Source organism: Pieris brassicae, chromosome 2 (assembly GCF_905147105.1).
Source record: "Pieris brassicae chromosome 2, ilPieBrab1.1, whole genome shotgun sequence".
NCBI lineage: Eukaryota > Metazoa > Arthropoda > Insecta > Lepidoptera > Pieridae > Pieris > Pieris brassicae.
The window spans coordinates 20,020,392-20,092,480 of record NC_059666.1 but is presented as its reverse complement, the minus strand read 5'-3'; the positions used below and the strand labels follow the sequence as shown (position 1 = coordinate 20,092,480).

Genomic DNA, 72,089 nt, shown 5'->3' with positions numbered 1-72,089 from the left:
GGTTATAAACTGAAAGAACTTTGACGTTGTTAATTTACGAGCTGCGTGAGTCTGTGACATAAAATGAAAATGTCAGCTGACACCAGCGCCATTGCTCCGACATTAATGTGATAAACCGGATTTTAATGGACGCTTCATGCGTTATCTATTTACTTTGTACGTTACAATACAGTTAAAAAAAACTTGAGAAATTGAATAATCATTGAATAGGTTTACCAGTTTTAAGGTTAGTTATTCTGCGAAAATTAGGTATTTTTTTAGAATTTATCAGACAACTGCTTTTTTTAACTTTTTGGCACACTTCTATATATGAGTTGTATACCTGTTTACAGTTGATTATTAGCGCCATTAATGACAAAGTATTGTCGAGGCTTATCACAAATATGACACGCGTATGTCATAATTTTTGGATTTTAAGTCAGACAGACAACAAGTCATAGTAGGCGTTAAGAATCTTATATAATTCGTTATATATAACTAATAATACAGAAAATTTCAGTTACAATTACCACATAAGCGAAGGTAGCAAAGAAGACATGCCCGGTCTAGTTTGCTCCATGTTTGTGGAAACTTTTGCTGACCGTAATTTCGAAAGACAAAACTTAGCTGATTTTGTGCTGACCGTACTTATGTCATATCGGGACAATCCCTACCACAACGCCGAACACGCGTTTGTCTTCACACATACCATGTATTTGATATTGGTTAATAATACAGGATATTTTGATTTTGTTGAGGTGAGGTTTTTATTGTACTAATATTTGTTTAAGAAAATATTAATAGATCTCTATTCAAAGTGCACTTAGGTATTTTATAGAAATAAAAATATATATATATATTTTTTATAAGTGACATCTTGACCCCTCTATGTATTGCTGGTAATCTTTTAAGCAAATTATTATTATCATTAGTAATGAAAATTGGGTCAGCCGAAGCCTTTTCAATTGAAATTTTGAAATTGAACTTCTTAGAGCCTTTTGTATTTTTTGTATTGCCGTTTATATTATATTTTTCCTAGTATTATTAAAGTCAAGAGTTTTTTGTTTTTTTTTTGTGCTTCTGTCCCTGCCATTTTTTCCCCACCACTTATATTGTTACTACAGGATACATACAATAAAATCAACCTTCGTGTTGCGCGTATGTACATATTATAATATTATTATTGACAACATTCATTGGCGAGCCGGGGCGCAATTGCTTGCAAGATCCGGTCTAATTTATATGAACTATGTTACGTTATATCCCTACGAGCTTTTGTTATATTGTTTTTCAATATAATATTGATGCACAGACAGCAGCTTTGATGTTGGCTGGCCTGTGTCATGACCTGGATCACCCTGGCTTCAATAATAATTATCTGCAATTAACGCGACACCCGCTCGCTAGTATGTATCGCTCTTCAACGCTGGAACACCACCATTACTTCCTCGCTAAGAAGATTGTCGAGGTACTTTCATCATGATACTACTGATACAATGAGATATATAGTTTAGTCCGGCATTCAAACACTAGCTGTGGTCTAACGTTTCTTGTAATTTCGTAATTAATACGAAGAAAACTTCGTGTCGAATCAGGAAATAAAACCAGAAATTCGAGGGTGTTTTAGCTACAGAAGAATATGTAACCTTTTCACTTGGTTCTATAATTTTCTTGTGTAGTTTACGAACTATTCATTGTTTAGAAAAACAATATACATTAATTATTTTTATTTATTTATCATATTGCATTTTTGTATGTTAAAATACAAACTACAGGCGAAATATAAAAATTACTTCACCATGCTACATATATTTATTCAATAAATGTAAATTACGATGTTTGCTTATAAGTTTTCTTTTAAATCTTGTATACATATGATATATGTACTTATACAAGATTAAAAAAAAAACTGTAACTGTATAACATACTCTTCCGGTCAGCCCTAAATCTAACTCCTGTTTTCAGGACAAAAATCTTTTATCGAAGCTTTCGATTGCGGACCGTGAAAGGATAATGCTAGAATTGAAATATAATATTCTTTGCACGGATTTGGCGGTTTATTTTCAGGTTCGTAATTGTTTCAATACTTTATTCCGTTTTACTTAGGGTTCTTGGTCAACGGGATGCGTAAAATAATAGAGGGTATTATTTTTCCTCTATAATGTCACGTATAAAAATAGAAAAATAAATGAACGTAATATTAATGTTGAAGAGAGCGCCTTCGTATGGCAATACTCTCGGGGATTTAGGAAATCGCCGCGCTTATAAAACTAAACTGAGTTATTTTAATTCGATTTTACCGGTAAACAGGGCCGAATTTAGAGGCCTCGGGGCAACAAAGGAGTGGGGGCAACGAATTTAATTATGACGTTTTCAATCAATAATTTATTGTGAAACCAATTAATACATTCGTTTAGAGTTAAACTAACAAATATAGATATAAATACAGCTCAAAGCTTTCTGTTAATATGTATTTAAGAATAATACAATCATGTTTGTACAAAGGCAAAAAAAATAAAAGTTACTTACTAGTCAGTATTTAAATCTTTAAAAATTTCCTCTTTCGTGGAAGCCCCAGGCCCTGTAATTGACCTTTTACAAAATCGAATCAACGTTGAACCTCATCTTGAATCATACTTAAAAATACTATTAACTTGTTTTATTGTGTAATGCCGATTTATTTTTTTATAAAACAATTTACTGTACACCTCATATAGGTAAATACTTCGCGATAGGTAGGGCTGAAAGTCATGCATTTTATATATAAATAATTCCGTATGTAATTGGATCGTCTATAACCAGCATTTAGAGATTTAATTGTCTATGGTGGTAGTTTTTGGCGTCATGGATAAACTGAAAATTTGACTTCTACAGTAAAGGCCTTAAGAAACTCCTATCAAAATGGCACAGTTGAATAGATAATATAGGCTGGTATTTTGATTAGCTGGAATGAAAAAAACATTATCATTTAAAATTCCGATTCAAATGTTCTAAGATTTTCGGAAAAATCGTCATCAATCATACTTGCCTATTTATAAATAATGTTAATTAATTTTCATATTTGAAAACTGATAAACGATATCTACGTCGTCATATTTTATTATATTAAGTTTACTAAAATTAACTAACATAATAAACGAATGGACAAATTTTATTAACCTAGGTTCGCGCGCAAATAACTCCTATTTTGACGGAGTGTGCGTTTGACTGGACAAATAACTCTCATAGGAGGATGCTTAAGGTAATATAAATAATATCTATATTTAATCCGGAATATTATTATATTATATTAATATATTTTTAAATATTGTTCTCATCACTGTTTACATATGTTTGAATTACTTTGTTTTGCCTCCCTTTCATTTAATTATCATCTGCAACGTTTTAATAAATAAATATATAATTTCATTAAAATTTCCAAATGTCAGTTAAAAATCTTTAGTACGCTATACATTTACTTATATACTGTATATTTTAATAATATCAAACTCAATAGTTATATGAAATAAATAAAGCCTTTATTGACAATCTTGTAAGTTACATTTTATCTTATTTCTACTTAGTTACCAACGAAATTTAGTTAAAGTAGTTCTCTTATTATTTTCTATTAGACACCGGTTTCTTGATCGTTTTGCTTTTCAACATATGCATTCCCAAGTGTTCTCCACAAAGATCTATCCCTTGCTTTTCTCGTCCATGTTGCTCTTGTTACCTTTTTAATATCATCTTCCCATCTTCGATGTTGTCTTTCCTTCTCGTTTTATGTCTAGGGCACCATTTCATAACTTCTTTGGTAATTTTTTTCGTATTACTTCTTATCGTGATATGAAAGCCAAGATCAAATCGAGATCTTTATGAGTGTAAGTTCTGTATCCACTCGGGATTTAATTCATGAATACATTTCATGTATAGTTTTGTGTGTGTCACTTACACATGGTGCATTCCCATTTCTCTATTGTAATAACTTGGCTGGACACGCTGTCCAGATGCAGTTTTGTTATCAATTATCATACGGGACTAATTTTAGATAATTTTATGTGACTCACAAGTTTTACGATTTCCATAAAAATTTAATTTCTAAATTAATATTAATTCGTAATATTTTCACAATTAGAATCGTACATAATTTAAGTCATTTACCTAAAGGCTTTAGAACCATTCCTTTACTAAAGGATTTAACTAATTAATTCACTAAAAAACTTCGTAATAATGGTATCTACCTAACTGAAATAACATACGATAGCTCGTAATAACACACGATTATTTTGAGTAATAATTCATTTTTTTACGTCATACATTGTTCAGGTCGATTATATGTACCTTTGAAAATATTCTATATTTAATTAATATTTAAACAATTACTAGGGCATATTAATGACGACAAGCGACTTGTCTGGTTCGTGTAAACCGTTTGGGGTTGCTAAAGCAATTTCTGAGGCCGTATACGAAGAATTTTATAATCAGGTATAGCTCTTTTATAGTTTATTCCACAGTAGCAAAACTTATTTCCAATCACTGGTTAAGAAATCTTGTATCAAAAGCGGCACAGCTTGTACAGATACCGGCAAACTTTTTGAGCATTAAACAAGGGAGTGGGGGAAAGTTTGGGCATCGTACTCAGAGCGGGACACAAACGTCAGCTGATTTACCAATCACGCGATCGACACGTCACTCAACAGCCGCCGCGCACCACCGAAGCCCCCCTCCCCCAGTGATACATAAAAATCGCTCCTGCGCAGACAAGGACAGTTGTTCAAGATGTTTGCCGGTATCTATACTTTGCTTTAGGACTAACAAATGCAAAACGCAATAGCATAATTTTAAGTCCACCAGCATGACATTATCACTTGTAAAATAATATTAACATCAGACACGAGACCGACCGAAGTGAAACTCTTCTTGCGTCATTAGTTTTAGAACCTAACTAATGTTAAAAAACCTATTTAGAGATAAATTGTTTTAGTCATAAAATATCATCTAATCACAGAAAAGGCTTTCAAGCTACTTGCCTATCTGATGCATTTTACACCATAGTATAGTTTTATTATATCTTTGTTTAGGGTGATAAAGAGCGGGCACTAGGCTACACTCCCCTTAGCATGATGGACAGGCGCCGGCACCTCAACCAGCCTCCCGAGCAGATACAATTTCTGTCAGTGGTCGTCATCCCATGCCTCATGATTGTTCAAACTGTATTTCCCAATACAGGCCCGCTGCTTGAGAATTGCAGGTACTAACTTAATGTTCTTGTTAATTTATGTTTCTGATTTCGTGAAAGTCGATTAGTTTCATCTATTAACAGAATTACTACGCATACAAGCTTTTACAAATATAATAATTCTCGACGGCAATTTCGATTTGTTTCATTTATCTTTTGCTATCATTTTTGAGCAGTCTTGGTCTAGTGGCTTCAGTGTGAGACTCTCATCACTGATGTTGTAGGTTCGATCCCCGGCTGTGCACCAATAGACTTTCCTTCTATGTGCGAATTTAACATATGCTCGAACTAAAAGGTTGTAGCGCCACTGATTTCATCATTACTGAGCAGGTTAAAACGTCATAAAACAGTCCATATAAATGGCGTCTGACGGATGGTCTGGACTTCATTACAAAAAAAATTTACTAGAAGAAGGGATGCTAACTTGAATATGTAATCATTGTGATGGACGCTGAAATATATTATTTCACACCCCATAATATATTAGATAGACCAAACTTAATTTTATCACTAGGTAATATAGTTGAGCCCTATGTTCTTTGTTACGTGACTAAATAAACTAATGAAAAACTTAATACCAAAATGTCAGTCGTTTAAAATTATTGAATGCTATCTAATGTGAATACAAATCTATATTACGTTCCACAGAAAAACTCAAGAAGCGTGGCACGAAGAGATTGCGATTCGCGGACAAAAATTGTGGCGTCAAAGCGTTTCCGTACCCCGAGCCAGTCGAAACCTATTTCACGCTAATACTGACACAACAACTAATTAGTAGATTAAAAAGGACGCTGTTTTATTATCATGTAGTAAACCTCTAACAGGATATACTCAATCACGTTTTTTTTCACAAAGCTATTTTATTTTTTTTATGAATAAAGAGAAACCCTTCACATGGTGTTTATATATCGAATGGCGCCTTATTTAAAACTATTGTCAAGTAGTCCATTTACAAATGCCCTAGATTTTATAATTATTGACATTTTTTGTTAATAAATTTAAAAAAAAATATTGCATGGGATTCGTGTCAAGCTCATCACAAAAAATAGTTTGTGATGGCGGGAGAAATCTAACATTATTTAAGTTACATATACAAATATATTTTAGAAGCGCAAACTAAATGTTAGCAATCATCGCAGGCTTGAAGCCGAAACGAGCCGTTTAGTTTTTCTCTCATAAATCTAATATATATATAAAACTCGTGTCACGGTGTTTGTAAACATTGTGAAATTTCTCGACCGAGTTTTGTGAAATTTTGTGTGCATATCGGACAACATACCCCTAAATGTTAAGGGTGGTCCACCCCTAATTTTTATATACAGCATACAAAAATACATACAACCCTTCATTATCACCCCTCTGCCATCAACCTCTATTTTTTATTTGTTAATTAAATATTTATTAATTCACAACACCTAAAAAAAATTCATCCCGGAAAACTGAACAGTCTCTGGGGTAGCCTAGCAAAATGTTCCATGTTGGTATGTACTAAAAAGGGAGGCTAAGTAAAATCATATTAAGGAGAAACGAAGTTCGCGGGGGCAGCTAGTAATATAACATCATCGTTTCCGATAATGTCCAATAAGCTGACTACACTTATAATCTTTATACGTAATCGAAATCTCACTTAGGTTTAAGAACCTTTAAGTTAGTTTTTTGTTAATTCAACGTCGCAACCCCAATACCTCTAATTTTATGTCAGTTATAAGCTCATGTTTTAAACTGTTACAAACAACGGACCTAGTGAAAAAAACAAAAATCATTTATTCATATAGGTTCAATGTACACTTAAACGTCAAAAAAATACATTTAATGCTTCTAATTTTTCATGAACTGCCAGTTTTCAAATCAAGGGCGTAGAGCAGAAGAGAAGAACTAGCAATACTCTCCGCCACTCTGTCTCTTTCTAATCGCGAAGTTTTTTTGTACACAACAGGGTATTAGGTATACCATTTTTCACATGACATCTTAAGTAAAAAAATAAATTAAAAACAAAGAGAATAAGTGCGGAAACTAAGTTTGGTGAACTTAGTTTCCGAACTCATATTTTAAACGATTAAGACCAGTTGACACCAAGCTTCAAACCGCGTTTCATTTATGTGAACATCCTTCCAACAACCGCCAAAGAACTTAACTCGGGGTTATTATTTTACATATAATACTCATTAATATACCAATTCCGTGCAAAATTAAGAATTTAAAAATTCCATCATTGGAATTGCTAATTTTACGGTAAAACTTGATAGCTTGTTCACAGGTATTTATTAATTGAAATCCAATTGTAAGCAATCATTTAATTGCAACTTTTACAGACGTCATGTCGTCGAATTTACAAAAACAATATTTTCTTGTAATTACTATTTTATTTATTAATATTTTTAGAGGAGCAGCAGCGACAAAGTGTTCGTACGGCGATGTGGTTCTTTGCGGAAGTAACGGTTTCACTTATAATCTTTGCGATTTTCAAACGGCCCAAGCTGTCCGACCAAACCTGAAATTGAAATATTTAGGTGCTTGCCAAATAGAAGACTCATTGAAATCTTTATTAAACCGTTTAGATAAAACTAACTTAAGGAACAGGTAATATAAGATAATAAATTAGTGAGTTGAAATCCGGGGTAAGAATGTAAAACGCAAAACAAAATGGCGGCATTGTCAGTCTAACTGTCACGTTTATCTTATTGATTAAAAATGGTGATCGGTCGCCGCCGCCAAATTTCGTTTCACATTCTTGCTAATCTGTATATTTTTAACCGACTTTAAAAACCTGAAAGAGGTTCACAATTTCACGGGTTCTTTTTTGTGTAACGGTATTTAATAAGCCTTGTCTTTTCAGAAAACATCAACAAGTCCGTAAAATAAAGAAGCCAACTAAACTAGTATCAGAACTGTTACAACACATCATAAATTCACGAAGTACGTTGCCGTTGAATTTTTAATATATTTAATTCTCATAATTAAACGGGCTGGAGGCTCGAACCTGATGTTAAGTGATACCGCCGCCTATGGACACTAAATGCCAGTGAGAACGCGAATGTGATGTCAGGCTTTTAAGAATTGGTACGCTCTTTTCGTGGAAATCTTGTAATTTACGTTCTTGAGATTGAAATAATATATAATGGTTTAAAAATAAATTTTTGGTAGGCACATCAAAAGTGTAGCAGATTTCGATTTATTTAACATAAAAGATGGTATAATGTTTTTTCAGCTAAATTGAGTAGCTTCCACAATATTGGTAAACATAATATATGATACATACTGAACTGGATGACCAAAACAGACGCATTTCAATTCCTACAAAAAATATTCAATAAATTATAAAGAAAATGTATTTTTAGCTAATTTTTACTTTCCCCTCGTATCTTAATATATAAAACTGATTTTACTAAACCATAACACTAATAAATCGCGTATAAACCAATCTATTAATTTGCTGTCCGTTGACATAATTTATTAAAGTAAAATGTTTAAAGAGATTTTAATTGGAAAATGAGTTGTCTTCAGTACTGTACTTTTAATCGTTCTAATATTATATGGTGAACATAACGAGTTAATCTCACTTTTTACCCATAACATACCTCTATAAAATTAAGCTATTGATATATAAGAAAATTATATGCTAGAAATGTTACCGTAACCACATTGATTAAAAACACAATTAATAAAAAATATTTCTATACAAGTTCATGACTATATAAACGGAGGTAAACGAAACCTAAAATCCTAAAAAAAAATATAATCTCGTTTTCTCAATCACGTATTTAAATAACTATTTCTGACCTATTCCTTCGAAAGATTTGAAATGTGGACGGTATGGAAAAATGTGTTAATTAAATTTGGATTTAAACTAAGATTGTTGTTTTATACAATCTAAATTAAAATAAATAGGCATTTTGACACCATAGCAAATTTATTTTATAATCCTAACCTAATGATTTACAAAACCAAATGTCATCTGGTGTAAATAACATACTTTCTGTGTCTAATGATTATAATGAGTGCATCTGTACAACCAATCAATAATTATTCGGCGATAAATTTATATGATTGGTTCATAAAATTCAGAATCTATTAATATATTACAAAAAAAAAGTCATTTCAGCATCACGTAAGTGAACTAAACTAATTTAACTAAACAAACAATCCGTCTGTTCATGGCGACAACATTTTTTAATAGATTTTTACAACTACCCTTTCAATTTTTTTTACCATAACTGAAACATCTTTGTTATGATATTTATGTCTTTTATTATGGAGCAAGTCAACATTTCGCCAAGAACAGATTTAATAAATACAATTTTAGAACATGATGACAATAAAACAATGAGATTTATAAACTTAATAGGAATAAGTGTTACCTAAATTCATTCCGTGTAAAGCTATTTGTATATAACATTTGTTTAAACCAGAAAAAACAGGAATGAACTAATTTAAAACAATTACATAATTTAATCTTACGCCACTATAAATCTTTATATTTTGCTTTAATCGTGTAAGCTAAAATGAATAAAAAAGCAAAAATAGTAAAGAATATATATTCCCAGCTTCAAGTTTCTACATCAAAATACTTGAACTATTCCATCATACAAATAATATGTTGAGTATTTTGTAAGATTTATTATCTTCCCTTCAGTTCCTCTTATAAGTTTAAAGAATTTCAAAATTCGTAATATGATTGCTTTTTGTATAAATTCATTTATTCAATAAATAAAAAATTGTTTTAACAATCAACTTGGCAAGCTCTTGAAACATAAAATGTTTACCTACAGAAAATATACTTAATATTTTCAATCTTTTATGCATAGAAACCTAAAGCATAAGACTTATATATTACCTTTAAATATTTGATAAGATTGCACCGATTTTAAGCAAATAAATTTGGTATATTTAAATTGTAGTGGCGACTCACTAGCGTACATTAAAAACAATATTAACAATACCATATTGCTTAACGACACTTACCTTAATATAATTTTTGTTCTAAAATACACTTTTGAGAGACCTTTTCAACTAGTTCTTTATAAAATGGTTTGGGACGAGATACAAATTGGCTAACAAAACTAATATACGACAAAAATCAATGAAGACTATTTTTGTATCAGTCCCTCTTTAAGCGTAAGTAGACATAGTTTGTTTTGTTTTATAATTATGATTGTATACATATATGTTAAAGTCCATAGACAAGGCCAACCCTCTCCAATACAATGCTTTGCTATCCGATTGTCAATCTTGGCGAAAAAGATGATAATTTTCTTCTAGATAGTTTTTATGATTTTGACATTTAGTCTAAGTGTACTTTAATGTTTATATCTTGATCTGATTATAACCATGTCTACATAGCTTTAATTTAAAAATTAACATGATTTAACAGCTAAATATGTGGCGAATCAATGTGGAATGAAATAAGTTACAATATTGTATTACAATGATATTATGCATTTCCTTCTTGCATACTTTAGGGTTGCCATACAAGTCTTTATGGATACTGGTTATAATTATTCCCTTGCATTAATTACTCATCTCTTATATGGTAATATAAGAAATATAATGATAATACAGAGTGAAAATTATGATAATTGGCAACCCTGGATTAGGACGGTTATTTGTAAAACAATTCTCCTAGATTTCGAGCAAAAAAAAATTTCAGCATTCAATTCAGAATTTCTTTAATAGCTTGTTTAAATATTTAAATTAACATGCAAATTATCATTAATTGAAATGTTTTGCATAAAATAAAACCCTAATTTTATATTAGTATCTATACAAAATTACTCTATAGCCACACACACTGACTCTCACACCAAAATAAATATAATTCTTAGAGGTTGATAGTTAAGGCCTCAAAATATTATGTACATATCTCTTTCATTAGACAAGTTGAAATAGTTTCTTCTAGTTAAATTAATTAAGTTGTTTATGAAATGATTAACAAATGGGCTAGCAAGACCTTACTTTTATCAATTAATAGTTTAGTTTAATCTGAACTATATAGAATGAATGCTTTAAATAGTGTACCATTAATCAATATTGTTATTAAATTTAACTCATTGTAGAACCAATAATTGGGACCCTGGATAGAGTGTTTGTCAATTCAACTCGGGTATTCAATTTAAATTCAACTAAAATATGAGAATATATGGCAATGGTTAGTTTACTTTGGAAGTTGGTGGCATTTGCTATAAGAAAAGGAGAATTGTTTTACAGTAGTAATAATTTCATTGGTTATGTGTTACGAATCTTGCCTGGTACATAGTTGCGATCGATTGTAGCCTCTTGTAAAAACATGTGAAGACAACGCTCATTCTGTGCCAGGGGGTGACCAGCTATTTTGTTTATAAAGCCTTCTAGACCTGGAATTAAATATAACTATATTAATATTATATAAAAAGAAATGGCAACAATACAAACATATTTTTATTACCAAGTCAAATATTTATAATTGATTTTATAATTCTAAGTTTTTTTTACATATTAGAATAAAAAAATTGGAGAAATTAAGTTGTGAACAATGTATTTTTATTGTGCAGATAAAAATATTGACTACTTGAATATGTAATGACAACTTAGCATTATAAGAAGCAAAACTAAGATAACACAAGGTCAGTGTTGGCATGGTCAGTGATTGAGTTAGTGTTATTATATGGATTCTCTAATTATTATGTACATAATACTTGATGCTAATGCCCGTGGAAATAATTTTAAAATTCATTATTATCATTTTTAAATAACTATATTTTATATACACATAAAAGTATTATCTCTCTGAATGTTTAAATTGAATTGTATACAAGGAGATAGGATCGGCTTTTAGCAAGGTTCACATACATAGAAATATTTAATGATAAATATAAACTCAAATTATCATAGTAAATATTTAGTAAAAGGAGTTTGTTTTATCCTTGAACTATTATGAAATTTGTCCTATATATATATTACACATACCTTTTCTACGGTCTTCAATAAATTCCTCTTCAAAAATACCATCATCACTCCGGAATGGTAGTTGTCTTTTTAATGCCTTGCCAGGTAAAGGTGGAACTACAATCTACATATAACATAACACACTTAATCAGTTTCTTTATAATTTTACATTTATCCAATAAGGATACTCTTTTTTAAAATAGCAGAATTCTAATATATTAATAAAAATAGAGAAATATGTAACATTAATCCTTTATTTTTTATAACAAAGAAATAGCTATGTAATGACTCATGCTATGTTCAAGCTTTTTAGAATAAAAATTCTTCAATTTAGATTATCTGATTATCAAGCCTTACCTTACTATCCCTTTCAAGTTCATTTCTTAACCATTCAAAGTCACTGTATCGCCGCCTAACACTGGATTCTTTCACTTTGAACACAGGAAGGTTCGTCTGGAACAGGAAACTGATTAAGTACAGCTCAACGACCCTCCGAATCACAAATTGATTGCCAAAACGCCCACTTACTAGATGGTTGAACCATCATGTACAGTGATGTATTAAATGCATTTTCTTAGCGTGTTACTTTAGAATATTATTCAGACTCACCCTCATGCGTACTTCGTAATCCGTATAACGTTTTTTTCCAACACCCATGGTCGTTACAGGGTTTACCACGTCGATCTCAAGAAAATTCGCCGGCGCAGCGTACGCATCATCTAATGTCTGTTTTTTAACATTTAATCGCCTTGTGGCATCTGCCGTCGTATCCTCAGCCATCATTACGATTTATTTAATAAAATCACAATCCACAAACTAAAAGCTTGTTAATCAACAAAAAGAAAATGATAAAATGCGTTTGACATTTGGGTTATAAATTTTGAAGTGACATTGACTTTACATTTAACAATGAGTTTTTAAGATTACAAATGACTTTTGCGTAATTTTATAGCCTTTCGAAACTTACTAAAATAATTGTATTATTTATTCATGATTAAGTATCTCGTGATTTAAAAATAATTAACATAGTAGTAATACAAATTCTTAAATACATAATCTAATAAAAATATGAATACAATATGGAAGTTATCCATCCATATATCTTAACAAAGCATAATATAGTATTTACTATCGATTCTAATATAGAGGTAAAAAGAATTAGGTATGGTTGGCTAAGTCAATCCCATTGTTCGGAATTGCAACTTGTTGTATTGTTAGTACAAGCTACACCTGTTAAACAAAACTATAAGCGCTATAAGGGCAAGAAATAAAAAAGTTTATCTGTACATATATTATATTCAATAATTATAACATATGGTATATTTTGAATGCACATCCGTCATAAACGTTGTGCATCATCACCATCATTGCAATATATAATATTAATATTATATATTAGTAAAACCAACTTGCAACACCAGACCAATTATAACTGTCTGATTTTATACTCTATGACATAAACTGGCTCATAGGATCTTCATCCCTTCTCCTCTTCATCATGTAAGCTTCCATTTCCTCTTGAGTTGGTTCCTTTACTTCAATCATACTGTTGTAGGGTCGCTTTCTTTCATCTTTGGATAATAAGTAATCAGCATGCCTTTGATTTCTGTCCTCCATTTCTAAAGCCTGTTAGATAAATATTATGAAGTTGGATAATTATAGAATAATTTATTACCCTTAAGTATAACCATGTATTTTTACAGACTACCTTTTGTTACTAAGTTAAAAAAGTTGGCGAATAAATAAATAATTTGTTGAAAATACTTTTGACAAAGCTATTAAGCATTAGGGTTATGGCACTATGAATAGTATAATTTAATAACTAAATAGTTATTGTAAAAGTGATTTTAAATTAAACGAACCTTCTTCAATTTATCCTCTGTTTTCTTTTCGTTTTTGAGCGTCTTCTTCTTCTTCTTCTTAGCTTTCTTCTTATTTTTCTTCTTCTTGCTTGTCTTTTCTGTCTTACTTTTCTTTTCGTCTTCTGATTCTGATGATGACTCTGAGCTGGATGATGAAGATTTCTCTATTTTTGGCGCGGCTGCAACACAATTGATAATTTTTTCCTTTGAAATATGAGCATAGCATAAGTTCTAATATTTTTTATTTTGATTTCAAGGATTTTGAAAATCCCAATACGTTCTGTAATCATCCAAAATATTATTATTATTCTTTGAATATGCATCTATTTTTTGGTAACTATAAAAGCCCCCAACGAAAGTCTACCGGCATAGTAATTAGCATTAATATGACATTTGCATGCCTCTTTTTATATGGCTGATTTTAAGTTTTTTTAAATCAAATTGAATGTACTTTCTTTGCGAAAAATCAATTAACTATTATGATTGAAAACTCTCCTATTATTTCAATCAACATTTATACTTTATTTTATGACTACTAATTTTATAATATAAAATGTCTGATTAGTAAAAAATCTCCAATATATATAAAGGAATTAAATAGATTATATTTATTATTACCTTTTTTATCTGAAGTATTTGGTTCTTGTACATCTAATACAACAGACTTGCCCGCTTCACCCACGCAATAAGACATCTGGAATTTAATACATTTTTGAAAAATAAATTTTTATGTATATCGAGGTTATAAAAACAATTATGACTTTCATGAAATGACGATTGTTTAAGAGTTTGTACATTAACTGTTAATGAGAACTAAAATATATTATAATTATATAGATTGTGTCTTTGTTTTACTCAAGCATCGAAAACGAATGATTCCATGTTCAGAAGATAAGTCTTATTTGTTATAAGCTCTTTGTTTGTATGCCTTAACTTTTAGCAAAATTATTCAGTCATTCATTTGCTTTGCATAGTCCAATAATCTGTGGTATTTCAGGTTACTTAACCTTCTCTACCACGGGTTGTGCTACAACTGGATTTCTAAAACCTTTTCACAATTAGAATACTACATAGCTTTATTTCCAAAGTATTATCCATATAGTCTATCTGAAGCCGTGACACACTAGTGTAGACATACCTTAATAAATGAATAGCAACACTTGTATCCCCACTGGCCATCCTTCCAATACGATCCCCAAACTGATGTATGGTTATTTATGAGAACGTCTTCTTCGTATTGACTCCTGCAAATGATTAATTGACAATCTGATATTATTGTGTTTTATATTATATTTATTTAATAAAACGTTCTACAATACTTAAATGACAAATTATGACATTTTGATTTATTAAATTGCATTTAAATTTTTACACAAAAAGCACGAAATATCCATAGATAATACATGAAAACTTTGTTTTTAAAACAAAACCTGTTTGACTAGAATTAGATTTCATTACATTTTACAGCATTTGAGAACAGCAAAGACAATATGATATATTAATAATATGATTGAACTTACTTTAGCCATTGTTTCTCAGATGCAGTAACAAGTGTACCGTCTCGATTATATTGAGTGAAGATTTCTGTTTGTGCCAAAAGTAACTCACGAGGGGGTGCTTTTAAGTGCTCCTCGCCGCCATATTTGTCCAGAACGGATTGTTTAACCTTGAAAAAAAATTACAATATAATCCCCTTATATTTGAGGCAAGGTTAGTTCCTGCTTGTTTAACCACTGAATGGTGTCATTTAAAAAAAAAGCATGTGTGTGCTGTGTATGTACATGTTATACTTCTTTCGCGTAACAAGAAAAAATCTTTTTACATTTTTTATATTTCACATTATTGTAGACAAAAAACGACACTAAGAATAGAAAAAAGGTATTTAATGCATTGAAAAATATTCCTACATCATTTAAGAAATGTAATGTAGAAATGACATTTTTATTTTAAAATGTAGTCAACATTTTGCTAACTTCAGGGTGTCAGTTTTTTGTGACGGTATGCGCGCTCATCATAAAAAAAATCTCTCATAATTTTTCCCTAATTTCGCCAACTTCAAAAGGTATTCATTGCTTAAAATGTTTTCAAGAAATTTAGTATACAAAAATATGACAAATACATGTTTGTGAATTATTTGTAAACGGAAAAATGAAAAAGTATACTGAAACACAGATTTTTTAGATCTCTTGGAACTTTGGAAATGCGATTTGACATGTAGACAATAACATATTCTTACATTTGTCAAAATATTGACATCAGCTAAGTACCGCATATCGTCTTCGATCATCAAACGACACTTATGAACGTCAATACAAAAATGTGAACTTGGAAAGTTTTATATATTTTATAGATTTATAGTTTTATAGATTTACAACTAGTTTCTAATTCAATGGCTGAGAGAGAAGAACTGACTCGAAACTCTTCACCACTTCTTTTAATGTCAAAGTCTTTTTTTAAAGCAAATTGAAATTCGATTATCTATATTATAATCAATACACACTCACCTGTCCCTCAAACCGTTCTTTCTTATGATGATAGTCATTCTGCAGCATTTGCAACTTAGTTGGTTCGGCCAAGAGATGCACGTCCAATCCCGCCGCTTGCGCTTCCCACGCGAACACTTGTGCCGCGGCGTGGGAAACTGTGTCACCTGTCAGGCGGACAAAGTTCTCACCTGCGTAGTCACTTCTGTAAATGTATTAATTAAATATACATATTTCTTTTACCAATATTCTTTTATTTCTCTTTATACCAGAAAATGATATTGTAAATTTTCGAAGCCAAGACGAGTCACTAGATACAAAGTTAGTTTAGTGCTTTAGTTAGTACTTTTATTGTAAAGGTAATATTTTACTGGAATTTATGATGGTTTGTTTGATTTGGTTTGGCCAACACTATAAAATAGTAATTCTTAAATTTTTAATGTCAGACTTGGTTATTCGAACTCTATATGTATTGGTAGTCTTAAATTTAAATAAAAAAATAATAAATAATGTAAATATACTACTTTTGTATAATATAAATTTATCAAATAGTGGCTTAGTGTATATTATAGTGATCATCATCAATAGTATTGTTAGACTAGACCATAGATAACACAATTGGTTTAAATTATAGATCAATCATTAATTCTTATCCACTCTTGTGTTAAATCTATTTAAACTTACTCTGCGGCTTCCGGGTGTGGGTTATCTCTCATAGATCTAGTTTTAGGATCATAGTACGCTGAATTTAAGTCTAAATTACGAAGGTACTTCGCTGTATCTTCACGTATACGAAGATTTCGTACTGTGATACGTTGTTTTGAATCCACCTGTCAATATAATTTATAAAAAATTAACATCCATTAATTCATGTCCATTCCATATATGTGTAAAATATATCAAAAACTATTAAACCAATAGTTTACCTAAGCGGACTAATGTCTTAGTTGTAATATGCCTTATGTAAGTAAAAATGGATCACTCCAGGATGTCTTTTATTTCACATTACACTATGAAATTTAGCACTCTGAATATATTGTTATACTCTAATTTTATCAAATTTTAACTATTGTTGAATCTGAAAGCATTTGCATTTACCTTTGTACCCGGCATATCCACTTCATCAACATATTTATCTTCATCTTCACCATCATTATCTTCATCTTCAGCAGCTGTAGGGTCTAGAAAGTTAGTCATAATTATAAATTACTTACATTGGACATCACTTACAATTTAAATATATAAATAAAAATTATAATGATTTTATATTACTCAAGAGGAAAGTCTATTTTGTTCTCCTGTAAAATTATGTATTAGTGTCAAACAAGACAATAATGTGAAACCATAAATAGACCGTTACTTTTAAAGTAAGTAATCAATAAAGTTCTAGACAATAATTTATTTACCTTCTTCTAATTTTTGAGCTCTCATTTCTCTCTTAGCCTCTTCAACCTTTTGATATTCTTCAATTATGGCTTTGTGTTCTGATGGATCGTATCCATTCCACCTGTCTCGTTTTCCATCATAACTTAAGTTTAAGTTTGGTTGGTTAAATTCATCTAATGCTATACCTGCATTTGTGAACTTTGCACCAATCTAAAAAGATTAACTTATGAAAATTTTACAACACAAAGAAGACTATATTATTCTTTGTTATAATTTTGAAACAACAATGAACAAAAATTAGATAAATAAAATCACAAATCTTTACCTTTCTTGGCCTTTCAAGACAATCTTTTTTGTTATGTGTCATTGCTCCACAATTTTCACAAGCTCCTTTTCTGAATTTTGTTGAAAATTTTGACTACACAATAAGAAAAATTAAGTTTATTAACTACTAATCCTTTTTATATAACTATTTTATAATGCTATAATCAAACTCATTCAAAATATACAACACATGCTCTAATTATATAAAGAGCTATAATAGATTTACCTAACCTTCATAAAATAATTTAACTATTGAAAAGTAAACAGATCATATAAGGATTGTTCTTTTAGCAAGAAGCAATCATTAATAAATTTGAATAGTTAAAACAATAACATATGTGCAAAGAACAGAAAAAGAGAAGCAAAGCTAGCTGCTGTCAACTTAGATTAATAATATTACTTACAACATCCACACCCTTGTTGTAATAGGTATCAAGCTTTGTAAAACTTCCTTCTCTATCAGCCTGAGGTCTTTGATGTTTAAGTGTTGGTCCACTTGTTCCATAGTACCATGGAGCAGATGATATATATTGAGGTATGTGAGGGTTTATGTCCTTGCCTAAAATAACCACACAATTAGCATATTGTTGAAAACTTTACAGAAAAGGATAAAAATTATAGGTACCTGTCTCATCTACTGCAGCAGGCGCTGTTCCTGCTTTACGCGCCTCTTCCAACTCTTTAGCTTTACGCCAATCCTCGCGAGATTTCTTCTTGGGCTCGTCATCATCTTCACCCAAGTCATCTTTGTGGCGAAGAATTTGCGACACAGACGCTTTTGTAGTTGCAGTCATTTTAATTTTCACAAATAGGATTACATTAATTTGAATAAGATTCTATAATAATATACGTCTTTAGCCCTTAAAATTTGTATATGCTGAAATGTTATATATATATGCAGTTTATTATTTACATTAGTAGCAATCTACGATTTACCTCTGAAAGACATTTGTATAACTACTTATTAGTTGTCAGTTGTAAGTCGTAAATTATCACTTAAAACATTAGTTGACAATTGATCGTGACCACAGACAGACAGAAAATTTAATCTTTACTTTACCTAGGTATCACTGAAAATGTTTTGAAAATGAAAAACGGCTTAATGTAGAAAGTTGCCAATACTTTTATTGTTTTCTTTCACCGCATCTTCAGGGCTCGTAAAGCGAATACCTCGAATTTTATCTTAAGTTCTTGGGAATAAATTAAAGTCGCAGGGCGCCAGGACTTTATGGCGGATGACTCATTATCTCGACACCTGCCATAGTTAAATATTTAACAGTCCGGTTTACGGATTGCGCTGAAGCATTGTCGTGGTGAAGGAGGATCCTGCATCGAGGGCGCTGCTGTCGAATATTTTCTAACAGGCAAACAGCGATTGACATACCAATCTGCAGTAACTGTCCTACCATGTTCTAGCACAACTGTCGCGGAATGACCTTTCCGACCAAAGAATGAGACAATCATCTTTTTTTCTTGACTTCTTCCTTTCTTTACCTCAGTCGGCGTATCATCGAAAGGAAACACCCACTGAGCTGATTGGCTTTTGGTTTCGGGTTCGTAGCAATATATCCAGCTTTCATCAATTGTGACGTCATTTCAGCAATTGTGACAATGTCAAATACAGCATTTGAGTCACCGCCATTGAACTTATCTAACATTTGGCGACACCATTCCATGCGAAGGTGTTTGTGTCGTCGGTTAAAGTATGGGAAATCCATCTGGTACAACGCTTCCTGACGTCTAAATGTCCATGTAACATTTTTTTAACTTGACTCATACCATTGCCTAGGCTTGCCCGTATCTGTTGATAGGTCACTCTCTTATCTTCCGCTATCGTGCGTCACACGTGTTATCTTCAGTTGTCGCTGTTAAAGGACGTCTCTCAAGCGGATCATCATTGAGATTGCTTAAACTCGTTAAACCAATTGTAAATAGTGGTATGAGATGGGGCTTCATTAACCACTCTCACGTACGTGGATACTACAGTATCCAAAAATATCATGGCGGCATCCGTACATGGATACTACAGTATCCAAAGCGACAAGTTTAAGAAAATGACATCTAGTTGAAACTAAGGTTAGAAATAAACGTTTTAATCGACGTAGAACGATAGCTTAAGGAATTGTTCATCCAATAAACTACAGATGGCAATGAAATATGATTAGATCTTTGTAATAAAAAATTCTAAACTCAGTCGACTCGTTCATGTGAATTTTGTAAACAAGTGTTTCGGAGTTTCAGCAATTATGTCGTAATTACTGTAGTTTTATATTATATTATATAAAATAAACTGAATATTTGCACTTTACGATTATGATAAGGTTATATAGTTTTAAGTGCTAAATTGACTTTAATTTCACTTTTTTAAAAAATTGTCATGGGCAAAATGGCTTCTTTGAAGTTGTAGGCTGATTTTGATGAATTGTTTACGTCTGTTTAGTGAATTAATAGTTAAATATGAATATTGAGTCCTTCCTAAGCATATTCATGCCTTTTTTAAATAGAAATACATTAAGATGATTTAAGATTTCCAAATATTATCGACGTGTTCCTCAGGTCTATTGTTATGGACACTGCGGTATCCACGGACGTTAGAACAAACGTCATAAATAAGGGTTTGAGCAAACGAAAAAATATGTTAGCAATTTTTGTTACGCTTGGTGTATTGTGTTTATTTATGTCTGCTGATTAAGATATTGGAAAATAATTTCATTCTTGATGTGAATAGCATCATAATGCTATTTTGTATTAATTTAATTGACATACGAACATTTATTTGCTCATTCATTTGCTAATTCTTTAAATTGTATCATTAAAATTCACGACAATGTTATTCTGTTTTTCATTCAAAAGAAAAGATTGCAAGAAATCGAACATACCCTTTTTTTAGTTAATTAAAAAAGTACAAGGTGTTTGGCAGACCTTAGATGGGCGGCCATCATGCACAAAATAATCATAGCGCGCGACTCAAGAGGCTATGGTAAAATTACGTGAAGTGGTTGTTTTGAATTGATTTATTAGCCCACTCAATGTTAATTAAATATAAAAATGTTGGCATCGTTTGAAAGGATAATTAGTTTAGTTTTTTGTAAAATTATTCTTATAATGAAATCGTTTATATTTATTGCTTATGGCCTATATCTATGAAAAATTTAAGCATTTTTGCTAAGACTCAAATGTTTTATCCCGTTTTAAGAACTAATTTATTAACCTTTATTATTTTTTTGAAGTATATAGATTAAAATGTGATTTTAATCTATATACTTCAACCTATTTTTCATAGTTGTATTTATTATATTTCAAGAGATATAATGGTTTTTGTTGCGATGTAGCGGGCCCGTTCTGCGCGGGTCTAGACCGCGCGAGTAGTTGTACAGGTGACGTGAAAACAGTCGAGCAGCCCGTACGTCAGAGTGGTTAAGAAATACTAATCGCAGCTTATCATAGCTATGTTGTTGAGCAAGCCCACAACGAAAGTCATAATAAATCATTGACGGAAAATTTTCACACACATTTTCACGTGTAACAAGTTTTAGATTTGGCACCGATTCACAAAAACAAATGAATGCAATATACTATATAAGGTTACCAAAGAGTTCTAAAATTGAAATTCAAAAAAATATTAGCAATGTTTCTAACAGGCCAGTTTTAAACATTTTCAGTGTTACCCACGTATGAATCATGCTATGGCAACTTGGAATAAAACAAAAATTTAGTTTTATTTTATTGATACTAGCGCCAACTATCAAATCATCAAGGGAAACAATGCGGTGTTGCCACAATAAGATAATATATTCTTATTCTTGTACTTTCGTTTGAAATCAAAAACATTTTAAAGCAGCAAATGAAAAATAAAAACATATATTATTCTTGAAGTAAACATAGGTAAATTATAGAATATATACATTTGAGCATAATTAGGATTTTACTACCAGCACAATAATGCATAAATTATGAAAACGTTCAAAATTTTGTTTGTATATCGGGGGCATTCTTAAAATGCAAATGGCTGCGTGCTGGTGTATTAATAAGTATGAGTTATTAGTTTGTGAGTGTGGAGAAAAGATTGGTGACCGCACCTCCGTTCTGTATTTCTCACAATTATTACATGTTCCGTTTCCGATTAAAATCTCCTGCGTTTTGCTTTATCCTTTATTATATTATCTTCTTTTATAATCAACAATAATATTAGGATGTAATATGTTTATGTACATATTTTGTTTTTAACTAGCTTATCACTTTGTTTTCTTTTGATGTCTTTGTCCATTTTATCTCGTGTGTAGCTTCCCAAGCTTTTACATGAAAATGGCATAAAGTTAATACTAATGCCATAATATTAAAAAAAAAAGTTTCACTGACAGTAGGAATGTGCACGCTATGCAACCCGTTATCGATACTTAGCTACCTGCGCACGCACTCTGACTCTTGATTGGTCGGTTGTTTTTTTTCTATAAATATAAGTTTTTTTTTGTTATGACACCCATTCCCCTGCTACAGGTGCTTCAGTCGCGATTCATGAGAATCGGTGACCCCTTCTACGTGAGAAACGTCGATCTCCCTACCATAGCCCGCTGGATGAAGTTGGCGCTGGTGCGTAATCAATTATTACGCCTTTCCGACAAAAAAGGCCTGTAGGAGAACCCGACACGTCTTACAGGAGACGCCCTTGCGCTAACCGCGGGATAAAACGCCATTCAGGCCGAGCTACGCTCGCCAAAACAGCCCGAGCTGAGCTGTAAAGGCCTTTAAGGCCAACAGCGAGATTCCATAACAAAGAAAAATCACACTCATTACATTAGTTACGCTTCGTTACGCAATACGCACAATGGAGAATTTATTTTCTAACGTTGTTTTGAAGAAATTAAATGGTGACATTAATCTTACAAATTAAAAACTTATATTTTCAAATATCGATCGTACCTCTCCCGTTATCGATATGCACATCTACAATTCTTACGCACTCACTACATAAGACTGTAAGTGCGAGCGAGACAAACAGATAAATATGATTTATGACCCGAAGATTATTTAACAATCTTCAAGAAATAAATATATTTATTTGCGGGATGCAACAGTCCTTTCATGAAATGATCAATTTTCAAGTTGTTTGTTTTCGTCTTTTATGAATATATTTATCAATCGTCAACAACTAATGGCAAAAAAGGAAATTTAATTAATTAATCACTTTTAATTGCAAGGTTTGTTAAACATCACTGATGTTGACAGGTCGTTAATTCTCCCTTGTACACTACTTTGTGGACCATTTCGAGGCAAAATAATAAACACGTACTAAACATATTTTGTAATAAAACTGAATGGAAAATGACATTATTTATTTTTTGATAATAATACATAGATAATCAAGAAAGCGTGACTCGCCATAAGTGAAAAGTACACATTTGCAACTAGTTTCTTGTACACAATTGCACGCCATATTAAAAAAATTGCTCTAATTCTACAAAAAAAAAAAACTGCAGTTGACTTCGGGATTCTTGTACAGTAAGTAAAATTAACATAATTATCTCCACATGGTTACCAGTACCAAACTAGCTATGAACGTTGATTTTTCAAAGCTTTCTACGGGCTCTTGGCCGGTGATAAGAAGGTCGAGGAACGCGAATTTGCTCGCCAATGTCAATGGTCTGTGGACATGTTTCCTCAAGCGCCTCTGCTCTTGGAGTAAACAGCTTTCTTCGGCTGCGAGTTACACTAGAAAGTAATTACAAATTGATATATTGGTTTCATCCAGTTACTTCAATAGTTTTCAAGGATACCTAGACAACAAAACTTCTACCACAGGCGTAATTGCCTGTCGTCCGTAATCGGTATGAATTTGTTAAAAGAGTCACATATTATTTTATATTGCGTCGTTATGTTTTAATCCATGGAACTGTTAAATCACAATAATAATGGCCCACACGATTTGGTGGTATTTATCGGTTCATATAGATGTTTTTGTAATAAACAAATAATGACTATCTATATATATAAATGAAAGGAAGTAGGTCCTTTGGTCACGGCATCACGCGTGAACGGCTGGACCGCTAATTCTTTGTTTTGTGTTTGTTATTTTTCTTTCATAAGAGAAAGAAAAAATTAAGGAAATTGAGCGGAAAATTAGAAAATTTAAGATTACTTAACCACCATATTAATTAATCATGACTTTTGTTACGATAGGAATATTTGTTTTCAGTGCATAGCGCTTTTACAATTCTAACTTAGTATTGTCTTAGGTTAACATAGCTTTTACACATTGAAAAAAAAATATTTTTTTTAATTTAAAATTATGTAAATAATTATAAGTTTATAATAATACAAAAAGCTTCAATCCGGTTTAAAAAAATGGTTTACTTTCAATTCAAACTTTTTTCATGTAACCTTATGGCGTTTGACAGAATGCGTGCTGCAAATATCGTCAAAAATAATGTAAGAAAAATGAATATCGTTTAAAACAAATGCTTCGATCGGAGTTATTATATTAATAAAATACATATAAAATAATTACAGTCGCTAATTGTTTGTGGTATTAATCTTGAAAATCCATGTTTTTAACATGGCCAGATATATTGCCTCTTCCCATGTCGGAAAAACAACAAAACTATTTATATACGCGCCAGAAAACAAACAAAGAATGTTGTATATCATTAGTTAATTATACCAATTCGATATCAATATTCCTAGTTAAGACAGGACAACGTTTGTCGTGTCCGCTAGTAGTTGATAAAAATAACTTACGATTTGGAGGGACAGCTTTGCATGCCTAGTACTGGAGATATATTTTCTTCGTCATCTTTTATAGGCGAAGGAATATCTTCTACCAGTTTAGTTGGCGCAGGCAAATTCATAGTAACGTCACTAAATTCAGCTTGCAAATTGGCGATATTCTTAAATTTCAGTTCACTTTCTTCATTGCGCCGGCGCAGTCTAAGATTACGTTTCGGCTTTGATTCACATTTTACTTGACTTTCAAAAACCATTTCATCATTGACTTTTAATTTTTTAATCTCTTCCTGATCATTTTTATTATTTTCTAACTGAAGTTTTTCTTCTTTAATATGTTGAGTTCTGGTTTTCTTAGATTTCTGTCTTAAATTATATTTTGTTTCAGTCTCCGGTGGGGCAGCTTTCTCTTCAGCGGTGGACACCAATAAATCAAATTCGGTCACACGTGGCAAGGTAATATTCTTGTAAATATCCTCAAATGCATCTAATGTATTGTTAATAGTTACATTTGTAATTGATATGTCATTTGATATCTTCTCATTACAATCATTGTCATACTTTGAACCTTCTTTGTTCTTCTCTGTTACCTTCTCCAGTTTGGTATTATCATTTAATGGTAAAGGTACTTTAAACAAATCGGATGGTTTAGGTAAACTATTAACATTTAATGATGCATCATTAATTGAACTAGGTGATTCTGTTTTTATTTCATCTTCTAGAATGTTTGGTTTAGTCGTAGTTTCGATTTCACGACTTGTTTCGATTAACATTGAAAGGGATTTTCGATCTTTTAATTCCTTTTCGTCTGTTGTTTCGATAATATTTTCTTTTTCACTATCATTTGCTAAAACTTCCCCAACGTGAGAAACATCGACGGTACTCAGTTCACTTCTTTCGATTAACATTGAAAGGGATTTTCGATCTTTTAATTCCTTTTCGTCTTTTGTTTCGATAACAATATTTTCTTTTTCACTATCATTTGCTGAAACTTCCCCAACGTGAGAAACATCGACGGTACTCAGTTCACTTGTTTCGATTAACATTGAAAGGGATTTTCGATCTTTTAATTCCTTTTCGTCTGTTGTTTCGATAATATTTTCTTTTTCACTATCATTTGCTAAAACTTCCCCAACGTGAGAAACATCGACGGTACTCAGTTCACTTCTTTCGATTAACATTGAAAGGGATTTTCGATCTTTTAATTCCTTTTCGTCTGTTGTTTCGATAATATTTTCTTTTTCACTATCATTTGCTGTAACTTCCCCAACGTGAGAAACAACGGTACTCAGTTTACGTATGTTGTCAGTTTCGCTTTCATTTATGTTATCCTTACCTAATGGAGGAAAGCTAGGGATAGTTTTATTAATACTCGACTCTTGAGATTTTGCTCGTAAATTTTTAGGGATTTCTAAGGAATTAATATTATCTTTAGGCTCGTTATGCTTATCACTGAGAACAATTTCTGTATTACCTGGACGTGGTGATTCAAATAAATCAACAGATTCATGAGAAGCTTCAAATGCATGTTCTGGAATTTCACAGTCGAAACTTTCCTTGAATTCTGTTTCTTCGTTCCCTTTAATTGTATCTTGGTTTGCATTGAAATTCCCAGGTTTTTCATGTAGCGCAACAAATTTCTTTTTCAAAATCTTTTTAATCATACTGGGCTCATAATTGTCATTCACGTCATCTTGAACAATAGACGGTGATCTCTCATCATCTATATTAATTTTGACCAGTTCAGAATGTGTTTCACTATCATAAAAGAAACCTTTAGTGTTACAAGGTAAATTGTTACCAAATTCATTTGGCGACAAGGATTCTGCAGGATTACAATTATTTGATTCCAATTCAAATTGTTCGAACTGAGCCAACGAATCGTTTCTAGTCTTATATTTTATGCCAGTTACTTTTTTCGGAAGGGAACTACTTTTTTTAACTAGGATTTCTGGTACATCATCAACCTCATCGTCACACTGAAATCCCTCATCTATGGAAGATTCAATTGCTTTATTTGATTGGTCATTTGAAGTGACACAATATGTTCCTCTTACATCTGTTTTCTCAGGAATTACATTATCATCATTAAAAAAGAAAGAGCCTTTGTTACCCATTTTAAAACTGACAAGGTCCAAATTGCATTCTTCATTATCCAGATCATGAGATATTTTTTTTTTACATGTAGTCATTACATTCTCATTTGATTCGACACTATCATCTTTTAACGTGTCATCCAAATCCGAAACATTGTCTGTTCCATTATCATCATCCATTACTAGACTTTGTCGAAGTAATCTAGTCCTATTAATATCTTCTTTTTTAAATGTAGGTTCGAGACTTTCATTGCACAATTCGTCTTGTTCCTCTTCACTGTCGGACTCAGTTATGGATATGTGTTCGTTTGATACTTCGTCATTTCCTGTAAACGTTATTATATTAATGAAATATAAAACTATTTTTGTTTATATAAGATTATTTATACTATTTGCATAATTTATTACCATCCCTCTCTTCAATACATGCTCGTAAATGCTGAATTTCTTCTTCTGCTCTTGCACGCGCTAACTCCTCGGCCGTAATTTTTTCCTATAAAAACGTTTTATATGTATGAACTGCTGGAATAAAATATTTTTTAATTCTTTTCCCATATCAATACAATTATTAATAAACTTAAAATACAAGTTTCTCTTTCTGGGTTAGTAATGTGTCGCAGTCAGCTGCAGTGTAGGGATCTGATGCAAAAGATTTGTTTCTACCGAATTGCTTTTTTTAAATTTTTATATAATTTGGTTTGAATATGCTTTGTAAATACCTTTAATGTAGCAACTTCAGTCATAAGTTCATCGATCTGAAATAAAAACAACAACCATGTAGCATCCTAAAACCAGTTATTTCTAATTATTATTTTAATTAAAATCAGTTATTTTTAAAAAATTACCTTGATTCCTTTAGGCCCCACCATTTGTTCTTTCAAATCACTTATCAATTCCTCATATTCTTCTTTCAACTCCTCTATCTATAATCAATGTAGAGATGACAAATATATATCATTTAAAAAAAGCACGAAATTTACAACTAATACTATAATTATAATTTTATGAAGTACTGTATTGTGTCTTTCTGTAAAATTTACACTGATGAAGACAGATTACTGTTTTTTTAATATTACGGCAAGATCAGTGTTTTTCTCAAAATACTGCAATTGGACTAATTTTGTATGTATAAGATGTTGGGTATTATTATTTATTTTATTTTATTTTTTTATAAAATAGGGGGCAAACGGGCAAGAGGCTCACCTGATGTTAAGTGATACCGCCGCCCATGGATACTCTCAATGCCAGAGGGCTCGCGAGTGCGTTGCCGGCCTTTTAAGAATTTGTACGCTCTTTTCTTGAAGGACCCTAAGTCGAATTGGTTCGGAAATACTTCAGTAGGCAGCTGGTTCCACGTAGTGGTGGCGCGTGGCAAAAACTTCCTTAAAAACTAGGTGATACGGATGGTATTTTGTATTAGGCCTTGAAGTCCGATAATAAAACTCAGCTGGTGGTATTAGACCGAACAACTCCTCTGAACACTCTCCATGGTAAATGCAGTAGAAGATGCAGAGTGACCCCACATCTCTACGCAACGCCAAAGGATCGAGCCGCTCGGAGAGGGATTGGTCATCGACGATTCGAACCGCTCTTCGTTGGATACGGTCAAGTGGAAGGAGCTGGTACTGGGGAGCCCCCGCCCAGAGGTGAGAACAGTATTCCATGTGGGGCCGTATTTGCGCTTTATAGAGTTGCAAGCGGTGGCCCGGAGTGAAGTACCGTCTCGCCTTGCTGAGCACACCAAGCTTTTTGGAGGCTAATTTAGCCTTTCCCTCTGAACGTCGTTCGATATGTCAACGCCAAATATTCCGATGCTGGCTGTGGCTTCAAGAAGAGTGTTTTAATTAAAATACCTCTCTCTTAAGCGCTTCTATCTGTGGCTCATAGAACTGCCGACTGCCCTCCTTGGCCAAATTGACTATCTCCTGCATAGTGACTGCATTTGTTGCCTGTTTTTCGTCTATCAAAGCTGTCAATTCCTTATTATAGTTTTGACATCTGAAATTTAACAATATGACTACAATAAAAAACTTGTTTATGCTTTATAAACTACAATAATTTAATAAGACGATTATTTAAATCCAATATTCCCACTTAGGGATCACTCCCAGTGTTTACGAGAAGAGTCGACTGAAGAAAAATACTCCTTAAATAATTTATTATTACAAAAAGGTTTTTTTCTAATTTTTTATGTTTGTAACAAATAAACTAAAACTACTGCTATCTCCCTGATTAACATAGCCTATATTAATGTCTCAAATTGTACTATGAATTTACTCACTGTAATAATTCAAAGTTGAGTCTTTCATTACAGGACCGAAGCTTCATCAACTCGGCACATACACTGTTATTCAAGTCATGAGTGCTACTCTCAAGTGAGCTTGGGTAGTCGGAAACTGTGTTGTTTATTTCTGAAACAAAGTAAATACAAACTGTAATCAAGGGATCATAGTCTTAAGGTGCATAAAACATTTTTTTTTTAATTTTAGTGTTTTTTTTTATGACAAAAAAGGTTTATCTTAAAGTGTGCATCGATACTGGCCACCTTTAAAAAAAATTGTAATTTAATTAAAAATTCGTTTTTATTTAGCTCATGTGTATCTGTAGTATGTATCACTCAAAAGACAATGCAATTCCATCCTTTAACTCCACTCTCGGTTCAAAAAGGGTAATTTACGTAACTAATACGTTTATTTAATTGAAAAAAATAACGGTTATAATTTTTTTTTAAATCTAACATTTTAGTCTAAAAATTTGGCTTTGCCATAATATGGCTAATGATGTTTTGTCAAATAACTCACGTAAGTCCTTAGCAACAGCGGCCAATTGTAGCACGTGTCTTGTCTCGTGAGCGTATTCGGGTGAAGGGTTAAGCGTGACAACCATCGTGACCGATTCGCCGCGAGTGCCCGATAGACCCGCCCCAAGGAGACGAGTTAACTTTGACTCACTGAAATGTTCAGAAAATTAGAATACATTTTTTTTTTAAATTATAGTAACTCTATCGCTAAGCAGCAAGTATTACTATTATTTCCCTATTTTATACTTTTAGGGACAGAAATTACAGTTTAAAATCTATTTAAATAAAATAGTTTGCGGCTACAATCAATGCGATGACGTCATACCCTAAATGTTCTAACGAAGTTATTTCGGCCGCTAAGGATAAATACAACTTCTCGACGTCAGCCACTGGGCCTTGGAGTCGGCCTCTCAGTAGTAAGAGTGGTAGGTTTGAGGAAGCGCATATCCTTCCTACACAAACTCAAACGCGAATGTAACATTGTGTCAGGAGGTGGTTATCGAGATAGTAAAAATGACAAGTACTAAAACGCCATTGCGTAATAAAGAAGAAGAGTACCGAAAGGCTCGACCAATTATTGAAATGCGTCTAGTTATAACAGTCATGTTCTAACAATCTTTTCTATTAAAAGCATGTTATATTTGATTCGAATGGAGATTGAGGTTTGCAACTACAGCCCTTAATATATGTTTTGGAATCAAACATTTATATATGTTAAATCATTTACTCTATAAGAAATAGTTATATTAATATATTTAAAAATTACCGATAAGGTACAACAGCGCGGTTAGCAACGGCCTGCTTCCGTCGAAGGGAGTGCAGACATCTCTCCAGGACGTGCAATGACGTGTTAATCGCACGTGACTCCTGCATACGAGCGCCCGTGTTACGCGTACGACGCGCTCGCTCGCTTCCCGCCAAGTCGCATAGACGTACGCATGACGTCACGATACCGCCGTCTGGGCAATTATTCGATGGTAAATTTAAAAAAGGAACCACCATTTTTTTTTAATAATTTTATGGCCTGGTAACGAGACCTTTAAGCCAAGGAACAACCATGATAAATACCTATAGACAAAATAATCTTGCTAATAGTGATCATGGTACAAATATGACAATTAACACATTAGAAGAAACAATATTTTAGCATTGTGGTGGTTCAAGATAATATTAAACAAATAGTTTAATGTTAGTGTAGACCTTAGATTTGTATCAGTTGATGATTATATATATTTCTTAATAGACATTAGGTGATCAGACTTCTGAGCCCGACACACACCGCCGACTTTTTGGTCTAATGCATGTCAGTTCCCTCATGAAGTGTTCACCATACAAGCAAGTGTGCAAGATAGAACAGGTCATTATTGCACAGACACAATTCGAACAACCTCAGGGTTATGAGGTTCCCACACTATGTTGGGTCACAATGCCAAGACTGCTCTCACTCACATAATTATTAACACAAAAATTATCAAACCATTTTCAGTAAGCATAGTAATGGTGAAAATGCAGTGTGAGCGCGATGATTGTGCATGTACACCGGTCGCCGCAACTTGTAAATTATGTTTTCCAGCTACCATTACATCATATGCTTCTTCACCAGAACGGACAAAGGCTTGTGTTGCCCCCTGTACCCAGAAAAGACTTAATATATATCATACACAGGTATTTAGTATTTTATATTAAAATTGAGATATCTTACCTTTACATACACATTTCCATTTAAATCTTCCCGTATGACAAGTTTTGCCGCTCTACGATCAGACCCAGCAAGTAGATCATATATACCTTCATTGTATATTTCAATAAAGGAAACCTGGTACAATAAATGTATTACTATAAGTAAGAACAAATATTAATAATAATTAATTAAATCCCAGTAAAAATTACAAGTTGTATTGGCAAAACAGAAATTGTTAGCTCAAGGAAGTCTAGACATCTATTATAATAATTAAATATACTGTATCAACTTCCTGCTCTTTTCACACCTTTGGTTATATCCTTCATATTTATAATATTTACCTGTCTCATCTAGATAAAATCCAAGATTGAATTCTGTATTCAGTAGATAAGGGGTGGGTTAAATAAGATATCTTTAAAGCATGCTAAATAAATGCAATCCTAAGTTTTACTCTCAAAATGAATAAATACTTACCCATATATAATGCTTTGATTTTGATAAGTCCAAAACACTACCCCTTAAGTCTGTTCTTAGTTGAGAGCTCATTCTTCTATATTTATCTCTTAATGGGGCAGATAATTTTCTTAATCTCTTCACGAACTAGAATAAAAAAAAAACAATTACAAAATCTTTTCATATGGACTAACCAAAATTGTTAACACAGAATTGCTAATCATGTGATAGATAATTTTAAATCTTACCAACAGTTCATATTCTTGAGAAGAACAACTCAAAGGGTCAAAACCTCCTTCAGCAGGCTTATAAACTGGATGCATCTGGACTTCTACATTATTAAATAAATATTCTAACGACCTTGGCACTAAACCTGGAGATGCCACAGTACCCATAAGTGTGTATGTTTTCCCAGAACCTGATGCACCATAAGTAAGCAAGGTAAAACTTCGACCTTCTGGCAACTTTTTTAAATTATCCTTTACTACATGGTCAAAAATTTCCTGTAAATTTTAAAATATTAAATATATATGGTAAATAAGGTAAATGTTTATTAAAATAAAAAATAGCCTTACTTTTTGAGATATATCTTCAGGAAATATATGCGAAAAAGTGTACATTTTGGATACATTATGTTGAGTCTTTCGTCCATGGCCCGCTGTAGTTGTGTCGAGAGAGGTAATCAAATATCTATCACCTCGAACTTCGTATAAATTGCTTGGGATGGTACACGGTTTTAAACGCAAATATACTTGCACTAGTTCCGGTTCATCATATGTTGATTCTTCTTCAAATAAATCCATTAGATTAGTGCCCTTTTGTGGACGGCGTCTCATAAACGGATTAGTAATAAGTGGGGGTCGGGGTTCTATAAACGAAGGCACGTCTCGTTTGCATTCAGAATTCGAAAAAATATCTGACATAGCTACCTACATATGAAAATATTATTTTATATTTGAATGTACACTGAAAAATACACCTCTGTTTTTGTAAAAAAAACTGTCGACAAATTTAACCGTGAAATTCAAAATAACAGTCGTTGTAAATTGAAATCCAATTTTAGAATGTCGATTCTACAGAATGCTACAGAATAAAAATTGAAATATACATAAACGATTGTCAATTCCGTATAAATATGAATATGTATGTATTTTGTGTTCTTGATATTTTAATTGAGGAAACTTGTTTAATATAAGTTGTTCTTTTTACTATATTTCGTTTCATAAAAGCGGAAAATGTCACCTCTCTTTACCTTGTGGATATCTGTCATTATTGATTACCTATAGCGAATCACGAATGAACTGTCGTTATTGAATTCTTGACTTTGACAAGTTTTAACAATTAATGTCGACCAAAACTTGTGTGTGCTTGTATTGTTGTTTATTTTTCAGTACTTACATTGAACATTGTAATTTCTAAAATCACTTAATTCTTCTGACAAGCAGCATACAATAATAATTTATTTTCACAATTACATTGTTATTGTTATTTAACATTTTGTATTTACCTTTGTCTAAATGTGCCAGTAAAGTGTTCAAGAATTTATGAGGGCTGAAGATGTGATAATTAAACGAATTTGGCTTTCTGCCATTCTCTGGTTTTATGTTTAAGAGCAAAATGATTTGGTTATCATTTATTGTGTGGTTTGTAGTAGTAGGAAAGTCGATAGGATTCTGTCCATCATTATGTTCATGCAAAGGTACCAAATTGGGTGATGGTGAACCTCAACCTGAAGAGCCCTTAAAGCTAAGATGTGGAGGGAGTCCCACTCAAATAACTGAACTGAAAGAAATAGATCTTAGTAAACTATTGGCAGTTGTTGTCAGCCTGTAAGTTAACAATGTGTATTAAATAGTCAACAATATGCTTATTTATTGATTTCAATATGCCAAGCATTACACATTTTGAATAAAAATTGAAAATCATATTTCATTAAAACTTGTTAATTTTGAATTGTGGAAATGTTTCAGAAACTTATCAGGCAATGCAATAACAACACTCTCCCGAGAACTTAATTTACCAAAGTTACAAAAATTGTAAGTACTAATTTGGAATTTATTTAATTTGTAAATAAAACATCTTATAGTAAAGGTAGTCTCAGTTATAAAATCATGATGAAACCATTTTTTTTTCAGAGACTTAAGTAAAAATCAAGTTAATTTGATAGAATCTGATGCATTCTACAACATGACATCAATACAAAGACTGGACTTATCACACAATCAAATAAGCAATGTCTATAAAGAAATGTTTAAGGGTCTTATTAATTTGGAAAGATTGAATTTATCACATAATTATATCTCTGTGCTTAACACAGGCACATTTGACTATCTTGTTGGTTTGAAACAAATGTAAGTATTTCTCTAACATTGAAATTGACTTGGTTTATATTTGTAATATCATATATCAATTTATTTTTCTCTTTATGTATTTTTGAAGAAAAGTAATGAAATGAATTATCATTTTTTACCAATTATATGTTGTGTTAACAAACACAAAAGTAGACTAGTCTAAACTAAAAAGTAGTCATTATATATAATAATACTAAATAATTTTATTCCAGTGACATAACAGAAAATCCATTGATCTGTGATTGCAACCTTTTATGGTTTGGTGACTGGTTAAGGAATACAAGTGTCAGGCCAGTGGGTGGCCCCAAATGTGCATTTCCAGAAAATATGGCTGACAAACCAGTAAAAAAACTGAAAATCTTTCTCGATCTTTCTGCGTGCGGTAGTGTCTTACCAGCAAACAATCTAATTGTAAGACCATCACATGATCAAGTGGTGTTCGAAGGTGATACACTAAGTTTGACATGTAATGCACCATTTGCATCTGTTATTGCAAAATATGAATTAAACTGGGTGCATTCTATGCAAGAATGCTGTGCCGACGTCAACATAACGAGTACAGATATGCAAGAAGAAGGATTAGCGGAAACAACAGTTTTCTTTCCATGCGTTTCAAACCACCATGCTGGGAATTGGACTTGTTCATACTGTGACCAGAATCATATTAAGCATAACTATACAATTCAGCTCATTGTGTTATCAAACTATACACAATACTGTCCTACAGATAGTACAACAGGGAACAAAGGGCTATATTCTTGGCCCCAACTTTTATTGAACCATACAGCATCTGTACCGTGCCAGAGTGGTGATGGATTAGCATATAGACATTGCTATGCAAATGTGACGTGGGGTCAAGCTAATACCACAGAATGTTCATACATAAGTAATATAACCAAGTTGTTGCAGCAATTTGCCTTATTAAATGTTAGTTTGGTACAATTTTCTGCAATAAATGCTACTGAAAGACTGGCCATGTTGATTGAAGAGAAGACATATCCTTTAGCAGAAATTTCAGATGCAGATGATGTTATGTTTATTGCCGCTGCTGTTAGAAATTATATGCAGTATATAGGAGAAGAGAAGGATTTAGGTAAGTGATGTCATGTATGTCAGTATGTCAATGTCAAAATAATCTTATATTTCACTATCAAATTATACTTACCATATATGTATGTAAAATATATAGCAAACATTTATTCTTATGATGTATATGTATTTCCTATTTTAATATTTTAAAAAAAATTAATATTTTATTTTGGTCTAGTCTTAGAACCTTATGACATACATTAATTTAGTTTGTCAAAATCATTTAATTTGACCTTCTTTGATGTTTGACTTTATGGTAACATTTTATGGGATCAAAAGAATGAGTTTACATCATATTCTAATCATTTATTTTGGACTCTAAAACTGTTCCAAGGTTGCATTTATTTTGCTGCAGGCTGTTATTGGTATTCCCACTTCTTGTGTTAGTAATAATACCTAAAGATTAACACAAGAGCTTAATATAAGATTAATATAAGCCCACTAGGGAATATCTTCAAACACACAGATGACACACAGTTAACAGTGTAAATAAATTATTAATATTTATTATTATTAATTATTAGTATTAATTTAAAAGATACATTAGACGAAAGTTTAGTTTTAAATTTTGACAAGATATGCCAGATATGTTTAGTCTAATCGAAATAAATGATGTTTTAGTTTTGTTTTAGTAATATTATTTTTTCCAGGTTCAGCATTACTGGAAGTGATAGAAGCGGCTATGAATATATCAACTCCAGTGATGTCCCAAGCGGAAGTAACACATGGTGCCTGCACTGACATGGTGAGAGCTGCTGAAGAAATATCCACACATACAGACAATGTTCAAGGGCACAAGGTATTTTTTTTTTAAATCTTTTTAATAAAAAAAAATTAAAATCTTAATTAATTGGATAAGGTTTTTGTTACATTTGAAGTATGGCTGATTCATGATTCTTAGCTCAATAAATAGTCTTGCATAAGAAAACTTATTTTCTGTCTATTAATATTTTTTAGACTACCGCATAGGTCCCTTTTAAAACATGGTTTCATCGGAGTTACTCAAGATTAAAAACTGTTGTATTGCCTGTAGCAAGGAGTAACATCGAATTATAAAAATTAAAAAAATGTGTGTGTGTGTCAGCTACGACGCACAATTGGAGTTTACTCCTTACGAACGATAATTATGATATACATCGAATAGAAAAAAAAAGGATAAATGAACGCATCTGTTAAAATGATAAGAGAAACAAACATATATCTGTAATTATTCGGATTATTTATATTACTTCAATAAAGCGTATTACATAAAGTATGTTACAAAACAATAAAAATAATAATAATAACAATAATAATTGTGTTCAATTTATACAAATCCAATTTTAGAGAGAGAATGAGATGGAATCATTCTTTTACACGTTCAATCCTACAGATATATATGTTTGTCTCTTTCTACGTAACGCCTCAACTTTTCCTGTTACACTTGATTTTACTCCTCATAATATTTCCGTACCGGGCCTTATAACTCAAATCGTTTCTTAAGGAGTAAACTCCAAAAAGTAAAATAATAATAATAGCCATTACTCGAGTACTACATTAGATTACATTAAGTCCATGTTATTATGTTTTACACTAGTACTCGACCTCCTATGGAGGGTAGGCCTCCCCAAAATTCTTCCACTTATCTCTCTTCCTCACCACAATTTTCCAATCCTGCCCCGCTATCCTTTTTATTCCAGGTTTCTGGTGTGTGTCCTCTTTTTTCATAGAATTATATTAATAGGTAAAATTTTAAATCGACGGCATATCCGACAGGTGGTCTAAGGGACAGACCCTTCACAATGTATAGATATAGTAAATAGCTATGTAACACATAAATTATTGCAAAATAAAAGTATCGAATAAGAACATTAACTCATAATAAATGATGGACTTTATGTGACGAATACGGCTATCTAGCCGTAATGTAGTGTTTATATTGGTAAATAAGTAATAAATAGCTTATTTGGTACTTATCCGTACATTGTGAAACAGACCATAAGTTTCCTTAGACACATATTTCGTCCGTTATTGTTTAGTCCTGGCAAAAATCATATAGTAATTTAATGCTATCCCTCAATTTTATTTGATTAAATTAAATTAACATTCTTCTTCTTCATCTTAAATTATTTTTGTTGTGTGTTCTCTGTCATTCATTAGAACTAAACCACTCTTAATACGCACGCAAATGAAGCACAAATTATTATTATTATTTATCTTCGTCAAATGTGGTACGATGTAATTATAATTGTCTAATACAGAAAAAGCTGGCGGTGGAGCGTTTTCCCGCTCGTGAAGGTTTTAGTGGGGTGACGTGTGTGTGGTACAGCGGGATGACGGACAGGAGGCTTCACTGCTCCACAACTAACAGGACTGTGGCGCCATTACTCACGGTCACAGATGCACTTATACACGCTAGTGTGCAGGTATGAGACTAAAACTGTCATTATTTACATTCTATTGGACAATTATATTGTTCTGCTGATTCCTCAGTGTTAAGATTATATATTTTATTCTTATTGAGTGTCTATATACAATATATATATATACACAATACAATATATATATATATATGTATATATATGTAATCTAGTATACAAAAAGTTTTTATTGTTATCATTACCGTTTCATACAAGTTCCTTGTACAAGTTATATACAGCTATTATTTAGAGGGAGGAGGCAGTATGGCTGAGGCTCTCGCTTCACCCTTCTTCCTATTTATTCGTTTCATGAATTCAACAATTTAAAAAAAATCTTTTGTACAAGTTACAATTTCTTTTTTCTTTTTACATTAGTACTCTATAAATAATTTATGAAAAATTAAAAGATCTTTTTTTCTTTTTACATTAGTACTCTATAAATAATTTATGAAAAATTAAAAGATTTTTTGTTCTTTTTACATTAGTACTCTATAAATAATTTATGAAAAATTAAAAGATTTTTTTTCTTTTTACATTAGTACTCTATAAATAATTCATGATAAAATTAAAAAAAAATTTTTCTTTTTACATTAGTACTCTATAAATAATTTATGAAAAATTAAAAGATTTTTTTTCTTTTTACATTAGTACTCTATAAATAATTTATGAAAAATTAAAAGATTTTTTTTTCTTTTTACATTAGTACTCTATAAATAATTCATGATAAAATTAAAAGAAAAATATATTTTTTCTTTTGTACGAGTTACTATATCTTTTTACATTAGTACTCTATAAATAATTTATGAAAAATTAAAAGATTTTTTTTTCTTTTTACATTAGTACTCTATAAATAATTCATGATAAAATTAAAAGAAAAATATATTTTTTCTTTTGTACGAGTTACTATATCTTTTTACATTAGTACTCTATAAATAATTCATGAAACCATTTTTTTCTTAGCTGTCTTCCTCAATCGTCTATTTCCTTAAATTAATTGTAAAATTCAGACTAAATATTTTGACCTCATACGACTCTATTGAGTGAAATATAAATTACTGGCTATATTAAAACAGCTTTCTTGACTCATTGTTGTGTTAATCACCTAAGTATCATTGAGTGAGCAGTGGTTTTACCGGCCTTTCAGATCCCCCAATCACTGCTGTACAGCACGACAGACGCGGGTGTACTTTTGCAAACTCAACCCCAAGAACTAGTTGTATCTTTCTACGAGGATGCCTCCTTATTCCCGCTACTTCCAAGTATGGATGAAGGTAACATCAGGGGTCACAGGTCAAAGGACTATTATGGACGAAGTACTAAACGTGAAGACATGAATATGGAAATAACATCTCCGGTGGTTGGATTTCAATTGGGTGAGTTTTGACAAACGATAATAGAGGGTTTAAATAAATAAGTGTCAATAAAGAAGACGGCCCAAAATTATCAAACACCTGGGATCCAATAATATCCAAATTAAAACCCCAAGACAAACAATCCGCGAAAATAGAGGACACCGTCAGACATTTCTGCAAAAACCGTAATTTTTTAGTCGATACCAACTCCGGGGAAATAAATACAGATAACACAACTTTCTCTACAGCTGTGATACTTTTGACATTCAACACCTTTTGTCTTCAGTCACCGTGACCACGCACGCTGAAAAGCACGCGAAACGTCGGAAAAAATGAAATTCAAAATTATGTAAAATTATAATAATACAAATAGCTATAATCCGGTTAAAAAAATGTTATCTTACAATGTGTAAAAGCTATGCTAACCAATGACAAATAAGTTTGTGTTATGTGTTTGTTTCTTTTTTATAGAACAGGGATCACGGCCAGGAGGCTCACAAATTATTTTTTCTGATAACTCTGCAAGGATTAGCATTGCTCGCTATTCTTCGACTAACTTTATAAAATAACCAGTGGCTCTACAAACTTTTTAGGTCTGGGCCTCAGATTTCTGAATCTGTGTCAGGATCATTTGTCAATCGTAATAGGCAAGTAGGTGATCAGCCTCCTGACACACCGTCGAGAGAATTTTACTTCACCGTTCGAGCGAATGTGAGGAATGTTTCAGGGATGAGGGTTGCCCGCCAAGCCACTAGGCCAGGACTGCTCTTACTTTATACTTATTGAATTATAAACTTACTAAGAAAGATTTTAATTTGATGATATTTCAAGTGGAACAATAATTCTTTACATTTTCTGTACAATAAAAATCAATATTTATATATGATTTCAGATAAGGTATCTCTCCGGGGTGAGCTTCTAGAGCCCATAATAATAACTGTACGTCTATCATGTGGTGGCGGCGTTGAAGCTCGTGCTGCTGTATGGGAACACGCCACAAGGCGATGGACTGATAATACTACCGGTAAGTAACTTACTCCCAAATTGCAAGGGCCACACAATTCCGTGACAGTTAATTGCTTTTTAAGGCGAGATATTTTTGATTTTGAATTATCTGACAACAGTTTTTCTTTATTTGCATTATTTTCAAAGTATAAATGAAACAATATGACACTTGAAAGTATTGTTTTTTAAATATCTAGTATTTTTTTAAATTGAAATTGATGATTTTATATTTCAGACTGTCGGATATCTCACGTTGTATCAGAAATGATAATCATAAGTTGTAATCGCTTAGCGTACGTTGGTTTGTTACAAAATGTCGAAACGGGCATATACGGGGCTAGGACTGACGGCGCTCGCTTCAAAGTCTCTCATCCAGCTGTATACGTCGGGAGCCTTATTCTCATCGGCTGCGTCAGCTGTGCCATTCTCACGTATATAATGTGCTACGCCAGCATACAGATGCCCAAAAAGTCTAAACACGCGCTAATAAACACCTGGATTGCGATCGGGTTGCTATGTTTCCTGTACACTTTGGGCATCTACCAGACGGAGGACGTCAAGCTTTGCCAGATTCTGGGCCTTTTGATCCATTATCTATCACTATGCTGCCTTCTTTGGATGTGTGTGTCCGCTAGTAACATGTACAAATGGGTCACGAAAACCCACGGCCCGGTCAGGACTCCGGAAGACGAAATACCGCCGGATATACCAGTGCAAAAGCCGATTTTGGGCCTGTATCTAGTCGGGTGGGGCATAGCGCTGATCGTATGTGGAATTTCTGGGGCAGTCAATTTGAAAGATTATGCTGGATATTCTCAATGCTTCTTGAGCACCGCTCCGGCGTTGAGCGCTCTATTCATACCGGGGGTGATTTTACTCATGATTTTGTCCATTCTTTTTCTCCTCATACGATGCACTATAAGGAACACGAATGTCCAGTTGTCGGAAGGCACTCAGGCCACGGAGAATGTCGATTTGGAAATGTGGGATCCGAATCAGGCGAACGAGCCGGACAGGCGAAGTATCAAATCGGGCGTCGATTCCGAGACCGAAGATGTGGAACATACACCCATAATACAGTTACGAGCTCAAGTTATTGTGCTGTGCCTATACATTGCCGTATGGACGTGTGGCGGAGTTGCTGTCTATAGGCCTTTGCCAGCATATTTACCCTATCAAGAGGACATTTGCAGTATCGTTTACGCTGTTTGCGCGACCATATTAGGAACGTTTATACTTTTCTTCTACGGCATAGCACGCAGTGACGTCAGAGCGCAGTGGTCGCTTATGCATTGCTACCTGCAGTCGAGTAAACAGTGCTGCAGGAATAGAAGCGTCTTTGATGCAAATCAGAGAAATATATCTGCCAATCCCAATAATGCTCAGGTTACGCAAATATCAGGCGATAATAGATCCAGATCGGGCAGCAGAAGCTCTAACAGAACTAACTCCAAAACAAACAACAGTGGCACTTTCAAGGCTGGCGCGGAACTGAATGGACAAACTTTACAAAAAGACGCTTCTAAAAATATTAACGGAAAATCACCGAATATAAATCTTGTTGTCTTACATAGACAGCAGTACAGATCTAACAATTCAATGATGACGTATCCTGATAGTACCAACTTCATCCCTGAGATGTTTTATAACCCGAATCAGATAAATGTTGCAAAGAAGTTCTTCAAAAAGCAAAGACAACACATGAAGAGGAATTGCTTAGAATTGCCCATAAAAAGAAATTATGACGAAGATTCGCACATTTCGTTACCATTACCATCGAAGGACGCGTACAGCGGCCTCACTAATATGATGAAATCTGGAACCAAAGTTAATAACACAAATCTTCATGTAGACAAACCTAATGGAACCAAAGACATACGAAATACAATGAATCCTAACTTGTTGGAGCAGGAAGCAAAAGATTTGAAAAATTATTCAACAGTAAACAAGCCTTGGAATAGAAAGGACGATCCAAAGTCTGGAAGAGATCAGATAATGAATATTTACACGAATGTGCCAGAAACTCAAGTGCCTCAGCATCAAGTTGTTAAGTCTAATGTTCAAAAACCATTAAATGGACAAAGAAATAGTGTGTCAGAGGAATGTCTCCAAAGTCACGCCAGCGAACAACCCGAGATGCGTACAATATCGCAGCAATGTAGCTTGGAATATAGTTCCGCATCGGAAATGGCTATGCCCCACACTTGCTCCGACCAAACCATCAACACACACTCAGAAATGACCTCTCTCCAAGAAACTCACAGTGCCTTATGTTCTACAAATGAAATAACCGACACAGAAAGCTTCGGTCAATATATTGATTATTTGCAGCCGGCAAAGAACCAAGATAATAAAGAAGGCCTGGACAAATCATTACAAGATATATCTGAAGAGTGTACTATGAATAGTGATGAAATAAATCACTCCAGTACGCCGCAGACTTTAGACGCGATTGGAGAAATGGACAATTTACTTCAAAATCCAGACAACGATCTCAACGGGTCCAAAGAGAAACTCGACGATGGCGGCAAAGAAGAATATTTTATGGCGAAAAACACGTATGACTTTGAGACGTGCAGCACTAATGCCAGTGAGCAAGGGTTTGAAAATGAGAGTGATATATACTGTCCGAACTATCAAGTGTCGGAAGTGAGTATACGCAGTCATGGTCTATACGCACCGTCGCCATCTTCTATGTGCCCCAACGAGATCAGCTTTAGTAACGAAGACGTGTCTACGATGGAAAATCAGTACGTGAACTATGACCCGGGCTGGCGTAGAACGATAAAGAACAATCCAAAGTTGGGCAAATACGTTCCAACTCCCGCGCTTAGTTGTCCAGAAGTCAATCGGGAGAGCCCGGTGTCATTTTCTAGTGATTTAGATGAACTTTACACACAGATTACTAGTAGGGACAAAGAGAGGTTGGCGAGGAGGGAGCAACTCGATGTGACAGTTAACAGTGACGTGACACTTAAACCTGACAGTGACAGTTGCGTTAGCGAAGCGGTGTCAGATGTCGAGTGTCAGAAAGGGGAGACTACTGTGTAATTTTTCCTTGATGCATTCGGGATTGTCTCGAAGCACAATTTTTAAGTACCATTAAGATTGTAAGTTTTTAATATTCCTTTCATATATAATGAATTCGAATGGATTCTTTCAACGGATTGAAACTCACTGCCAGTAATGTTTTTGGAATGTTCTATAAACTTTTGTAGTTGTAATTTTGTATAGATCTGTGCCATTTTGTTTGTAAAATATAGCTTTAAGATGTAATTTATGTAAATCTTTATGAAAGTGTGATTTATTTGCAGTTAAACGATATCATAAAAATTACATAAAATCGTATATTTTTACTAGTATGGTCTCACTCTTACACCATAAGTTACGTTATGTTTTGTCCTTATCACTCATAATAACTTACGAGACAGGATATACATGAACTATTTGACGGTTATACACGAATAAAAAATTGTTTTCTTGTAAGTAGACAGCTACTTTTAATAATTTCAATTGTATTTAATGTGCCAAATTTACTGGACTGAATTGTATCGATATAAGTGTTCGCCTTAATTCTAGTCTATTTTCATGAAAATTTATTTTAGTCTTCCAACCCTTCACAAATGTACTGTACAATGACATAATCAATCTATGATTATGGACAATCAGTTAAAATAATTTTTAATCTATATAGAGACTTAACAACCTAAAAATATGTATTGACTGATCTCAATTTATTTATTTGGAAAATATTAGTTCTTGTAAAATAAAATCTAGGTTCGTATACCAAGATAAATTTCAAGAGGTGTCAAGCATTTTCTCTGATTGGACATGTGTTTGACACAACGGTATGGTAAGAATCGTAGATGTGTATAGTTATAATACATTTTATACATTGTGTGTTTATTATTTTAACACAAGCATAAACACGTAGTCGACGCATTATGAACTGAGGCTTCGGGTCGTAAATTATATTTCTATGCCTGTCTCGCTCGCACACAGGTCTTATGGAGAGGTGTAGTGATGTGCGTATGAATTGTAGAGGTGCATATCGATAACAGGATCGATGTGCTAAATTATGTTAAGTATTAATAGACTGGCACAGACTAACCGCTCTTTCCATTACGTACTTTCGTTCATCATTTTTTAAACATAGCCGATCTTCGTTAAATTTTTTCTCATTGAACAATATCCGCACTTAAAATTGGTTCTTGGTATTTTTCTAGAATTTTAGCTACCGATAGATATTGCCCATTGTCATAAAATAAGTCAATGATATGTGCGCAGGTAGATTGATAACGGGTTGCGGGTACATTCGTAGTGTCAATGACATTTCTTGCCCGACTGCTCAGTTTAAAATGCGGTCGTATTAACATTGTGTATGGAAAAGTCGGCGCTCTGTGGCCGTATTAGGAACTAAAACACGTTTAGCGTTCGTAAAGTAAACTATGTATATACAACCCTGTGTTGCCACACCTTACATCGTAGTGAATGAATAACTAAACTTGTGGGCTATTGAAGTGCGAGTAGACGAATACGATCGCTTTTATAGTATAATTCGAAACGTTTGTAGAAAACCTATGAAGGCTTTTCAAACAGCGATGACGCATTTAACTGCAATTGGATTGGTTGTTAAGGTAATCTTTAAAACATCGATATATGTGATAGTATTCGTTTATTCGGTAATTTTTATCGCTGTGTTGCACTCTATAAATGAACGCGTTTAGCCAGGCTTGTATTACAAGTCTACGTACCTATTGTATAGCTGTTGTGCTGGCCAGGGGCCATCATTAATTTCAATACAAAAGAAAATAAATATTTGGAATAACGTTTAAAGTGGAATGTGACACGCTTAAACGCATGTGTAGTAGTCTGTTTCTCTATAAATATTAACGTTTTGTGAATATTTAATATATGGATAGAAAATTTATAAACAGTTAGCTTTTTGTGGGCATATTGCATAATAAAAAGCATTTGCACTTAAATTTGGTTTTATTTTATAATTTTAAATACTATTGCACATATAAACTGAGAACTGGTATACGTGGATCATCATCATCGACCTTGTTCGATTGCTTGGAAAATTTGTATAAAAATCCTAGACTTAATTGCTTTGTACTGCTTGTAAATCGTAACTATGTAAGGTTTTAACGAAATTTGTTCTAAAGAGGGTACATCGTCATAAGGGATCTAGATGGTCGTGACTTATCATGACTGTGGTGTGGGGGAGGGGTGAGAGGCGATGGTAGGGCTGTATTAGGGAGGTATTTGTCTGTAAATGATGTTGTATAAAAAGATCCAAATCAGTAATTTTACTAGTACATCTTAATAATACAGTGACTGTGTAAAAGGGGTATTTGAATACTTGCTTGAATTTTAAATAGAACTAATTTATGGCTTCTACAAAGACAGAAAAAGACTTTTATAAGTCCCAAAGCTAAAGGTTATCAATATTAAACATGCATTGAAAAATCATGCAATCGCGTTGTGTGAAATGCAAAAATAATTATTATCGTTATGACCCTATGTCGGTTTATTGAACTGCGATTAATAATAATTATGAACATTATTATTATTTCGTACACTTTCATTTAACTTTGTCAAAATCCCGTAAGGTCATTCAATACTTAAGTAGGCCAAAAGTATGGTAATTATTCCAAAATAAATTTAAATTGTAAAAAGCTTAATCAGCAATATCGTGTGATATTCGAGTCATAGAAATAGTATGCTAAGTATGACTTTCGTTTATGATAAACGTGTTGTATTTGATATACAAAGGTTGCCTCAAAGCACTGTATTTCACCCGAAGAAACAGAAGATCGTAAAAGCAAAACTTTCAATATTTCTGGAAGGTAAAAAGTACCTTATTACATAGAAATAAATACGCTGTTCCGATTCACGCAATTCAATTTATAAGATATCTCTTTTTATCGCTGCATAAACACAATCTAACGAAAAGAGAGGTCAGGTTATTTAAAAGAACAAAGTCTAAAAAACATAGTCTATATTTTAAAAAAAGAATTCAATCTTGATTTTCATAAAAAAATAATTAAGATCTAAATTTAATAACTAAACCTATACTCGTATAGAAATAAGATTTAATAATAAACTTATACATTTGGACTTTCGACAGCTGCCAATTAATAATATGTCAATCTGTTGACACTTATAATTAGAGCAAAATTTTAAATCCGAATACATAAAAATAAACAATTCTTATCCATCATCCTGAATCGAGAAGATAATAGAATAGTAATTAATAATAATAATTTCTATCTTAAACTTTATCTTTGATAAAGCTTAAGTAGGCTTTTAGGATAGCGTTTTCAGTCTAAACAATTATTATTGAACACAGAATCTCGTACAGTTAAAAGCAGTTAATTATAAAAAGTACATTAGTTCCTAACATAAAGCTACACTATATATCTCGTAAGTAAACTCAAACTGTTATAATATTACGCGAGATTCGAGACCCTCGGGAATTTGATGAATAAAAACTATGCGTTGGCTGGAAGTGCCAAACGGGCGGTGAACTCTCTTCCTCGGTCCGCCACAGCTTCTAACATTCGTGTGACCAGCCCCCGAGGTATATCTTCTACTTGTTTCTTCTTACCTATATTTAAAATTTTATTAAGGAACGTTAGAAAAAAAAAATTTTCATTAGCTAGATACGTATAACTTAACGATTGATTTTTTTTATTTAACATTTTTTGTAATTGAACAGAAACGATTGCGATTGCATATTAAACATTTAATTTATGTTTTACTTCCTATCGATTTGTGTAGTCGGCATTCGATTTCCGGCGTAGGAGTACCTAATTGTATATGGTTGCTGGGCAAAAAAGTATACCTATCTACTTTAGACAAGAAAAGCTTTTAAAAGGGCTTATTGTAACAGTGTCCATGTTCAGTTTATATCATGTGATTATATCCAGGTACGCTTTAGGGTGTTACCACATCAATCGGTCGACGTTGCTCGATTGGTTTGGTAGCTTTAATTGGTGGACGGATACCGGTCGACTAACCAATCGATCGATTGCCGGTTGATTGCATCGGTCGACGTAGATCGATTGACCCCGGCTATATTCCCTGAGTTTCATTCGAAATGTTCACAAGAGGACGCGTTGTTGTTGGCCAGTACGATTTTGATCGTACTATTATTACCGAGACACAAACGCAGCACACTCTGGATGCGACGGTTTTTAAAGCAAAAGATCGCTTACATTCTGCAAATTACATTGCAAGCAGCTCGATCGACATCGACTTATCCATTCTACCATCGATCAATGGCATCTATCGACTATCGATTGATAGGTGTGGTAACACCCTTAAAATTGAACATTATATAGCGATACTCTTATTCCCAATGCGATTCAAATACGTCGTTATTTTAATAAATCAATTATATTCCGTCTTAAAGCCTTGTGTCGTGTACACAACGCAGATACTGTTTTTACTTTCTAGAACATACTATAATAAGAAAATCTTACCAACGATAAAGTCCAAAACGTGCAGTGGTACGTCCTTGTCCCCTGGCTCTGGTTTTGTGACCAATCGAAACGCGGGACCATTGCAATGCTGAGCACTAGCAACTAATTGCGCTGCGCTCTCCTTACCACCGATCAGCAAGCCTCGCGGCTGAACTTTGTGGTCAGGATGAATACGATACCAAGCAGCACCTTGAAAAGAATATAAGTGATGGTGACATTTCTTCTTAAGAGTCTACAATGATTTAGTAAGCAAACCTTAAGTGTCCTTTATATTTGTTTTTGATGAATATTGTTGTTAAATATTGCAACGTGAAATATCTATAGCATTATATTATTTAAATAATCCTAATCCTTAGGATTGAGTACCTCCAGTTCAAACTCAAAAACTTGATGGTTAAAAATAGTGGTGGTGGTTTCCCGCTCTACGTGACTCGACGACTTGAATGTAAATTTAGAATCAATAAAATTATTAATCATAAGTGTACACTTAAAAGGTAACTTATATGAATAGAAATATTTTGATTTTGAGTTTAATCAGTTATGATGATACAATAATACATCAGCCTCCGTTGCGACACAGCAAAGGTAAAGTATATTAACATATATTTCAAGTGGTTGTAGTATACAGTTTTAGTTCAATATCTAAGTATAAGTAAATATGAGATCTGTTGGTAATGAAAACGATTTTTTTGGTATTACCTCTCACGTAGTTAAGCGCACCGCTCCAATCTCTTGCTCGCGAACTGGCCCATTTTGTATTATTCTGAATTTCACTCTCCGCCAACCATCTTTCGGGGAAATGTGGCCACTGTAAACCAATGATTTATTCAGTACACTATATGACATTTATTTACTATGAGGGAAGGAGTGCTCGTCCAAACTAAACTTTGACAACTGACAAATGAATATTAAAAAAAAGTGGGGCTTATACGCACCTGAATAAAGTGTAAAGAACGTTTACAAAATGCTGCTGGGGGATGTAGCCAGTAGAGGTTTGGGTGTGGCGCGTCGGCAACTACGAATTTACTGACAATTGACCCATAGCAATGCACAAAGTACCTGGTAGAATATTCAACACTTATAATATATAATATATGGTATGAACTTAATTAGAAGTATTTCTTTATGTACCATACACCTGTGGAGATGTGTGAGTGTGTAAGTAAACACATGCACACACAGTAGTTATTGATCAAAATAGTATTTGGTTGTTAATCTATATCGTATTATTAATACTAGAAGACTTATGGGTAATTTTATTTCACAGTTTAATCTTTTTGTCGAAGTCGCCGTAATATTTATCTATACTAAAATTACAAAGAAAAAAATATTTGTATTTTTACAGGTAATAAATAAATTGAAAAATTACGTACATATATAGAAAGATTGTTTGCTAGTTGGTTTCGGAGCGTATCACTAATAGGCAAAAGCATTTTATGGTAAATAGTAATATATGCCAAAGGGCTCGATTGAGATTTAAAATCAAAGTTACAATCGGTGTGATACGAAACCGTTCAAGTGGAAATGGACCGGTCACATTGGCCGCATTTGTGATGGCAGATGGGTCAAGAAGACCCTTACTTGGAATGTCCCACTGGGAGGAAGAAAGAGAGGACGCTCACCAGAAACTTGGGAAGATGGAATAAAAGGGATATTGGGCTAGAATTGGAAAATTGTCGCAGGAAATAGAGGAAGAAGTTTGAGGAGGCCCTCACTCCGTCGGGGCTCGAGTAGGTACTAGTGTGAAACATAATGACATGGACTTAGTGTAGTGAATAAAGACTTTTTATATTTATGTATATAATATTTAACTCATTTACTTATTACCAACTTTACGAAGTATATACAAATAATTTTTATAAATTTATAATTCCTTAAGTATGAATCAGTTACCTTCTATCTGATTTTACGAGTCTTTTTATAAGCACTAATACCCATTTAATTTCGTAATGTGTATTTCCAGTTAAATTTCAACACCGCATGTTGTGATAATAAACAGGATTTAATTGATAAACGATAAATTTGTCTCAGTCGGAGTCTAAATAGAGATTAGGAGTTATCACTGCATTACAAGGTGCGATAAGCATCAAGTCCAAGTTTCAAAGGTTATTAAACTGTAAAATAGGCCTGAAGATTTAATAGTTCGTTGATATTTTTTATATTATATATTTGTGTTTATTCATGATCGGCATTGCACGAAGGCAGTGTAAACAATGACAGAAATGAATAATAATTATCTTAACTGTATATTTATTTATTAACACTTCGTTGCAGAAATATAATACAATTGCCACAATTAAATGCCGAAGAGGACAACTGGCGGCCTAATTGCTTTCGGGCGGACTTTTTCTAGCAAACACTGTGAGAGAAAAAAATTAGATAAGATTAGCAAGACCTGCAAAAATAATAAATAATAACATAATAGTTATTTAGACAAATATACTGTAACAAAGCAGCGGATTAAATGTTTATTTCTAATGCGTTGTAAGCGAAGGAATTGTAGACTTTCACGCAGTTTTCACGTGGAGATACAGTGTTATGACACGATATATAAGCATTTATTCTGTAATCAAATTATTCAACACGTATTAGAATTATAGCTACTAATTATTCTGATTAAAAATAATTTATGTTGTTTTGACGAACACACAATTTAGGTCTCAGAGCCAGAGGTGTTCGTTTTTTTATAAATTATAATGTTAAATACTTACCATGTCAGCATACCACCAATTCCGAAGCCAATTACAATGGCTGGGTGGGTCTCGGACACGCCTAGAGCTTTCAACAAAGCTGCCAATTCCCCAACAGCCTTTGGTGGAGTCAAATCGCGTCTGTTCCCAGTCTCACTGCCCCCAGACCCACGAAGGTCCAGGGTAATGACGTGGTATCCGTTTTCAGCAAGCCGTCGCACCGCTGAAGACCACGTTGGGACCCATAGGTTGCCAGTGTCTGGGGCATCTCCCAGGATTAGGATTAATTGACCAGTTTTTGGACCTGTTTCTACGTAATGATATTTTACCCCCTAAAAATATGAATTGCAGTGTCAACTAGTAGTTAAGCATGCGATTTTAAACCCTTTGTTTTTCTATGCTCGCAAAACATCACATTCGGCTTTTAAATGAGAGTTTAAATTTCGTTAAATGTTAGGTGGGATTATCCTTGAAATTACGAATAAAAACAAAACACCAAAATAATTTAATACGTAAATTAATTGCCAACAAACTATTTTGTTTTACTAATATTTGTAAATGTTTACAACTACCCACATACCATAATTTTAATATAACAATGAATTCCAATCGAGGAGTCTACGGTTAGTTCTACCGGCGGTGCACTATTAGAAATTTTTCTTCTATGTCCTTTCCATAACCTTTTTATTGCTAGTTGCATTAACTGCCACAGACCCAAATATATGCACTCAAAGAATAACTGTACTGCCTGCCATCCCGACACCACTTGCAATATCGAATTACTTTTAACACCCATCACTTATAAAACTGTAACACGACCGATCTTCTTTTGTTTCACGCGTTCTATGATTTATTTATACATTACATATGTTTCGTCGTCGCCTTATCAGTGTTATCGTTTGTATGAACTTTAAATTCAAGCGCTCAGTTGGGGACTACTGTCCGCGATTAGCCTCAGACAGTGTCATAGATAATGTAAATAACTGTCCAACTGACATTGACAAGTGAGTATACTGTAAACTAAAGTCAATTCTTTTTTTCAGTGAAGTATTTACGTGTTATTTAGAAAATATTATCGGAATTTTTAAAACACATATTTTGCATATACAGTACATTCAGAGTTTTGTAATAATATATCATATTACTTTCCTTATAAGGATGTCTACGTATTACTTCTGAATGTCATCATTCGGGTTTAAAAACAAATTAAGGCGGTGAGACAGCGCACTCAAGATGAGTAAGTAATGACAATCGCAGACAGCAAGTCACGGTGTCTAACGACGACATGAGAGCGACCCAAGCAACGGACCTCAGGGACAGACTTGAGGCAACAAGGCAACTTTAAATTTAATATGACTATAATTAGGATAAATACGTGAAGAAATATTAAGTTATTGATTATAGATGGATTTTAATATCTTATAGCTACGATTAATATTTCAAATTTATATATTTTAGCTTAAGACTTGTTTTATTCACAAATAATGTTCTTATATCTGTTCATATTTACGTTGTTACCTAATTGTTGTTAATTAATTTTAAAGAATTAATAATGCTTATACGAAACAAGTTCAAATATATCACATGTCAGTATAATTTCTCTTAGGTTCTCCTTACTTCTTAGGGCCCTACACGGATAATCATCAAACATGTCAAAAAATATTCAAATTGTAATGTCATCTGTCAAAAGTTTCTTACGGCTTAAGGTCAGATAATGTCTTAAATAAAGATGCTAATAATTGGAGCCTCAATGAATAACCATTAGTATCTGTACAATTAAAGAATGTAACGCCTACTACAATAGTAACGCAATAAAATAATTTCGCGAGTGAAAAATTGCCTACCGCATGACAAGGAGATTCTATACAAGTTCTTTTATGACTACATTGCTAACATTATCACCTGTATACAATAATTCATAGGCGCTTTATTATCTAAGAATATATAGAAGATTGTTTACAATTTAACAACCAACGCAGTTATTGTAGACTTTTATTCACAGCCATTTAGTACATGCGTTGCGGTAATTCCAATAATATTTTGTATATACATTCTAAACCGTTTACGACGACGTTGTTTAGAACAATACACCGGTTATATTGACCAAAATTAAAGGTTCCGGTGGGTAAAAGTATAAAGTAATTATTAATAACACTATATTAAAATATAAATCGATCTTAGAACTGCTTTGAAATGCAAATTTATTATTATTGTGATTTTTTTATATCAGTCTTGCTTTGATGGTCATCACTATTGCAGAGTAGGTAACAAAAACAGTCAACACAAATTTATTTACCTACAGATCTCCAGACATAAAAATGTACCCGAAAACTCTTCAAAAGCAAGGGCCGTAATTATAAATCACGTCACGTCGCGGGGCGTGCCTACTCTATCGCCCCCGCCGTGTCATTTACATGACAATCCCTGGCCCTATATACTTGTATGTTAATAGCAGCCCCCATAGAGACTATGTATCACTAAATGCATCTACACGTTTTGTATACGACGGCATTATAAGAGGTGTGAAGAATACGAATCATCGATATTCATCAAGGAAAATCAGATAAGTATTGGGATTGATTTGCTCCAGTTCAAACAGTTTCGGACGTCGAGGCAGAATATAAAATTCCACCCGTATCACCTCGACGTCCGCCGTTCCACGCCTGAGCGTTTTTCAAGGCAATTTTTGCCGCGTACCATCGCTATGTGGAACCAGCTGCTCACTGAAGTATTTCCGAACCAAATCGACTTAAGGTCCTTCAAGAAAAGAGCGTACAAATTCTTAAAAGGCCGGCAACGCACTCGCGAGCCCTCTGGCATTGAGAGTGTCCATCACTTAACATCAGGTGAGCCTTCTGCCCGTTTGCCCCCTGTTTTATAAAAAAAAAAAACATTTTTATGACTCAGAACTTAGCGATTTAAAAGAGTGGCGGAAAATTTCTTGACAGTTCTTCTTGCCCGCTTTACGCCCTTGACTTGCAAACTGGTTAAGTTAAGTTAATTGTAAATTTACATATACTAAATTTACAATTAACTTAACTTCTTTTCTGACGTTCATAAGTGTACTAAGTGTGTATATGAATAAAGTTATTTTTGAGTTTGACTTTGAGTTACACCATAAGGTTGCTAAAATGTTGAATACTTTAACATAGCAATGTGAAACAAAACACGAAATAGCTGTGACTGTAATGCCAACATTGGAGTATCCCCCCATTAGGGGGAATCAATATGTCCTGGGGGATCTGCACAGGTGCCACCGTTAACGCTATCCCGTCAAGAACAGGAATCTCGGCCCGAGTCTATATCCATGGCTGCTGGAATGGAAAATATGAATCCTCAAAATGACCCCGGTTCGTGGCCCATAACAATTAATGATGTAGACCGAACTGAGATTGTTTTAAAACATCCAATCCGGGTCGTTGATTATTTCCCGTAAATGATAATGGATGGCGATTCAGTGAATACCATTATAATAAGATATTAGTTAACGGTGAAAAGCTTGACAGGCGCTGGATTACTGATTCACAAACAAAGGATGCCATTTACCTACTGCTTTCCGTGTTGAATATTCGGGCTAGAAAATACAAAGATTGGATCAAATGAAGGAGTGTGTTATTGGAAACACTTGGGTGATTACCTAAAGTCTCACGAATCAAGTGGACAGCACAAAGATTGTATGTTGAAATGGATTTATTTAGAGAATGGTTTAAAAAGCTGTTCCACTATTGACTTCTTGGCCCAGTCACAAATCGAACAAGGAAGGTAACATTGGAGAAATATTTTAGAACGATTGCTTGCAATTGTAATTTTTTTAGCATCTCACAGATTCGAGTGAGCCAAGCGGCAGCTTTATAGATTTAGTAAAGTTAATAAATAGTCCGATTTCGATAATATCCCGTGCTGAGACTTCACCTAAAACAAGTAGGTAAAGGATAAGACGATCAATGACCACTATATCGGAAAAAGTATTCAAAATGAGCTCATACAATATATACTCTCATACATAGCAAGCCACGTGAAAACACAAATTGTTGGAAAAATAATTAATAGTAAATATTACTCGATAATTCTTGATTGTACTCGCGAAGTTTCTCGTGTTGATCAACTTATGCATTGACACCACTTTTTTCATTATGCATAATTAAAAATGTGGTGTCCAAAAACGTATTCTTGAAGTTAATCCAATTGCATAAGTTTTACCTTGTGGGAGTCATAGCTGGAATCTCATCCTAGGAGATGCAGCATCGTTTTGTGTCCTAGCAAAATCTGTTTTTGGTTTGCTACAAAGGTTGTACACTCTGTTTGCCGGCTCAAGTCAGAGGTCGGCTATTTTAAATGCTCATGTAAAATCGTTATTGCTAAAACAACAATATAATTTTTATCAACTTGAGAAATATACTTTATTAATTTGAGATATAAACTTTATCAACTTGAGATATAAACTTTATCAACTTGAGATATATACTTTATTAGCTTGAGAAATAAAATTTATTAACGTGAGAAACAAAGTTTATTAAATTGACATATAAACTTGATTAAATTGAGATATAAATTTTATTTAATTGAGATATAAACATAATTAAATTGAGATATAAACTTTAATAACCTGAGATATAAACTTTTTCAACATCCATACAAATTTGGCAAAGCGAAACCATGCACTTAGATGTGGCAGTACAACACCTAGACGCATTCACAAATTGGCTCGATAATTATCGAGATGGTTTTCAGTCATTTCTTGTAACAGCGAGAGAAATGCGCAAGCTGCCATCCTAGGTTTGAGGCCCTTAAACATCATGAGAGCATATTTGGCTTCATGTATAATATAAAAAAAATTCAAGGAAATTAGTGAACTTTTAAAGCAATACAGCGAAATATCTACGAATTGTACGAAGAACTGAATATGTTCATCCATGTGTATGAAGGAAACGACGACATTATTTCGCTGCTAAATTACATAATAGAAAAAAAATTAACCTCTAGAAAAAAAAATAAGAAGTTTACCTCACTATCGTAATAGTCCTGAAAGTTATTGCTACCACACCTGTTACAGTTACGTCTGCTAATGGAGTTTATCGAGGCCTTAAATTTTAAAACATATCTGAGGAATTCGATCACACAAGATCAGCTTTCTGCCCTTGCTATTATTATTATATTAATATCAATCGGGAACGATGTAGCTCATTCATTCGATTATTGTGATTTAATTAAAGATTTTAGCCCTAGGAAAAACCGCAAACATCAATTTAAATGTCATTATCTAATAATAAATTGTTAATTTTGTAAACCTTTCAATGTAAAATATTTTAAAATTAATTTTCATTTATTTGTATAATTTAATCATTTCTCTCATACCTAAACTAAACAACCAGACCTACTTTCCCGTCACATACTTTTCACGCAGGACATAGAGCCTCGGAAAGACCTGCCGCCCGGAGCCTCGCAATGGGTAAGGCCGCCTCTAGTCGAACAGATGTGCGACACGATCTGTCATTGCGTTTAACCAATCCTAGCTCGCTTTATATTCTCTATCCCACAGGTTAATAAAACTAAAGACTAAACACCCGCCTTGTTTGTGACCATGATTATTTTTAACATGATCAACGTTTATAAATATCCAATGTTGTTTTGAATTCGGTCTGATTATTTATTTTTAATCTACCAACTGCATAGTATTGTCCCCCATCTAAAAGCCCGCCTAAAGACGAAAGATAAGACCCACATATTTTAAACGACAGTAATTCAGATGTCACACAATATTATGTTGAATACCACAAAAGCTTTTGAATTCGTAATGGAGATATTTATCAAATTATTTGTAATACCAGGTAACGTTCGTGGTGTCTGATTGCAATTTTTGTGGCGTAATATGAAACTAAACGCATTGCGTATTATAAAAGATTACTCGATAGTTGAAAATGATATTAAATAGATCCCTGTTTTTGAACGCTAGTGTTTGAGTGGGATATCATTCATAAATTATCGTATTGATACCTCGTATGATATTTGTATATGTATATGTACAAAGGTTATTAAATATTGCACCAAACTGAAATCGTATAATTAAACGTCGAAATTACAAGCAGCCCCGCTGTTCGAAAATTGAAATTCATTTCCCGTGCGCGCCTGACAGTTTCTTTTTTAATTTTTCAGGGCATTAGCATGCGCTCGGCGGCCAGTAACTAAGTTATACTCTGTGCATTACGTAGGACACAATAGAGGGCACTCGTTATCTACTTGACTGTGTAACTTCGTTTGTGAACGCTCACGTACCCTCGATATTGAGGAGCAATGAGGCCTTTAAAATAACACATTGCATTGTGTTATTCAACTCTGAGTAAAGTATGATTTATGACGTATTAAAGTAAGTACAACTCAAGATATATTGGTATGTACAGGGGAGAATCATTTAGATTTTAATTTACAAACTCCCGTATTTTCAATAGCACATCATATTTTTTTAACGTGTCATAAATTCTTTTTTTTTAATTATGCTTGTTTTTTCTCTACTTAATTAGTAGTGGTTTACAAGTTCGTAAACCAATTTGTGATATAGGTATATTTTGTAAGGTACAAATAGCCGTGAGTGAAATAAAATAATAAAAATATTTCTAATTTGTCCATTTTGCTCCTGTGTAATAACAACATTTTGATTTCAACTTAGAGGGTGCGTCACGCGTAGCAAGAGCTCGCAATACCTATTATGGCGCCCCTCCGAAAAGATTCATTTAAAATGTTATTTTACACCCAGCTATGTACATCTTTTGTATCGATGCCATTCTGTAAAATTACATTGTAATAAAATACAAAAGAGGTTTCATTCGACTCCGAACTTTATGACCGTTAGAAAAAATTGTACTGTCTATTGTAATTAAGGCGGGAGAAATGTCGCCATTTTGTTCTATGGGGGTGAAAAGTCAAATTCACATCTTAGAAGTAAAAATTTATGACTATTTAGTTTTTATATTAAAAATAGCTCTTATCTATTTATTCAAATGACGTAAAGCTCAATGAAATGTGTATATTAAATGGTTGGTAGGTATTAAATTGTCATGAATCCTAAACATTTACAGAAATCAGTTAAATATTTCCTGTAAGTATCATTCAAGCAAGTATTTTTCTATTATCGTTATTTCATCTTAAGTGTACTAATATTTCCAGGAAGTCGTGATAAGTTTCAATTAGTAATAAATGTACGCGCTAGATGGCGACAGCTGTGTCTAACAACGTGTTAAAGCATTAACTTTCATTATAAAAGCAAAATATAATCAAGTAAAGTTCGTAGTGAAAAAAAACCGAGAGGATCTAAACGATGTTCTTTGAGGACAACACAAATAGATATAACTACTATTTTTTGCGAAAATGTTATAAAATATTACCAAAAATTTAACAGTTATAGAATTTGTCTTATGTAGGTAGATTTAATGTTTTGAATGATTAATTTGTATACTGTTTTATGAATGAAATTAAAAATAAGTTATATAAGCAGGCTCAGAGAGACATCATTTTTTATAGTTGTGGAAATATATTACATAATAAAACGCCAGCATTCTGGTGGTGTAAGAATGTTCTAGAGATGTCTAGGTGCTGTTATTCTTAAAGTAGTTTTTGAGTTCGTTCAAACATACAAAAATATCAATCTTCGTAATTTAGTAATAAAAGCTTGTTTAATTTATAATCATTACAAAAGTAAAATAAACATTACAGCTTAGATTACTTTTTTTCTTGTTATCCTTATATCCTTGCTTCCTTCAGTACCGTTGATCGCAACCTCTTCACGGGTAAGGCGTCCAGCTTCTTCCAAATAACCATGGATTCCTTACTCCATTCGCTTCCCGCTTATGCTTCTATTTCTTCTATCTTTTTTGGGCCACCCTCTTCTTCTTGGTCCTTTCCATATAGTTCTCTTTAAAGTCTACTTCATAATATAAATAATAGTATAAATCCATACAGCCGAAGCCAGTACGATCTCTAAAGTAGCAACAGTTCAGAGACAGGCACATGCCAGTCGCGTAAGTGGCTTCGTTACTTCGCTCGGCTCCTTCAACTGCCAACAATTATCTCGGTGAGTGTAGTTTCGAGCACTTTTTGCTCCTACCCGTCACCTACCTACCATCTTGTTCAGCTATGTGATTTTCATTTATACAGTCTGTGTTTACTTGCAACGAGATATTTTTTTTGTGAGATATTGAAAATCTCGTTTTGAAATGGATTTTTTAATGAAAAATATCAGTAGGTATTATAACGTATAGGTTTAAATATACGCAAATCAATGAAGACACGATATAGAATATAATGTGTGCGTGTACTAGTACACACGTAAGAAGTGAAACTTCTTTATGACCTTATTTATCGAAAAATGATCTACTATATGAAACTTTACAGAAATTGGTTCAATAAAGTTAAATTAGATAAAGTTTAACAAAAGGCTTTTATTATCATAATATACATAATACAATTATATCATTTTACCTTATTACTACTAAGATTATTATATACTATCATTGTTATCGTTATTATATATTTTTGATATGAATGGCTTCGAACGCCAAGATTGGATAATTTTTGAGGAGGACTATGTTGTAGGACAAGGTGTAAATAAATAAATAACCAAAAATAAATATATTTTTAAATTATATTTAGTAATATTATTAAAATTCGTTGAAAAATTGAATCATGAAATGGTGTCTGCCGTGGTACCACCTACCTACCATTAAACAATGTATTTTTATAAATTGTCTATGCAAAAATACATCATTCAACATTAAGATCTAGCCTTTTTTAAGGCCTTAATAAGTAATTAAAAAACTAAAACGACTAAGAATGATATATATTTAAAAAAATCATATATTCCAGCTCGGTTTCACATGAGTCTAGATCTAATAAGGGAATTAGTTTCAATATTATTGTATCATTATTTTTCATGACTGACCAAACCATTGGTACTCTATATGTATAAATAAAATTGAATCGAAAAATATATTGCGACACGGATAACTCTTAGACGGCTGTGCCAATTCGAGTTACTTTTGTTTGAGAACAATTGGAAGGTTAAGTGAATTATATTAAGGCGAAAAGAAGTTCCTAGACTAGGTTAGGGAGAGGAGAGCCAGCCGTGGGGCTCGTTGTTCCTGGTGAAATCTCTGGTGCAATAATAACGACCCCCTTTTTTAATTAAACATAGTAATGTCAGCCAGCCAGCATAGTATAGCCGATAACTGATAGTCAAAGTATAGATTTTTTCATAGCTCAAAAACGGCAGTCATTGCAGCCCATGAACATCGATGTTAGTGGGTGCGTTGTCGGTCTTTAAAATTATTTATTTTAACCAACTCTGTTGTGCAAATAACCAAGATTTAGGAATGTTTTGTAACCATGCTCATCGTTATACCTGAAACAAAGTAACACCATAAACCCTACAGTGTTACTTATTAATATTAATTCCAGCGTAGTGATAATTACACAGGTTATATAATCATTAAAACCAACATTGTTAAACATTTCAACCGTAACTTGTTGGGCAGATGTTAATTAAAACGTATCAAAATAAACACATGTTTCAAGTACTGTCTTTATACGCAGATGCCACTGATACTCGGTACAAAAAGTGAGCCGGTTTTTATCTGTGGTCAAGTATTTATGGTCAGTTATTGTCTCTGGTCACGTACGACATTGTGGCATAGACAATGAGATGAGGATGCTGTGTTATTTCAACTGGACCGTGCGTGATTTTATAGGCGTGATAAGTTAAGGGCTCCGTATTATTGTTAATTTTTGATAATATTTCTTTTATTTGATTTTTTTAAGGTAATAAAATTGTTTAGTTAAATCAATTGATTGCCCATGTGTCTCGTTATAAAAATAAATAATAAAATGTATATGTAATATGTATATAGTAGTAGTAGGGACAAGTTCGATTCCTGATAAAAAAGCATAGTTGGGCAGTTGATAATCAGCACAGGGTGATCATCGATGCTGTTACGAAACATTACCCGAAGCCGAAGCATTATGTAATGTCTCACGAGGGGTCAATGACCATGTTAAATTTGCTATACACAATGCCTACAGTGTTATTATTAAATTATTTGCTTTGCGGCCAGTTCAGTGCTCCGCACCTTAACCTGGCAAACGCTACGATAATAATGTTCTATTGATCTATGAACATAGACAGCAGATACCACTTTAGTATATCCTCAATGTCACCATTATCTATGATCATAATGCACCTTAGGTATGTGGTTGGGCGGAGTTAATGTTAGCCAATCCTGTAAGTGATACCTTACTTCTTCTCAATTCACTGTACACTAATATAACCTATAAATCGTTAACTATAAAGCACAGTTTCCCATCCGCACCTTTAGGTACTTTTGTAAACGATACCCCCGTACTGAATTGACAAGGAAGGCGATTATTGTCTTTTCTACAGTGGCATAGAGTTCAATTTCAAATGTAATGTTACTGTAATTGATATGATTCGGGAAAATTGACGTCGTAGTCGCTAGAATTTATGAAGTATATATATATATATATATATTATTATATGTCCCAACGATTTGTAGGCATACTAATACGAAATCATGATTCTATACTTATAATAAAGTAAATGTATGTTTTACGTTTACAGACGCTACAATATTATAGTTCTAGGTATTTATATAATAAGATACATTTAAATAATTATGGATACAGATAATATAGGAATAGCTGTGCCCCGTGGTTCACATTATTTAAGACAAAAGCCTACTTAGAAGTCGTTAGAACATCAAACATCTTAAAGGCCATCGCACTCTCGTAGGGTTGCCACTGATTCATTAAACATTGGATTAGCTTTATAGCTATATTGAAAAAAACAATAAATTTCGAAAACAATACGAATTTCTACGTCACCAAGCTGCGAAGATACGCGAAGATAATTGAAAAGTTCCATCAATTCTAACAAAGTCCGAGCATACTCTATTTTAACGTTTTGTCAGAGGTTAGGCGAAAAAATGGGGGGACGCACCTGACGGCGGAAGTCATTAGTAAATAGATGGTCACAACGGACCGATAACGCCCCACTCTACCCAAAATTACTTCCCGCATTGTGTACTAAGAATTAAGCTGAAAAATGAAGCGCTTATCCCGCTACATTTACGGTTGAAAGTTGTCTATCTGACATTTTCGACGCTTCAGAATAGCTTGGTAAATTTGTATTAAAAAAGGTCTGAAGACACCCCATTGAACTGTATCTATTGTTGAGATCTCTAAAAGATGTCTTTTGAGCTTTCGATTTTTTGTACGTTCAATATTGAACTTACACTAAGTAATTTCCTGTAAAAGCACAATATTTTGGTTAGATTAAATTGAACGATAACATTAAGGTTCTATTAATCTAAAATAAAATGACAAATATGTATGATTTATTACGATTTTTGAAGCATTAATACGAACCAAGAGGTTTGACGTTTTACCCTCCACGCGCTATCGTCAAATTGTCACGAACGACATCCCCAACCCGTTCCCACTTATTAACTTACCAAAACCAACAATCGTGATTAAATCGCGCGTGAACTAATAAAATAATAAGACTCGCTGTTCTAACGCTTGATGTAAGACTGGGGTTACATGTCACGGAAATGATTTGATTGGAAATATTTAATTGCTAAGAAACTTCAGTTTTATTTTTTGTAGAATATAAAGTATTATTTGATTGACCATGTGTCTCGTTATAAAAAGCAATATTAAAATGTACCTATGTTCATAGTAGTAGTAATGACAAGTTCGATTCCTGTTAAAAAATAATAGTTAGGCAGTTGATATTTAGCACATCAATGCTGTTAAGAAACGTAACCGTCGCTATTTTTTTTCGATGCTTATTTACTTATTAAAGTTTACCACATCATACATAGTACTAAATTTAATGTAACAAACTAATTTATCAAAAATGTATGACAATAAATATGAATGATACAAAAACATATAAAAAAATAAATAAAATACCAGAATTTTTTGTTAAGCAGAGAAAAAATACCAGCAAAACTGCGGATTAGGTTCAAGATAGGCTAAACAATGCTTTCTTTAAAACCGATCAGCACACTACCGAATACATATATCCAGCTCGATATATACATATCAATATCCATACCGCATTAGGTGCAAATAAATGAAATATATAAATTCACTTAATCTATATTAGTAGAATGTCTGGTAGCCTAGAGGGTTTTATTAGATGTCTTTATGTATCGGGATCGATTCCCGGTCGGATTGCAAGTTTATTTTATTAGGACTGTACATCCGGGGCAAAGGGTGGGAATCACATGTGGTGCCTATGTAAGGCGGCCTTGTGGAAACGAGTCGAGGTACCGGCAAACATTTTGAACAAATGTCCTTGTCTGCGCACAAGAGATTTATATGTATAACTTTCGATTGCGTAATTGGTAAATCAGTTGTCGTTTGTGTCCCGCGCTGTGTACGATGCGCAAACTTTCCCCCGAACCCTTGTTTAATGCTGAAGAAGTTTGCCGGTATCTGTAGTTTTAGTGTCTTTTGCTCACCCGGTCTCTAAATAGCAGAGATTCTGGTATGCGGGCATGCTCTATGCGCAAATGCAAAATCAAAGATGTTCTTAGTAAGGTCATTAAATTAACCAATTCCTAATCTATATCTAATAACTAAATAAAAAATAAGTAAATTTCATATAAAATTTTCAAAACACGAACAGTATTCATCTCCATGTAGCCCCCTTTCCGTAACAAGAGTGTAAACGGTAAGAGGCGAGGGGAGGGGGCATAAATTTCATTACAATTAGCTGCTGTGGTGTATGAATAATTCATTGGCGGGGTCGCGCAGGCCCGACGCAAACATCGAAGGGTTGATTGTCAGATGACCAGTTAGAACTGTTTGGTGGAATTACTTGGGCAGTAATTTGTGTTTGACATCGCTTGATTACAGCCTGGTTTAGATTTAGCTTCATTTGTATATAAACGAATTAATAGTTCTGTTTCTGTAATGGCCTAGTGCATACGCTAAACAGTTCGTTATTTCTAAAATCAGTTTCATAGCCAAACGAAATGTAACATTACAACATCTCAGAAGATAGGTATTAAATTTGATTAATATTATAATATTTTGGTAAATAACTGATTTAATTTTAAGAATACAATTATTTATCTAACAAACTTTGTAATAATCTACATTGATTGTTAAGTTATGAAAGTTAATACAAACTAGTTACGTATATACAAAACTAAATTATTCTTCTTATATGATATAATGAATAAACATCTAATGACAAACAACTTAACCAATTTGTTAATGACACTGGAAAGAACTAGCGTTTAAGATTCAGGCTAGGCCTAGTTTAAACGCTAGTGCTCATAGAAGTATATTATGTATAAGATAAACCAAAATGAATATTGTATCTCAACGTTTCGTTGCCTATTGTAAGTATGTTTACAACCTTTAGAATGTTAGTACAAAGTGTAATGTTTTTTGAGTCAAATAAAGTAACTTTTTATTCTATTTTTAGATTGGAGCACTCATTAAATTGTATTAACGAAACATATTAAAACGTTAAAACTTATATTTTTATACATATTAGTATACTAATATTTTTTTTTAATTTGTTCCGAATCTACGTAATCGTTCTAAGGTAAAATGCCGTTTATAACTTTTATTATTGTATAAGATGATTCTAAATATGCCTTTCGACTCATTTTCCTATATCCCCTAGGTGGGGGGTGAAGGTCGCAAGGATTGTTAAGGGCTGCCACGTTTCCTTTTTCCTTGGGGAGTTCGATTTTGTGCCTGTTTGTTTCTAAGAGTGTGCCCAATCCCACTTATGACCAGCGCACCGTTCTAGTAGTTGTTTATTAGAAATCATCTCATGCCAAAAGAGTTTCAGGATCTCTCTCCGGGAGCGAGGTAATGAAAACCGGTATTCTAACCTAGGTAATCTATTAGTGTAATTTTATCTGGTTTGTTATATGTCAGTGTTTTGAGTGTTAGTGTTGACAGTTGGGTGTTCATTTGGATGTCTCCTCGTTTTACAGACTGCAGACGTGTCACCTATAACCTTAAGCGTCAGATTTCATAGACACATATGGTAAGCTTTTGCGTTCTAATTATAAAAATATATATGAAGTTTGGCATAGACAATATTATATACAGGCAAAACTTAATAGTAAATTTACTAATTACTAAAATCCACTGGCTACAACTCTTGGTTGTGATCTCAGATTCCTATTTCGTGATCAACTGTCTGTTCTAATAGGCAAGAAGGTCATCAACCTTGTGCCTGAAACACACCTTTTTGGGTCTATGTACTCAAGAATGAGAGTCCAACGCTCAACCTACTTTTTTTTTCGTGGGGAAATGCAAATCACTAAAATCCCACAGCGCCACCAGCAATCGCCCGAGGCAGGAAACGGAACGTTCAACCTGCTAGGCCAGGCTGAAAAGACTTTCAATGTATCAGAGCCGGAGGTGCAAATGGTCGAATATCTACAACGACAAACAACTGCCAAAATTAGATTAAACTCATAGACTCTTGCTAACGTCAAGTAAATGTATTTTTCTTCTCTTCTCTTTAATATTAGTCGGTATATTATACACATCATGTCAAAAACTCCATGTAGGTATAGTACAATAAAAGAACAAGGTTTTTCTTTGCTTTAAAATAAGAAAGTCAAAACAAATAAATGCTTTTGAAGATTAAAAGTATATGTTAAGAAATAAGGGCTAGGGGTAGGTTGAATTCCTATTTATATATATTATATAGGAATTCAATACGTGACTTGTATTGCCAGTAGTGAATTTAGAAAAAGACAAGCGCCGTCGGTCTGTGATAGCGCCTGCAAATCCGTCAAGAATCAAATCGTATTATCCGTATTCTGGCTTTTTGAAATAAAAATGGAATACAAAATAATTTATTTGTAAATTTTACTACACAAAAAAGGCCAAATTAATATAAAAATTCCTACTATTCTTACTTAATAAAAGTGTTTTATTCGACTTCTGAAGGACTATTTATAAATATGCAACTCTAGAAATGTTACTAAATTAACGCAAATTTTATTGCAATAATTTATGAAGAGTAAAAAGCGCCAGTAATTTTTTCGCCTTTTTATTCACAGCATAGAAGTACGGTTTTATATACAGTAAAAAATCTTTTTAGTGACATAAAAATGGTAAGAATTCAGAAATTATTTGTGACAGTAAAGTTTGGTTTATTAAAATAAATTGACTGTAGAGCAATGACATGAGAATGAGATTAAAATAAGATGACTTTTGAACAGAGCCATTGCCAATCACGCAATTATAATAATACTATTAGGAAAAAAATAATTTTAACTAAAACATATAATCTTTTTTGATTATTAAAGAAAATTTGGCTGATTATTAATATTGTTTGTAACAAAAACCCTATTCAGTATTGTATGTTGTCTGTGGTAATTATCGTCAAAAAAGCTGACGCCAATTGAATTATCTAAATGGCACCTAAATAGGGTTACCATTTCTGTTTACAATGAAAACATTTCAAAAATATTTTGCGACAAGATGGCTAAATATTATTCTCCATTACAGTGAGACGCGCCTAAGTAAACACTCAGATACACTTCCGTTATTATCTGAATAGTTTTTGCGATTCAAAATATTATGTTACTGTTATTTTTGTAAAAGTTTTCGGTTTTCTCACGCGCCGGCGCCATGTTTTTACGAAACCATAGACTAAGCTTCTACATAGATTTACAATAGATAAGCGCATGATAAAAAATATTTTTGTTTTTCTTCTTACTACTAAGAATACTACATAATCTTCAAATAGTTTAAAATAATGACTGTACTCAGTACACCTTAATAAATCTTAATACTAGTTCAAAGGCGCGTAGTAGGTATATATTTATAAACTGGCAACATCAGAGGTAGCCATATTCACGACTTATCAAAGTTGTTATTTTATCTATACTAATTGGAAGTCTGTACGCCAAAATAAATCCACAATTTTGATAATGCACCAGACATGAGACATATGACTATTAAAACAAATTACCCGTTATTCATTTAAAAGTGTCATTATCGTCCCCCCGTAATCATGACAAGTGAATAAAGTTTGCGTATGCAAAAAAATAATCTGAATTTAATTAAAAGGAAATGAAGTCATCTCGTATAATTACAAGGTGGGCGGTGATGAGCCGTAATGGTAATGAAAAGATGGTCCCGATATAAGTTCGGACACCTGTCGAAATTTTAGCAAACAAAAAATTCTACTAATGACGTAATATTGGGTAAAATATTCTATATATAGGTATCGTAGTCTGTGAATTGGGTCCTTTTTTATAATCTGTGTTTTATATTATTAATAAATATTAAATAAAATTAAGAATGGACTTATCCATGTTTGTCAGTGACGTCTCTTTTAGGCGGCATTTTCGAAAATTATTTAAAATTCATGAAAAATACACAACTCTATAGGTTTTGTAATTGAAAGGTTGGTTTTAATTTTGCTCTCCAAACATTTATTTATTTGTTGTTAAACAATTATCTTTAAAATTTAAACATGTATACAATGATAGCTTGTTAATTTTTATTATGTAATATCATTAAGCTCCTTATAGGAAGCACCTGAAAGAACGTTAGCAATTGCCTCATTATTTTTAATGTTGCCATATTTGTTGTAGTTATCATTTATTCATAGTGCCCACTCGCTAATACTTGTAACCCTCTAAGGAATTGTCATGAATACTAAGATTATTAAAGCAGATGTGACTATGGATGAGGGCATTATGTGCACGATAGGTAGTAAGCAATTTCTTTAATTTACGTTTAGATAGAGTCGATAACAGTATATATTTTTTTTATTTAACTTTTATATTATGTACTAGATATATATGATTTTTTAGGTTCCAAAGTGTGATGTTTAGTTTATTCAATAAAAGGTAGCCTGACTGAGTGACAGTATTGTTGGATCATTTTACGATGATATTTTATAACAATGTCCGTAAGCTCTCATCTAAGTTAACCAGTCATACATACCTATATAGAACAAACAAATGTTCAGGAAACTTAGGCTCTGGAATAGCACTAGAAAAACCTGGGCGTCAAGTGGATTTACTATATCTTTAAAATATCCAACTCGTGTAATAATGTAGTTCTGAAGTTTGTTTGTTTATTGTATTCAATAAAGGGTTGACTGAGTATTGTTGAAGCATTGTTCCTCCCATCTAAATTAAAGTCAACCAGTGAGAAATACTTAGCCCTGGTACAGGACTGAAATCCTGTGTTTCATAGTCAGATTTTTTACTATATCTACAAAATATTCAACTCTTTGACAAACCTAACATCATTATCTTATTAGCGACCGTCTATTGTTTTACGAAGCGCTATTTATTGCTGGCATTTGTATATAAATGGCGCGCTAATAACACTTATTAGTTAACACCAGTTTTCGCCGACACCTGTAAACTCCTTTTACAGTGCGAGATGTTATCAGTGACGTCATTGGAAAGTCATTTGATAAGCTTCGTTGGCGTTGCGAAAGTAAAAAGAAACGAAATCACGCTATATTTAAATTTATAACGATAAATTATATTGCCGCTTTCATAATTGTTCATATTTGGTTGTGTATATTATTTACGTTCTGGTATATACATAAATCAAATATTACTAATACAGCAAACGTCACTCTAACCTAACCTAACCTAACCACTGAGCTACAAGTAATAAATGGATGGATATCCTGTGATTTGTTCAGGTTGGTTACAACAGAAATAATGGCCGGACTATCGGTCGGGACTTAGTGACTTACGACCGCAAATTTTACTACTAGAGATTGATATTTGAATCCATTTCTCATAAAATACTTTTTAATAATCAACATCTGTTTTTGTAAACCATCTTTGGGAGAACCGGTCGGTATTTTTGGATTGATCATTGTTAAATTCATTTTTCATAGACTACTATTGGTAAGTAAAATATAATTATACATTCAATACGTTCATATTTGCGTGAGGATGATTCAAGAAAACAAGTAGAATGACATGTTGAAAGAAAACACTTTTTTACCGGATTGAAGATATGTATTATTATAAACTTCAAAATGTGTTTTCTTTCAATGTGTAAAAGCTATGTTAACAAAACACAATACTATGTTTCACATGCTTCATGAAATTACTTGCAATGAAAAATTCAGTGAAAATTAGTGACCGAAAATAACGAAAAGGCTTGACTTTGAGGTCTCATTACCAGGCCATATAACAAAAATAATGTATGGTGTTATTTTCTTGTGTCATATATTTATAGCGGATTTCTGTACGTCAGGGATATATTGATGTGCGGGAAACTATTCTCGTTTCTGAATCTTATAGCGTGATCTATATGTTAAAGGCTCAAACAATTTTTGACGTACGAGTGACCGCTTTTTTTTATAAAATAGGAGGCAAACGGGGAGGAGGTTCACCTGATGTTAAGTGATACCGCCGCCCATGGACACTCTCAATGCCAGAGGGCTCGCGAGTGCGTTGCCGCTTACTTTCAGTGTCTTAATTTTTTAAATCTAGTTTATATGTTGCCACAAGACGAAGGTCTTCAGTTCGACTCTCATCCCTGGGATAGGTTCGAACCCCGGATTTGTACCAATGGGCTTTCTGTCTATATATGCGCATCTAACACAAGTTTCTATAAAGAAAAAAATTATAAGTCCAGAAAAACACTACAATATCCGTTAAAGCTTGCTTAGAACATCGGTAGAACATCGGTTTTCGTATTTAAACGGAGAAAACGAGATTTTTACCAACTATAACGAAAACAAGTTTTACCAGAAAGAGCAATTACTTAGATCAAACAGTTTTGGTTGTATTTTTGTGTTTGTCTGAAGGCGCCTTCAAGCCCGGGCTATATTGTTTTAAAATCGATCTTGTAACACGAGATGATTTATATTTACTCTATTTTAAAGACATGTCAACACGGACGCCTTCCGATCTTTGTATAGGGCTGTTACACACTGAATTATATTAATTTTTATACATAAAAAAATTACATTTTTATTTATTTATTTCTGGAACTCTGAGGAAGGTTTTTATGAAGAGAAAGATTGGAACAATATAATAATTTAATAGTTTAGTTTTAATTAGTACTAGTAATTAGGTTTTAATTTCGGAAAAAATCTATGTAGCTACTTAAACGGTAGTAACTAAGTAAACAATCATATTATGGCGACAGTTGGCGGAAGAAGTTTTGTCAACTTTGTCGCGGATTTTAATGCAGTTGTGACCAATATCTGTACTTTTATTTGTCGTAGATCTCTTTAAAATTTTAATTCTTTATAGAGTATATGAAAATGTGATTACCATAGTTGGTCGCTTACGAGCGATACTCTCAGCCTTTAGGTTTATTACCGTGAATCCTAGAACAGTTTTACAAAAGTTTTTTTTTATTAAACTAGAAGCCCTGGGGAACTTCGTATCACCTAAATATAACTATATTTATAACAAGCAAACGTTAAAACAAAATTCCTCATACTACAACTATGAAACAGAAATTTCAGACGGCATATGACAACTAAGTTAAAATACGTTCGTTATATAGTCAATGAATAAAACATATAAAAACTTATCTTATTCATATTTGCTGTACAGCAAACGAAAAAGAGGGAGACAACTTAGGTGAATAGACCAAATTAAACAAACAGCAGGTCATGGCAGAGAGTGGCAAAGTGCATAGAGAATGACGGGATTTGGAGAAAGAAGAAGAAGAAAGAATATTTAAATAGAAACGTGTATAAATGTAAAATGTATATGAATTAAAAACTATTATTGTTAATATTAGTTTTATTTAATACTGATGTTCAATTGTATTAGGGACAGCCCTATTTAGAAATGCGACACGTAGTTTGAAGTAGTTGGAGTTGTTTAAAAACACGCGGACAAACATACGGACATGACAGCCTGTTACTTCCCACGTTGCATTCCAGAGTGCACTGCACATTCTTCTACTGTATCTTTTTGCGTTATATTCATTTAATAAATAGATTCGAGGTGACATAATTAAAATATCAATGAGAGCACTTAATGAAGGCGATTCTTTTAAGTTACTATGGTCCTGTAACAATATCTACCGTATTGTTACCTCCTCTTCAATTATCGAAGAATTATCAACATTCCGTGAATTTCGTTGAGTCAATTAGTCTATTCTGTTAAAGTAGACAAAATGGACTTCCTTTTTACTCAAAGTTCCACAACGTTACAATCTAAATCAATCTCTCACATTGCAATAACCAAGGCTATTATGGGAACCCTGTTTTTATCCCTTAATAGAAAATGTAATATCAGAGTAAGTAACAAACTAGAGTTTAATGAAGTGTTGATGTTAAGCCACACTCGCAAAACCCAGTATCTATTCTCGCAAATAACCATTTGCTATTATCGACCGACGACAAAAACATAATACCGTAAAAACAATCAAAAGGCACCGCGGCTTGGATCAGACGCGCCGACTTCGCGACAATTACTCCCCTGCACAGCCAAGGAAACTCATTTTCCAAAGACTACAAGCCAAGCGCTTATTACACTAATACATACAATATTTTCCGACCAAACATGTACACACAACCTTATTACAAGCGCAATAAAGCCTATAATCACAACATAACAACTTTATCATACAGTTAAAACAAATTGTAACATCTCCTAGCAGCGAGCGCGCATTTGTACTTGACGAAACTCAATCATAACAACGAGTGCTGTATATGTATTGCATTAGAGTTGAAATTCGTGTGAACTGTTTATTAAACAGTGGTATAAAGGGAATGGTAATGTTATATTGGCGTGAATCGCACGTCAATCATTTCTCGATCGCGGGCTGACAAAGGAAAAATCCTTTTACGCGAACGCGAAGTAACTTACGAATGATCAAAGTGACACATACAAACTCCTAGAGAGTTAATTTAAAATTAGGCGATTCCCCTTCTTAATCGATTGCTACGCTTTACGTGGGCAACTTATTGTTTATTAGTAGTAGTATTTATTTTACAGGATAATATAATCTAAATCATTATATGCTATATTTGAAAACCACTGTGACTTGTAACCATAGCAGTCTTATTTAGGAGCGCGACAAATACATAAAAATAGATTTTCAATGAACTCTTTTAGTACATTTATTAGCCGCGGTAGGAAATAACTGAACGTGCTTTCGCCATAGACGTTGTTTGCTCTCGACGTACAGAGGCAAACTTGCGTTACAGCTCGGCTCTGTACGTCATGCTCAACTCTTTTTCTTATATCATCTCATCTTATGACATGTTTGAGATATGAGTGTTCTATTGATACCGTAATTAGCATTCTATACATATGAACCTGAAACAGTTTTTGTTTCGCCAGAGTCTTAGGCATGACGTTATATTAAATTGCAAATATTGAAAAGGTATTAAAAAAAAAACTAATTTCACATCTATTATTCATGGCTACAACTGCATTAAATCTATAATACCGCTATTTCATAGAAAGAAAATTATGCAAATCGAAATGTCGACACTATTGTCCCATCGCTAATTGATGAAGTACGCCGGATACACCAAGTGTCACCGAATGCCCGCTGAATGCAACCCCAAATGAGCATATAATACACGCGGTGATTGCTCCATAAAATACCACTGGATAAAAGAGCCATTGTAGAGAGGAAACGGAGCAAGGAAGCGTCGTATTGTATGGAATCAAAGCGTACCGAATTGTATGAGTTTCGCGAAAGACGATCGTGTTTGCTAGGTGAAATTAGTATATTTCTCGCGTTTCGGCGACGATTCATATAAAATGAA

The 72,089-nt window shown here is 33.1% G+C and overlaps 6 protein-coding genes and 1 long non-coding RNA gene across 8 annotated transcripts in view; 3 read left to right on the top strand and 4 right to left on the bottom strand.

Moving 5' to 3' along the window:
* Positions 1 to 6,081, top strand: part of LOC123717219 (cAMP and cAMP-inhibited cGMP 3',5'-cyclic phosphodiesterase 10A-like) — a 10,876-nt gene extending 4,795 nt beyond the window's left edge. For both annotated transcript variants that reach the window (XM_045673118.1, XM_045673110.1), the window contains 7 exons: positions 500 to 737; positions 1,292 to 1,447; positions 1,945 to 2,046; positions 3,143 to 3,220; positions 4,345 to 4,443; positions 5,040 to 5,209; positions 5,846 to 6,081. In XM_045673118.1, the coding sequence (XP_045529074.1) occupies positions 500 to 737; positions 1,292 to 1,447; positions 1,945 to 2,046; positions 3,143 to 3,220; positions 4,345 to 4,443; positions 5,040 to 5,209; positions 5,846 to 5,972 (970 nt within the window). In that variant the 3' untranslated portion in view covers positions 5,973 to 6,081. The remainder of the gene's footprint in view (positions 1 to 499; positions 738 to 1,291; positions 1,448 to 1,944; positions 2,047 to 3,142; positions 3,221 to 4,344; positions 4,444 to 5,039; positions 5,210 to 5,845) is intronic.
* A 1,405-nt stretch (positions 6,082 to 7,486) lies between these two features.
* Positions 7,487 to 8,528, top strand: LOC123717253. The gene is made up of 3 exons (XR_006754784.1): positions 7,487 to 7,777; positions 8,034 to 8,113; positions 8,406 to 8,528. It is a non-coding gene; the product is annotated as an uncharacterized LOC123717253 (long non-coding RNA).
* A 566-nt stretch (positions 8,529 to 9,094) lies between these two features.
* On the bottom strand, positions 9,095 to 12,984 carry LOC123717245 (sorting nexin-12). Its single transcript, XM_045673142.1, has 4 exons — positions 12,728 to 12,984; positions 12,476 to 12,571; positions 12,140 to 12,242; positions 9,095 to 11,547 (listed from the first exon to the last, which is right to left on the bottom strand). Exons 1-4 carry the CDS (start codon positions 12,899 to 12,901, stop codon positions 11,420 to 11,422), a joined length of 501 nt encoding a protein of 166 aa, XP_045529098.1. The 5' UTR covers positions 12,902 to 12,984; the 3' UTR covers positions 9,095 to 11,419.
* Positions 12,985 to 13,400: 416 nt separating this feature from the next.
* Positions 13,401 to 19,128, bottom strand: LOC123717236 (pre-mRNA-splicing factor Slu7). The gene is made up of 12 exons (XM_045673130.1): positions 18,799 to 19,128; positions 18,578 to 18,732; positions 18,175 to 18,267; positions 17,870 to 18,059; positions 17,562 to 17,644; positions 17,148 to 17,293; positions 16,485 to 16,668; positions 15,501 to 15,646; positions 15,119 to 15,224; positions 14,599 to 14,674; positions 13,981 to 14,159; positions 13,401 to 13,744 (listed from the first exon to the last, which is right to left on the bottom strand). Exons 1-12 carry the CDS (start codon positions 18,965 to 18,967, stop codon positions 13,568 to 13,570), a joined length of 1,704 nt encoding a protein of 567 aa, XP_045529086.1. The 5' UTR covers positions 18,968 to 19,128; the 3' UTR covers positions 13,401 to 13,567.
* A 4,380-nt stretch (positions 19,129 to 23,508) lies between these two features.
* LOC123720282 (kinesin-like protein KIF20B) lies at positions 23,509 to 32,957 on the bottom strand. Its single transcript, XM_045676828.1, has 14 exons — positions 32,499 to 32,957; positions 32,172 to 32,426; positions 31,945 to 32,070; positions 31,492 to 31,605; positions 31,267 to 31,417; positions 30,556 to 30,748; positions 29,791 to 29,939; positions 29,271 to 29,400; positions 28,843 to 28,987; positions 27,835 to 27,912; positions 27,709 to 27,744; positions 27,398 to 27,482; positions 24,909 to 27,315; positions 23,509 to 23,882 (listed from the first exon to the last, which is right to left on the bottom strand). Exons 1-14 carry the CDS (start codon positions 32,844 to 32,846, stop codon positions 23,741 to 23,743), a joined length of 4,359 nt encoding a protein of 1,452 aa, XP_045532784.1. The 5' UTR covers positions 32,847 to 32,957; the 3' UTR covers positions 23,509 to 23,740.
* Positions 32,958 to 33,281: 324 nt separating this feature from the next.
* On the top strand, positions 33,282 to 45,061 carry LOC123719965 (adhesion G protein-coupled receptor A3). The gene is made up of 9 exons (XM_045676326.1): positions 33,282 to 33,752; positions 33,894 to 33,959; positions 34,059 to 34,274; positions 34,487 to 35,367; positions 36,014 to 36,162; positions 37,604 to 37,768; positions 38,907 to 39,135; positions 40,007 to 40,138; positions 40,355 to 45,061. Exons 1-9 carry the CDS (start codon positions 33,526 to 33,528, stop codon positions 43,168 to 43,170), a joined length of 4,881 nt encoding a protein of 1,626 aa, XP_045532282.1. The 5' UTR covers positions 33,282 to 33,525; the 3' UTR covers positions 43,171 to 45,061.
* Positions 45,062 to 46,186: 1,125 nt separating this feature from the next.
* Positions 46,187 to 51,240, bottom strand: LOC123720594 (epoxide hydrolase 4-like). The gene is made up of 6 exons (XM_045677272.1): positions 50,880 to 51,240; positions 50,321 to 50,631; positions 48,545 to 48,668; positions 48,309 to 48,417; positions 47,610 to 47,798; positions 46,187 to 46,732 (listed from the first exon to the last, which is right to left on the bottom strand). The coding sequence occupies exons 1-6, from the start codon at positions 51,093 to 51,095 to the stop codon at positions 46,617 to 46,619; spliced, it is 1,065 nt and encodes a 354-aa protein (XP_045533228.1). The 5' UTR covers positions 51,096 to 51,240; the 3' UTR covers positions 46,187 to 46,616.
* Positions 51,241 to 72,089: the final 20,849 nt, after the last annotated feature.

Excerpts from the sequence above, each read along its gene's own strand:
- LOC123720282 (XM_045676828.1), bottom strand. The coding sequence starts at position 32,846 with ATGTCAGATATTTTTTCGAATTCTGAATGCAAACGAGACGTGCCTTCG. Across the intron at positions 29,401-29,790 it reads CGCTGTTGCTAAGGACTTAC|AAATAAACAACACAGTTTCC; the intron begins GTGAGTTATTTG and ends ACTTTGTTTCAG. Across the intron at positions 27,745-27,834 it reads TGGGGCCTAAAGGAATCAAG|ATCGATGAACTTATGACTGA; the intron begins GTAATTTTTTAA and ends TTTTTATTTCAG.
- LOC123717245 (XM_045673142.1), bottom strand. The coding sequence starts at position 12,901 with ATGATGGCTGAGGATACGACGGCAGATGCCACAAGGCGATTAAATGTT. Across the intron at positions 12,572-12,727 it reads ATTACGAAGTACGCATGAGG|ACGAACCTTCCTGTGTTCAA; the intron begins GTGAGTCTGAAT and ends TTCCTGTTCCAG. Across the intron at positions 11,548-12,139 it reads TATTGAAGACCGTAGAAAAG|GTCTAGAAGGCTTTATAAAC; the intron begins GTATGTGTAATA and ends ATTTAATTCCAG.
- LOC123720594 (XM_045677272.1), bottom strand. The coding sequence starts at position 51,095 with ATGGGTGTTAAAAGTAATTCGATATTGCAAGTGGTGTCGGGATGGCAG. Across the intron at positions 50,632-50,879 it reads ATTGTTATATTAAAATTATG|GGGGTAAAATATCATTACGT; the intron begins GTATGTGGGTAG and ends TCATATTTTTAG. Across the intron at positions 47,799-48,308 it reads TGCGCTTAACTACGTGAGAG|GTGCTGCTTGGTATCGTATT; the intron begins GTAATACCAAAA and ends ATTCTTTTCAAG.
- LOC123719965 (XM_045676326.1), top strand. The coding sequence starts at position 33,526 with ATGTTTAAGAGCAAAATGATTTGGTTATCATTTATTGTGTGGTTTGTA. Across the intron at positions 33,753-33,893 it reads TTGGCAGTTGTTGTCAGCCT|AAACTTATCAGGCAATGCAA; the intron begins GTAAGTTAACAA and ends GAAATGTTTCAG. Across the intron at positions 39,136-40,006 it reads GGTGGTTGGATTTCAATTGG|ATAAGGTATCTCTCCGGGGT; the intron begins GTGAGTTTTGAC and ends ATATGATTTCAG.
- LOC123717236 (XM_045673130.1), bottom strand. The coding sequence starts at position 18,967 with ATGACTGCAACTACAAAAGCGTCTGTGTCGCAAATTCTTCGCCACAAA. Across the intron at positions 17,294-17,561 it reads TGGATATGCCGGGTACAAAG|GTGGATTCAAAACAACGTAT; the intron begins GTAAATGCAAAT and ends TTATATTGACAG. Across the intron at positions 15,225-15,500 it reads TCTGAGAAACAATGGCTAAA|GAGTCAATACGAAGAAGACG; the intron begins GTAAGTTCAATC and ends AATCATTTGCAG.